A 72,089-nucleotide genomic window follows, 5' to 3' on the forward strand; every position below is an offset into this window, starting at 1 on the left:
TTTTTTAATAAAAACCGAGTCTTACGACATATTGACCGAGACCTCGAACGAGCTTTTATGCGACTCTGCATATAGTTAACGCTCGTATGAGGCTTCTATTTAAGAAATCGACTTGAATTTTTTAAACAAAATCGAGCTTTCGACTATACTTACGATACTATAAAAAAAAATTAAAAATTAAAAAATAAAAGTATTTTTTTTTCAAAACACGTTTAGTGTGATGAGTCGATCGACCCACCATACATACGCTCATAAGATTTTTAATATAGTTAAGGTCAGTGTGAGCTTATTTATACATATTTGAATTTCAATTTTTGTGACAGTATAGAATTCTTAAGCAACCTGTGTATGTTTGTTAGCAAAATCCATTTTGTCAATTTTTTGCAAAATTGCGACAAGTATTGAAATTCAATCACTTATAACTCAGTAGTGTTGAATTTCGTCAAAAAGGTCTCTATACATGAAATGTTTAGAAGCCTAAAGTTCATCAGAATAAAATATAAAAAAGATATATTTTTGCTTAAAAACAAGCGATGTATCAGTTCGATCGTACCCCCATACTAGCCATTTTGAGACTTTCGGATCAGTTAACGCTCTTAACTGCTTGGTTTCAAAGATTAAAATTAAAATTTTTAATATCGCATAGAACTAACGTGCAGCCCCTATACGTTATGTTTAAAAAAAATATATAATTTTTTTTTTCAAAATGGTGGCTAACGTAAAAATTCAACGTGTCATAACTTTGCTAAATGACATCCTACTGAAAAATGTCGTATGCAAAAAATGTTTGGAATTTTAATTTGCATATAAAAGTAATTTTTAATTATTTTTTTTTTAATAAAAACCGAGTCTTACGACATATTGACCGAGACCTCGAACGAGCTTTAATGCGACTCTGCATATAGTTAACGCTCGTATGAGGCTTCTATTTAAGAAATCGACTTGAATTTTTTAAACAAAATAGAGCTTTCGACTATACTTACGATACTATAAAAAAAAATTAAAAATTAAAAAATAAAAGTATTTTTTTTTCAAAACACGTTTAGTGTGATGAGTCGATCGACCCACCATACATACGCTCATTAGATTTTTAATATAGTGAAGGTCAGTGTGAGCTTATTTATACATATTTGAATTTCAATTTTTGTGACAGTATAGAATTCTTAAGCATCCTGTGTATGTTTGTTAGCAAAATCCATTTTGTCAATTTTTTGCAAAATTGCGACAAGTATTGAAATTCAATCACTTATAACTCAGTAGTGTTGAATTTCGTCAAAAAGATCTCTATACATGAAATGTTTAGAAGCCTAAAGTTCATCAGAATAAAATATAAAAAATATATATTTTTGCTTAAAAACAAGCGATGTATCAGTTCGATCGTACCCCCATACTAGCCATTTTGAGACTTTCGGAAGAGTTAACGCTCTTAACTGCTTGGTTTCGAAGATTAAAATTTAAATTTTTAATATCGCATAGAACTAACGTGCAGCCCCTATACGTTATGTTTAAAAAAAATATATAAATTTTTTTTTCAAAATGGCGGCTAACGTAAAAATTCAACGTGTCATAACTTTGCTAAATGACATCCTACTGAAAAATGTCGTATGCAAAAAGTGTTTGGAATTTTAATTTGCATATAAAAGCAATTTTTAATTATTTTTTTTTAATAAAAACCGAGTCTTACGACATATTGACCGAGACCTCGAACGAGCTTTTATGCGACTCTGCATATAGTTAACGCTCGTATGAGGCTTCTATTTAAGAAATCGACTTGAATTTTTTAAACAAAATAGAGCTTTCGACTATACTTACGATACTATAAAAAAAAATTAAAAATTAAAAAATAAAAGTATTTTTTTTTCAAAACACGTTTAGTGTGATGAGTCGATCGACCCACCATACATACGCTCATAAGATTTTTAATATAGTTAAGGTCAGTGTGAGCTTATTTATACATATTTCAATTTCAATTTTTGTGACAGTATAGAATTCTTAAGCATCCTGTGTATGTTTGTTAGCAAAATCCATTTTGTCAATTTTTTGCAAAATTGCGACAAGTATTGAAATTCAATCACTTATAACTCAGTAGTGTTGAATTTCGTCCAAAAGTTCTCTATACATGAAATGTTTAGAAGCCTAAAGTTCATCAGAATAAAATATAAAAAATATATATTTTTGCTTAAAAACAAGCGATGTATCAGTTCGATCGTACCCCCATACTAGCCATTTTGAGACTTTCGGAAGAGTTAACGCTCTTAACTGCTTGGTTTCGAAGATTAAAATTAAAATTTTTAATATCGCATAGAACTAACGTGCAGCCCCTATACGTTATGTTTAAAAAAAATATATAAATTTTTTTTTCAAAATGGCGGCTAACGTAAAAATTCAACGTGTCATAACTTTGCTAAATGACATCCTACTGAAAAATGTCGTATGCAAAAAGTGTTTTTAATTTTAATTTGCATATAAAAGCAATTTTTAATTATTTTTTTTTATTAAAAACCGAGTCTTACGACATATTGACCGAGACCTCGAACGAGCTTTTATGCGACTCTGCATATAGTTAACGCTCGTATGAGGCTTCTATTTAAGAAATTGACTTGAATTTTTTAAACAAAATAGAGCTTTCGACTATACTTACGATACTATAAAAAAAAATTAAAAATTAAAAAATAAAAGTATTTTTTTTTCAAAACACGTTTAGTGTGATGAGTCGATCGACCCACCATACATACGCTCATAAGATTTTTAATATAGTTAAGGTCAGTGTGAGCTTATTTATACATATTTGAATTTCAATTTTTGTGACAGTATAGAATTCTTAAGCATCCTGTGTATGTTTGTTAGCAAAATCCATTTTGTCAATTTTTTGCAAAATTGCGACAAGTATTGAAATTCAATCACTTATAACTCAGTAGTTTTGAATTTCGTCCAAAAGTTCTCTATACATGAAATGTTTAGAAGCCTAAAGTTCATCAGAATAAAATATAAAAAATATATATTTTTGCTTAAAAAGAAGCGATGTATCAGTTCGATCGTACCCCCATACTAGCCATTTTGAGACTTTCGGAAGAGTTAACGCTCTTAACTGCTTGGTTTCGAAGATTAAAATTAAAATTTTTAATATCGCATAGAACTAACGTGCAGCCCCTATACGTTATGTTTAAAAAAAATATATAAAATTTTTTTTCAAAATGGCGGCTAACGTAAAAATTCAACGTGTCGTAACTTTGCTAAATGACATCCTACTGAAAAATGTCGTATGCAAAAAGTGTTTGGAATTTTAATTTGCATATAAAAGCAATTTTTAATTTTTTTTTTTTTAATAAAAACCGAGTCTTACGACATATTGACCGAGACCTCGAACGAGCTTTTATGCGACTCTGCATATAGTTAACGCTCGTATGAGGCTTCTATTTAAGAAATCGACTTGAATTTTTTAAACAAAATAGAGCTTTCGACTATACTTACGATACTATAAAAAAAAATTAAAAATTAAAAAATAAAAGTATTTTTTTTTCAAAACACGTTTAGTGTGATGAGTCGATCGACCCACCATACATACGCTCATAAGATTTTTAATATAGTTAAGGTCAGTGTGAGCTTATTTATACATATTTGAATTTCAATTTTTGTGACAGTATAGAATTCTTAAGCAACCTGTGTATGTTTGTTAGCAAAATCCATTTTGTCAATTTTTTTCAAAATTGCGACAAGTATTGAAATTCAATCACTTATAACTCAGTAGTGTTGAATTTCGTCAAAAAGGTCTCTATACATGAAATGTTTAGAAGCCTAAAGTTCATCAGAATAAAATATAAAAAAGATATATTTTTGCTTAAAAACAAGCGATGTATCAGTTCGATCGTACCCCCATACTAGCCATTTTGAGACTTTCGGATCAGTTAACGCTCTTAACTGCTTGGTTTCAAAGATTAAAATTAAAATTTTTAATATCGCATAGAACTAACGTGCAGCCCCTATACGTTATGTTTAAAAAAAATATATAATTTTTTTTTTCAAAATGGTGGCTAACGTAAAAATTCAACGTGTCATAACTTTGCTAAATGACATCCTACTGAAAAATGTCGTATGCAAAAAGTGTTTGGAATTTTAATTTGCATATAAAAGCAATTTTTAATTATTTTTTTTTAATAAAAACCGAGTCTTACGACATATTGACCGAGACCTCGAACGAGCTTTTATGCGACTCTGCATATAGTTAACGCTCGTATGAGGCTTCTATTTAAGAAATCGACTTGAATTTTTTTAACAAAATAGAGCTTTCGACTATACTTACGATACTATAAAAAAAAATTAAAAATTAAAAAATAAAAGTATTTTTTTTTCAAAACACGTTTAGTGTGATGAGTCGATCGACCCACCATACATACGCTCATAAGATTTTTAATATAGTTAAGGTCAGTGTGAGCTTATTTATACATATTTGAATTTCAATTTTTGTGACAGTATAGAATTCTTAAGCATCCTGTGTATGTTTGTTAGCAAAATCCATTTTGTCAATTTTTTGCAAAATGGCGACAAGTATTAAAATTCAATCACTTATTACTCAGTAGTGTTCAATTTTGTCAAAAAGGTCTCTATACATGAAATGTTGAGAAGCCTAAAGCTCATCTAAGTAAAATATAAAAAATATATATTTTTGCTTGAAAACAAGCGATGTATCAGTTCGATCGTACCCCCATACTAGCCATTTTGAGACTTTCGGAAGAGTTAACGCTCTTAACTGCTTAATTTGGAAGATTAAAATTAAAATTTTTAATATCGCATAAAACTAACGTGCAGCCCCTATACGTTATGTTTAAAAAAAATATATAAATTTTTTTTTCAAAATGGCGGCTAACGTAAAAATTCAACGTGTCATAACTTTGCTAAATGACATCCTACTGAAAAATGTCGTATGCAAAAAGTGTTTGGAATATTAATTTGCATATAAAAGCAATTTTTAATTATTTTTTTTTTAATAAAAACCGAGTCTTACGACATATTGACCGAGACCTCGAACGAGCTTTTATGCGACTCTGCATATAGTTAACGCTCGTATGAGGCTTCTATTTAAGAAATCGACTTAAATTTTTTAAACAAAATAGAGCTTTCGACTATACTTACGATACTATAAAAAAAAATTAAAAATTAATGATTAAAAGTATTTTTTTTTCAAAACACGTTTAGTGTGATGAGTCGATCGACCCACCATACATACGCTCATAAGATTTTTAATATAGTTAAGGTCAGTGTGAGCTTATTTATACATATTTGAATTTCAATTTTTGTGACAGTATAGAATTCTTAAGCATCCTGTGTATGTTTGTTAGCAAAATCCATTTTGTCAATTTTTTGCAAAATTGCGACAAGTATTGAAATTCAATCACTTATAACTCAGTAGTGTTGAATTTCGTCAAAAAGGTCTCTATACATGAAATGTTTAGAAGCCTAAAGTTCATCAGAATAAGATATATAAAATATATATTTTTGCTTAAAAACAAGCGATGTATTAGTTCGATCGTACCCCCATACTAGCCATTTTGAAACTTTCGGGAGAGTTAACGCTCTTAACTGCTTGGTTTCAAAGATTAAAATTTAAATTTTTAATATCGCATAGAACTAACGTGCAGCCCCTATACGTTATGTTTAAAAAAAATATATAATTTTTTTTTTCAAAATGGCAGCTAACGTAAAAATTCAACGTGTCATAACTTTGCTAAATGACATCCTACTGAAAAATGTCGTATGCAAAAAGTGTTTGGAATTTTAATTTGCATATAAAAGCAATTTTTAATTATTTTTTTTTTAATAAAAACCGAGTCTTACGACATATTGACCGAGACCTCGAACGAGCTTTTATGCGACTCTGCATATAGTTAACGCTCGTATGAGGCTTCTATTTAAGAAATCGACTTGAATTTTTTAAACAAAATAGAGCTTTCGACTATACTTACGATACTATAAAAAAAAATTAAAAATTAAAAAATAAAAGTATTTTTTTTTCAAAACACGTTTAGTGTGATGAGTCGATCGACCCACCATACATACGCTCATAAGATTTTTAATATAGTTAAGGTCAGTGTGAGCTTATTTATACATATTTGAATTTTAATTTTTGTGACAGTATAGAATTCTTAAGCATCCTGTGTATGTTTGTTAGCAAAATCCATTTTGTCAATTTTTTGCAAAATTGCGACAAGTATTAATATTCAATCACTTATAACTCAGTAGTGTTGAATTTTGTCAAAAAGGTCTCTGTACATGAAATGTTTAGAAGCCTAAAGTTCATCAGAATAAAATATAAAAAATATATATTTTTGCTTAAAAACAAGCGATGTATCAGTTCGATCGTACCCCCATACTAGCTATTTTGAGACTTTCGGAAGAGTTAACGCTCTTAACTGCTTGGTTTCAAGGATTAAAATCGAAATTTTTAATATCGCATAGAAATAACGTGCAGCCCCTATACGTTATGTTTAAAAAAAAAAAAAAAATTTTTTTTTAAAATGGCGGCTATCGTAAAAATTCAAAGTGTCATAACTTTGCTAAATGAAATCCTACTGAAAAATGTCGTATGCAAAAAGTGTTTGGAATTTTAATTTGCATATAAAAGCAATTTTTAATTATTTTTTTTTTAATAAAAACCGAGTCTTACGTCATATTGACCGAGACCTCGAACGAGCTTTTATGCGACTCTGCATATAGTTAACGCTCGTATGAGGCTTCTATTTAAGAAATCGACTTGAATTTTTTAAACAAAATAGAGCTTTCGACTATACTTACGATACTATAAAAAAAAATTAAAAATTAAAAAATAAAAGTATTTTTTTTTCAAAACACGTTTAGTGTGATGAGTCGATCGACCCACCATACATACGCTCATAAGATTTTTAATATAGTTAAGGTCAGTGTGAGCTTATTTATACATATTTGAATTTCAATTTTTGTGACAGTATAGAATTCTTAAGCATCCTGTGTATGTTTGTTAGCAAAATCCATTTTGTCAATTTTTTGCAAAATTGCGACAAGTATTGAAATTCAATCACTTATAACTCAGTAGTGTTGAATTTCGTCAAAAAGGTCTCTATACATGAAATGCTTAGAAGCCTAAAGTTCATCAGAATAAAATATAAAAAATATATATTTTTGCTTAAAAACAAGCGATGTATCAGTTCGATCGTACCCCCATACTAGCCATTTTGAGACTTTCGGAAGAGTTAACGCTCTTAACTGCTTGGTTTCGAAGATTAAAATTTAAATTTTTAATATCGCATAGAACTAACGTGCAGCCCCTATACGTTATGTTTAAAAAAAATATATAAATTTTTTTTTCAAAATGGCGGCTAACGTAAAAATTCAACGTGTCATAACTTTGCTAAATGACATCCTACTGAAAAATGTTGTATGCAAAAAGTGTTTGGAATTTTAATTTGCATATAAAAGCAATTTTTTATAATTTTTTTTTTAATAAAAACCGAGTCTTACGACATATTGACCGAGACCTCGAACGAGCTTTTATGCGACTCTGCATATAGTTAACGCTCGTATGAGGCTTCTATTTAAGAAATCGACTTGAATTTTTTAAACAAAATAGAGCTTTCGACTATACTTACGATACTATAAAAAAAAATTAAAAATTAAAAAATAAAAGTATTTTTTTTTCAAAACACGTTTAGTGTGATGAGTCGATCGACCCACCATACATACGCTCATAAGATTTTTAATATAGTTAAGGTCAGTGTGAGCTTATTTATACATATTTGAATTTCAATTTTTGTGACAGTATAGAATTCTTAAGCATCCTGTGTATGTTTGTTAGCAAAATCCATTTTGTCAATTTTTTGCAAAATTGCGACAAGTATTGAAATTCAATCACTTATAACTCAGTAGTGTTGAATTTCGTCTAAAAGTTCTCTATACATGAAATGTTTAGAAGCCTAAAGTTCATCAGAATAAAATATAAAAAATATATATTTTTGCTTAAAAACAAGCGATGTATCAGTTCGATCGTACCCCCATACTAGCCATTTTGAGACTTTCGGAAGAGTTAACGCTCTTAACTGCTTGGTTTCGAAGATTAAAATTTAAATTTTTAATATCGCATAGAACTAACGTGCAGCCCCTATACGTTATGTTTAAAAAAAATATATAAATTTTTTTTTCAAAATGGCGGCTAACGTAAAAATTCAACGTGTCATAACTTTGCTAAATGACATCCTACTGAAAAATGTCGTATGCAAAAAGTGTTTGGAATTTTAATTTGCATATAAAAGCAATTTTTAATTATTTTTTTTTAATAAAAACCGAGTCTTACGACATATTGACCGAGACCTCGAACGAGCTTTTATGCGACTCTGCATATAGTTAACGCTCGTATGAGGCTTCTATTTAAGAAATCGACTTGAATTTTTTAAACAAAATAGAGCTTTCGACTATACTTACGATACTATAAAAAAAAATTAAAAATTAAAAAATAAAAGTATTTTTTTTTCAAAACACGTTTAGTGTGATGAGTCGATCGACCCACCATACATACGCTCATAAGATTTTTAATATAGTTAAGGTCAGTGTGAGCTTATTTATACATATTTCAATTTCAATTTTTGTGACAGTATAGAATTCTTAAGCATCCTGTGTATGTTTGTTAGCAAAATCCATTTTGTCAATTTTTTGCAAAATTGCGACAAGTATTGAAATTCAATCACTTATAACTCAGTAGTGTTGAATTTCGTCCAAAAGTTCTCTATACATGAAATGTTTAGAAGCCTAAAGTTCATCAGAATAAAATATAAAAAATATATATTTTTGCTTAAAAACAAGCGATGTATCAGTTCGATCGTACCCCCATACTAGCCATTTTGAGACTTTCGGAAGAGTTAACGCTCTTAACTGCTTGGTTTCGAAGATTAAAATTTAAATTTTTAATATCGCATAGAACTAACGTGCAGCCCCTATACGTTATGTTTAAAAAAAATATATAAATTTTTTTTTCAAAATGGCGGCTAACGTAAAAATTCAACGTGTCATAACTTTGCTAAATGACATCCTACTGAAAAATGTCGTATGCAAAAAGTGTTTGGAATTTTAATTTGCATATAAAAGCAATTTTTAATTATTTTTTTTTTAATAAAAACCGAGTCTTACGACATATTGACCGAGACCTCGAACGAGCTTTTATGCGACTCTGCATATAGTTAACGCTCGTATGAGGCTTCTATTTAAGAAATCGACTTGAATTTTTTAAACAAAATAGAGCTTTCGACTATACTTACGATACTATAAAAAAAAATTAAAAATTAAAAAATAAAAGTATTTTTTTTTCAAAACACGTTTAGTGTGATGAGTCGATCGACCCACCATACATACGCTCATAAGATTTTTAATATAGTTAAGGTCAGTGTGAGCTTATTTATACATATTTGAATTTTAATTTTTGTGACAGTATAGAATTCTTAAGCATCCTGTGTATGTTTGTTAGCAAAATCCATTTTGTCAATTTTTTGCAAAATTGCGACAAGTATTAATATTCAATCACTTATAACTCAGTAGTGTTGAATTTTGTCAAAAAGGTCTCTGTACATGAAATGTTTAGAAGCCTAAAGTTCATCAGAATAAAATATAAAAAATATATATTTTTGCTTAAAAACAAGCGATGTATCAGTTCGATCGTACCCCCATACTAGCTATTTTGAGACTTTCGGAAGAGTTAACGCTCTTAACTGCTTGGTTTCAAGGATTAAAATCGAAATTTTTAATATCGCATAGAAATAAAGTGCAGCCCCTATACGTTATGTTTAAAAAAAAAAAAAAAAATTTTTTTTAAAATGGCGGCTATCGTAAAAATTCAAAGTGTCATAACTTTGCTAAATGAAATCCTACTGAAAAATGTCGTATGCAAAAAGTGTTTGGAATTTTAATTTGCATATAAAAGCAATTTTTAATTATTTTTTTTTTAATAAAAACCGAGTCTTACGTCATATTGACCGAGACCTCGAACGAGCTTTTATGCGACTCTGCATATAGTTAACGCTCGTATGAGGCTTCTATTTAAGAAATCGACTTGAATTTTTTAAACAAAATAGAGCTTTCGACTATACTTACGATACTATAAAAAAAAATTAAAAATTAAAAAATAAAAGTATTTTTTTTTCAAAACACGTTTAGTGTGATGAGTCGATCGACCCACCATACATACGCTCATAAGATTTTTAATATAGTTAAGGTCAGTGTGAGCTTATTTATACATATTTGAATTTCAATTTTTGTGACAGTATAGAATTCTTAAGCATCCTGTGTATGTTTGTTAGCAAAATCCATTTTGTCAATTTTTTGCAAAATTGCGACAAGTATTGAAATTCAATCACTTATAACTCAGTAGTGTTGAATTTCGTCAAAAAGGTCTCTATACATGAAATGCTTAGAAGCCTAAAGTTCATCAGAATAAAATATAAAAAATATATATTTTTGCTTAAAAACAAGCGATGTATCAGTTCGATCGTACCCCCATACTAGCCATTTTGAGACTTTCGGAAGAGTTAACGCTCTTAACTGCTTGGTTTCGAAGATTAAAATTTAAATTTTTAATATCGCATAGAACTAACGTGCAGCCCCTATACGTTATGTTTAAAAAAAATATATAAATTTTTTTTTCAAAATGGCGGCTAACGTAAAAATTCAACGTGTCATAACTTTGCTAAATGACATCCTACTGAAAAATGTTGTATGCAAAAAGTGTTTGGAATTTTAATTTGCATATAAAAGCAATTTTTTATAATTTTTTTTTTAATAAAAACCGAGTCTTACGACATATTGACCGAGACCTCGAACGAGCTTTTATGCGACTCTGCATATAGTTAACGCTCGTATGAGGCTTCTATTTAAGAAATCGACTTGAATTTTTTAAACAAAATAGAGCTTTCGACTATACTTACGATACTATAAAAAAAAATTAAAAATTAAAAAATAAAAGTATTTTTTTTTCAAAACACGTTTAGTGTGATGAGTCGATCGACCCACCATACATACGCTCATAAGATTTTTAATATAGTTAAGGTCAGTGTGAGCTTATTTATACATATTTGAATTTCAATTTTTGTGACAGTATAGAATTCTTAAGCATCCTGTGTATGTTTGTTAGCAAAATCCATTTTGTCAATTTTTTGCAAAATTGCGACAAGTATTGAAATTCAATCACTTATAACTCAGTAGTGTTGAATTTCGTCTAAAAGTTCTCTGTACATGAAATGTTTAGAAGCCTAAAGTTCATCAGAATAAAATATAAAAAATATATATTTTTGCTTAAAAACAAGCGATGTATCAGTTCGATCGTACCCCCATACTAGCCATTTTGAGACTTTCGGAAGAGTTAACGCTCTTAACTGCTTGGTTTCGAAGATTAAAATTTAAATTTTTAATATCGCATAGAACTAACGTGCAGCCCCTATACGTTATGTTTAAAAAAAATATATAAATTTTTTTTTCAAAATGGCGGCTAACGTAAAAATTCAACGTGTCATAACTTTGCTAAATGACATCCTACTGAAAAATGTCGTATGCAAAAAGTGTTTGGAATTTTAATTTGCATATAAAAGCAATTTTTAATTATTTTTTTTTAATAAAAACCGAGTCTTACGACATATTGACCGAGACCTCGAACGAGCTTTTATGCGACTCTGCATATAGTTAACGCTCGTATGAGGCTTCTATTTAAGAAATCGACTTGAATTTTTTAAACAAAATAGAGCTTTCGACTATACTTACGATACTATAAAAAAAAATTAAAAATTAAAAAATAAAAGTATTTTTTTTTCAAAACACGTTTAGTGTGATGAGTCGATCGACCCACCATACATACGCTCATAAGATTTTTAATATAGTTAAGGTCAGTGTGAGCTTATTTATACATATTTGAATTTCAATTTTTGTGACAGTATAGAATTCTTAAGCATCCTGTGTATGTTTGTTAGCAAAATCCATTTTGTCAATTTTTTGCAAAATTGCGACAAGTATTGAATTTCAATCACTTATAACTCAGTAGTTTTGAATTTCGTCCAAAAGTTCTCTATACATGAAATGTTTAGAAGCCTAAAGTTCATCAGAATAAAATATAAAAAATATATATTTTTGCTTAAAAAGAAGCGATGTATCAGTTCGATCGTACCCCCATACTAGCCATTTTGAGACTTTCGGAAGAGTTAACGCTCTTAACTGCTTGGTTTCGAAGATTAAAATTTAAATTTTTAATATCGCATAGAATTAACGTGCAGCCCCTATACGTTATGTTTAAAAAAAATATATAAAATTTTTTTTAAAATGGCGGCTAACGTAAAAATTCAACGTGTCATAACTTTGCTAAATGACATCCTACTGAAAAATGTCGTATGCAAAAAGTGTTTGGAATTTTAATTTGCATATAAAAGCAATTTTAAATTATTTTTTTTTTAATAAAAACCGAGTCTTACGACATATTGACCGAGACCTCGAACGAGCTTTTATGCGACTCTGCATATAGTTAACGCTCGTATGAGGCTTCTATTTAAGAAATCGACTTGAATTTTTTAAACAAAATCGAGCTTTCGACTATACTTACGATACTATAAAAAAAAATTAAAAATTAAAAAATAAAAGTATTTTTTTTTCAAAACACGTTTAGTGTGATGAGTCGATCGACCCACCATACATACGCTCATAAGATTTTTAATATAGTTAAGGTCAGTGTGAGCTTATTTATACATATTTGAATTTCAATTTTTGTGACAGTATAGAATTCTTAAGCAACCTGTGTATGTTTGTTAGCAAAATCCATTTTGTCAATTTTTTGCAAAATTGCGACAAGTATTGAAATTCAATCACTTATAACTCAGTAGTGTTGAATTTCGTCAAAAAGGTCTCTATACATGAAATGTTTAGAAGCCTAAAGTTCATCAGAATAAAATATAAAAAAGATATATTTTTGCTTAAAAACAAGCGATGTATCAGTTCGATCGTACCCCCATACTAGCCATTTTGAGACTTTCGGATCAGTTAACGCTCTTAACTGCTTGGTTTCAAAGATTAAAATTAAAATTTTTAATATCGCATAGAACTAACGTGCAGCCCCTATACGTTATGTTTAAAAAAAATATATAATTTTTTTTTTCAAAATGGTGGCTAACGTAAAAATTCAACGTGTCATAACTTTGCTAAATGACATCCTACTGAAAAATGTCGTATGCAAAAAATGTTTGGAATTTTAATTTGCATATAAAAGTAATTTTTAATTATTTTTTTTTTAATAAAAACCGAGTCTTACGACATATTGACCGAGACCTCGAACGAGCTTTAATGCGACTCTGCATATAGTTAACGCTCGTATGAGGCTTCTATTTAAGAAATCGACTTGAATTTTTTAAACAAAATAGAGCTTTCGACTATACTTACGATACTATAAAAAAAAATTAAAAATTAAAAAATAAAAGTATTTTTTTTTCAAAACACGTTTAGTGTGATGAGTCGATCGACCCACCATACATACGCTCATTAGATTTTTAATATAGTGAAGGTCAGTGTGAGCTTATTTATACATATTTGAATTTCAATTTTTGTGACAGTATAGAATTCTTAAGCATCCTGTGTATGTTTGTTAGCAAAATCCATTTTGTCAATTTTTTGCAAAATTGCGACAAGTATTGAAATTCAATCACTTATAACTCAGTAGTGTTGAATTTCGTCAAAAAGGTCTCTATACATGAAATGTTTAGAAGCCTAAAGTTCATCAGAATAAAATATAAAAAATATATATTTTTGCTTAAAAACAAGCGATGTATCAGTTCGATCGTACCCCCATACTAGCCATTTTGAGACTTTCGGAAGAGTTAACGCTCTTAACTGCTTGGTTTCGAAGATTAAAATTTAAATTTTTAATATCGCATAGAACTAACGTGCAGCCCCTATACGTTATGTTTAAAAAAAATATATAAATTTTTTTTTCAAAATGGCGGCTAACGTAAAAATTCAACGTGTCATAACTTTGCTAAATGACATCCTACTGAAAAATGTCGTATGCAAAAAGTGTTTGGAATTTTAATTTGCATATAAAAGCAATTTTTAATTATTTTTTTTTAATAAAAACCGAGTCTTACGACATATTGACCGAGACCTCGAACGAGCTTTTATGCGACTCTGCATATAGTTAACGCTCGTATGAGGCTTCTATTTAAGAAATCGACTTGAATTTTTTAAACAAAATAGAGCTTTCGACTATACTTACGATACTATAAAAAAAAATTAAAAATTAAAAAATAAAAGTATTTTTTTTTCAAAACACGTTTAGTGTGATGAGTCGATCGACCCACCATACATACGCTCATAAGATTTTTAATATAGTTAAGGTCAGTGTGAGCTTATTTATACATATTTCAATTTCAATTTTTGTGACAGTATAGAATTCTTAAGCATCCTGTGTATGTTTGTTAGCAAAATCCATTTTGTCAATTTTTTGCAAAATTGCGACAAGTATTGAAATTCAATCACTTATAACTCAGTAGTGTTGAATTTCGTCCAAAAGTTCTCTATACATGAAATGTTTAGAAGCCTAAAGTTCATCAGAATAAAATATAAAAAATATATATTTTTGCTTAAAAACAAGCGATGTATCAGTTCGATCGTACCCCCATACTAGCCATTTTGAGACTTTCGGAAGAGTTAACGCTCTTAACTGCTTGGTTTCGAAGATTAAAATTAAAATTTTTAATATCGCATAGAACTAACGTGCAGCCCCTATACGTTATGTTTAAAAAAAATATATAAATTTTTTTTTCAAAATGGCGGCTAACGTAAAAATTCAACGTGTCATAACTTTGCTAAATGACATCCTACTGAAAAATGTCGTATGCAAAAAGTGTTTTTAATTTTAATTTGCATATAAAAGCAATTTTTAATTATTTTTTTTTATTAAAAACCGAGTCTTACGACATATTGACCGAGACCTCGAACGAGCTTTTATGCGACTCTGCATATAGTTAACGCTCGTATGAGGCTTCTATTTAAGAAATTGACTTGAATTTTTTAAACAAAATAGAGCTTTCGACTATACTTACGATACTATAAAAAAAAATTAAAAATTAAAAAATAAAAGTATTTTTTTTTCAAAACACGTTTAGTGTGATGAGTCGATCGACCCACCATACATACGCTCATAAGATTTTTAATATAGTTAAGGTCAGTGTGAGCTTATTTATACATATTTGAATTTCAATTTTTGTGACAGTATAGAATTCTTAAGCATCCTGTGTATGTTTGTTAGCAAAATCCATTTTGTCAATTTTTTGCAAAATTGCGACAAGTATTGAAATTCAATCACTTATAACTCAGTAGTTTTGAATTTCGTCCAAAAGTTCTCTATACATGAAATGTTTAGAAGCCTAAAGTTCATCAGAATAAAATATAAAAAATATATATTTTTGCTTAAAAAGAAGCGATGTATCAGTTCGATCGTACCCCCATACTAGCCATTTTGAGACTTTCGGAAGAGTTAACGCTCTTAACTGCTTGGTTTCGAAGATTAAAATTAAAATTTTTAATATCGCATAGAACTAACGTGCAGCCCCTATACGTTATGTTTAAAAAAAATATATAAAATTTTTTTTCAAAATGGCGGCTAACGTAAAAATTCAACGTGTCGTAACTTTGCTAAATGACATCCTACTGAAAAATGTCGTATGCAAAAAGTGTTTGGAATTTTAATTTGCATATAAAAGCAATTTTTAATTTTTTTTTTTTTAATAAAAACCGAGTCTTACGACATATTGACCGAGACCTCGAACGAGCTTTTATGCGACTCTGCATATAGTTAACGCTCGTATGAGGCTTCTATTTAAGAAATCGACTTGAATTTTTTAAACAAAATAGAGCTTTCGACTATACTTACGATACTATAAAAAAAAATTAAAAATTAAAAAATAAAAGTATTTTTTTTTCAAAACACGTTTAGTGTGATGAGTCGATCGACCCACCATACATACGCTCATAAGATTTTTAATATAGTTAAGGTCAGTGTGAGCTTATTTATACATATTTGAATTTCAATTTTTGTGACAGTATAGAATTCTTAAGCAACCTGTGTATGTTTGTTAGCAAAATCCATTTTGTCAATTTTTTGCAAAATTGCGACAAGTATTGAAATTCAATCACTTATAACTCAGTAGTGTTGAATTTCGTCAAAAAGGTCTCTATACATGAAATGTTTAGAAGCCTAAAGTTCATCAGAATAAAATATAAAAAAGATATATTTTTGCTTAAAAACAAGCGATGTATCAGTTCGATCGTACCCCCATACTAGCCATTTTGAGACTTTCGGATCAGTTAACGCTCTTAACTGCTTGGTTTCAAAGATTAAAATTAAAATTTTTAATATCGCATAGAACTAACGTGCAGCCCCTATACGTTATGTTTAAAAAAAATATATAATTTTTTTTTTCAAAATGGTGGCTAACGTAAAAATTCAACGTGTCATAACTTTGCTAAATGACATCCTACTGAAAAATGTCGTATGCAAAAAGTGTTTGGAATTTTAATTTGCATATAAAAGCAATTTTTAATTATTTTTTTTTAATAAAAACCGAGTCTTACGACATATTGACCGAGACCTCGAACGAGCTTTTATGCGACTCTGCATATAGTTAACGCTCGTATGAGGCTTCTATTTAAGAAATCGACTTGAATTTTTTTAACAAAATAGAGCTTTCGACTATACTTACGATACTATAAAAAAAAATTAAAAATTAAAAAATAAAAGTATTTTTTTTTCAAAACACGTTTAGTGTGATGAGTCGATCGACCCACCATACATACGCTCATAAGATTTTTAATATAGTTAAGGTCAGTGTGAGCTTATTTATACATATTTGAATTTCAATTTTTGTGACAGTATAGAATTCTTAAGCATCCTGTGTATGTTTGTTAGCAAAATCCATTTTGTCAATTTTTTGCAAAATGGCGACAAGTATTAAAATTCAATCACTTATTACTCAGTAGTGTTCAATTTTGTCAAAAAGGTCTCTATACATGAAATGTTGAGAAGCCTAAAGCTCATCTAAGTAAAATATAAAAAATATATATTTTTGCTTGAAAACAAGCGATGTATCAGTTCGATCGTACCCCCATACTAGCCATTTTGAGACTTTCGGAAGAGTTAACGCTCTTAACTGCTTGGTTTCGAAGATTAAAATTAAAATTTTTAATATCGCATAGAACTAACGTGCAGCCCCTATACGTTATGTTTAAAAAAAATATATAAATTTTTTTTCTAAAATGGCGGCTAACGTAAAAATTCAACGTGTCATAACTTTGCTAAATGACATCCTACTGAAAAATGTCGTATGCAAAAAGTGTTTGGAATTTTAATTTGCATATAAAAGCAATTTTTTATAATTTTTTTTTTAATAAAAACCGAGTCTTACGACATATTGACCGAGACCTCGAACGAGCTTTTATGCGACTCTGCATATAGTTAACGCTCGTATGAGGCTTCTATTTAAGAAATCGACTTGAATTTTTTAAACTAAATAGAGCTTTCGACTATACTTACGATACTATATAAAAAAATTAAAAATTAAAAAATAAAAGTATTTTTTTTTCAAAACACGTTTAGTGTGATGAGTCGATCGACCCACCATACATACGCTCATAAGATTTTTAATATAGTTAAGGTCAGTGTGAGCTACTTTATACATATTTGAATTTTAATTTTTGTGACAGTATAGAATTCTTAAGCATCCTGTGTATGTTTGTTAGCAAAATCCATTTTGTCAATTTTTTGCAAAATTGCGACAAGTATTGAAATTCAATCACTTATAACTCAGTAGTGTTGAATTTCGTCAAAAAGGTCTCTATACATGAAATGTTTAGAAGCCTAAAGTTCATCAGAATAAAATATAAAAAATATATATTTTTGCTTAAAAACAAGCGATGTATCAGTTCGATCGTACCCCCATACTAGCCATTTTGAGACTTTCGGAAGAGTTAACGCTCTTAACTGCTTGGTTTCGAAGATTAAAATTTAAATTTTTAATATCGCATAAAACTAACGTGCAGCCCCTATACGTTATGTTTAAAAAAAATATATAAAATTTTTTTTCAAAATGGCGGCTAACGTAAAAATTCAACGTGTCATAACTTTGCTAAATGACATCCTACTAAAAAATGTCGTATGCAAAAAGTGTTTGGAATTTTAATTTGCATATAAAAGCAATTTTTAATTTTTTTATTTTTAATAAAAACCGAGTCTTACGACATATTGACCGAGACCTCGAACGAGCTTTTATGCGACTCTGCATATAGTTAACGCTCGTATGAGGCTTCTATTTAAGAAATCGACTTGAATTTTTTAAACAAAATAGAGCTTTCGACTATACTTACGATACTATAAAAAAAAATTAAAAATTAAAAAATAAAAGTATTTTTTTTTCAAAACACGTTTAGTGTGATGAGTCGATCGACCCACCATACATACGCTCATTAGATTTTTAATATAGTTAAGGTCAGTGTGAGCTTATTTATACATATTTGAATTTCAATTTTTGTGACAGTATAGAATTCTTAAGCATCCTGTGTATGTTTGTTAGCAAAATCCATTTTGTCAATTTTTTGCAAAATTGCGACAAGTATTGAAATTCAATCACTTATAACTCAGTAGTGTTGAATTTTGTCAAAAAGGTCTCTATAGATGAAATGTTGAGAAGCCTAAAGTTCATCTAAGTAAAATATAAAAAATATATATTTTTGCTTGAAAACAAGCGATGTATCAGTTCGATCGTACCCCCATACTAGCCATTTTGAGACTTTCGGAAGAGTTAACGCTCTTAACTGCTTGGTTTCGAAGATTAAAATTTAAATTTTGAGTATCGCATAGAACTAACGTGCAGCCCCTATAGGTTATGTTTAAAAAAAATATATAAAATTTTTTTTTAAAATGGCGGCTATCGTAAAAATTCAAAGCGTCATAACTTTGCTAAATAAAATCCTACTTAAAAATGTCGTATGCAAAAAGTGTTTGAAATTTTGATTTGCATATAAAAGCAATTTTTAATTATTTTTTTTAATAAAAACCGAGTCTTACCATATATTGACCGAGACCTCGAACGAGCTTTTATGCGACTCTGCATATAGTTAAGGCTCGTATGAGGCTTCTATTTGAGAAATCGACTTGAATTTTTTATACAAAATAGAGCTTTCGACTATACTTACGATACTATAAAAAAAATTTAAAAATTAAAAAATAAAAGTATTTTTTTTTCAAAACACGTTTAGTGTGATGAGTCGATCGACCCACCATACATACGCTCATCAGATTTTCTATATAGTTTAGGTCAGTGTGAGCTTATTTATACATATTTGAATTTCAATTTTTGTGACAGTATAGAATTCTTAAGCATCCTGTGTATGTTTGTTAGCAAAATCCATTTTGTCAATTTTTTGCAAAATGGCGACAAGTATTAAAATTCAATCACTTATAACTCAGTAGTGTTGAATTTTGTCAAAAAGGTCTCTATGGATAAAATGTTGAGAAGCCTAAATTTCATCTAAGTAAAATATAAAAAATATATATTTTTGCTTGAAAACAAGCGATGTATCAGTTCGATCGTACCCCCATACTAGCCATTTTGAGACTTTCGGAAGAGTTAACGCTCTTAACTGCTTGGTTTCGAAGATTAAAATTTAAATTTTGAGTATCGCATAGAACTAACGTGCAGCCCCTATACGTTATGTTTAAAAAAAATATATAAAATTTTTTTTTAAAATGGCGGCTATCGTAAAAATTCAAAGTGTCATAACTTTGCTAAATGAAATCCTACTGAAAAATGTCGTATGCAAAAAGTGTTTAAATTTTAATTTGCATATAAAAGCAATTTTTAATTATTTTTTTTTTAATAAAAACCGAGTCTTACCATATATTGACCGAGACCTCGAACGAGCTTTTATGCGACTCTGCATATAGTTAAGGCTCGTATGAGGCTTCTATTTAAGAAATCGACTTGAATTTTTTATACAAAATAGTGCTTTCGACTATACTTACGATACTATAAAAAAAAATTAAAAATTAAAAAATAAAAGTATTTTTTTTTCAAAACACGTTTAGTGTGATGAGTCGATCGACCCACCATACATACGCTCATCAGATTTTCAATATAGTTTAGGTCAGTGTGAGCTTATTTATACATATTTGAATTTCAATTTTTGTGACAGTATAGAATTCTTAAGCATCCTGTGTATGTTTGTTAGCAAAATCCATTTTGTTAATTTTTTGCAAAATGGCGACAAGTATTAAAATTTAATCACTTATAACTCAGTAGTGTTGAATTTTGTCAAAAAGGTCTCTATAAATGAAATGTTGAGAAGCCTAAAGTTCATCTAAGTAAAATATAAAAAATATATATTTTTGCTTGAAAACAAGCGATGTATCAGTTCGATCGTACCCCCATACTAGCCATTTTGAGACTTTCGGAAGAGTTAACGCTCTTAACTGCTTGGTTTCGAAGATTAAAATTTAAATTTTGAGTATCGCATAGAACTAACGTGCAGCCCCTATACGTTATGTTCAAAAAAAATATATAAATTTTTTTTTTAAAATGGCGGCTATCGTAAAAATTCAAAGTGTCATAACTTTGCTAAATGAAATCCTACTTGAAAATGTCGTATGCAAAAAGTGTTTGAAATTTTAATTTGCATATAAAAGCAATTTTTATTTATTTTTTTTTCAATAAAAACCGAGTCTTAATATATTGACCGAGACCTCGAACGAGCTTTTATGCGACTCTGCATATAGTTAAGGCTCGTATGAGGCTTCTATTTAAGAAATCGACTTGAATTTTTTATACAAAATAGAGCTTTCGACTATACTTACGATACTATAAAAAAAATTTAAAAATTAAAAAATAAAAGTATTTTTTTTTCAAAACACGTTTAGTGTGATGAGTCGATCGACCCACCATACATACGCTCATCAGATTTTCAATATAGTTTAGGTCAGTGTGACCTTATTTATACATATTTGAATTTCAATTTTTGTGACAGTATAGAATTCTTAAGCATCCTGTGTATGTTTGTTAGCAAAATCCATTTTGTCAATTTTTTGCAAAATGGCGACAAGTATTAAAATTTAATCACTTATAACTCAGTAGTGTTGAATTTTGTCAAAAAGGTCTCTATAGATGAAATGTTGAGAAGCCTAAAGTTCATCTAAGTAAAATAAAAAAAATATATATTTTTGCTTGAAAACAAGCGATGTATCAGTTCGATCGTATCCCCATACTAGCCATTTTGAGACTTTCGGAAGAGTTAACGCTCTTAACTGCTTGGTTTCGAAGATTAAAATTTAAATTTTGAGTATCGCATAGAACTAACGTGCAGCCCCTATACGTTATGTTTAAAAAAAATATATAAAATTTTTTTTTAAAATGGCGGCTATCGTAAAAATTCAAAGTGTCATAACTTTGCTAAATGAAATCCTACTGAAAAATGTCGTATGCAAAAAGTGTTTGAAATTTTAATTTGCATATAAAAGCAATTTTTATTTTTTTTTTTTTTTATAAAAACCGAGTCTTACCATATATTGACCGAGACCTCGAACGAGCTTTTATGCGACTCTGCATATAGTTAAGGCTCGTATGAGGCTTCTATTTAAGAAATCGACTTGAATTTTTTATACAAAATAGAGCTTTCGACTATACTTACGATACTATAAAAAAAATTTAAAAATTAAAAAATAAAAGTATTTTTTTTTCAAAACACGTTTAGTGTGATGAGTCGATCGACCCACCATACATACGCTCATCAGATTTTCAATATAGTTTAGGTCAGTGTGAGCTTATTTATACATATTTGAATTTCAATTTTTGTGACAGTATAGAATTCTTAAGCATCCTGTGTATGTTTGTTAGCAAAATCCATTTTGTCAATTTTTTGCAAAATGGCGACAAGTATTAAAATTCAATCACTTATAACTCAGTAGTGTTGAATTTTGTCAAAAAGGTCTCTATAGATGAAATGTTGAGAAGCCTAAAGTTCATCTAAGTAAAATATAAAAAATATATATTTTTGCTTGAAAACAAGCGATGTATCAGTTCGATCATACCCCCATACTAGCCATTTTGAGACTTTCGGAAGAGTTAACGCTCTTAACTGCTTGGTTTCAAAGATTAAAATTTAAATTTTGAGTATTGCATAGAACTAACGTGCAGCCCCTATACGTTATGTTTAAAAAAAATATATAAAATTTTTTTTTAAAATGGCGGCTATCGTAAAAATTCAAAGTGTCATAACTTTGCTAAATGAAATCCTACTGAAAAATGTCGTATGCAAAAAGTGTTTGAAATTTTAATTTGCATATAAAAGCAATTTTTAATTATTTTTTTTTTAATAAAAACCGAGTCTTACCATATATTGACCGAGACCTCGAACGAGCTTTTATGCGACTCTGCATATAGTTAAGGCTCGTATGAGGCTTCTATTTAAGAAATCGACTTGAATTTTTTATACAAAATAGAGCTTTCGACTATACTTACGATACTATAAAAAAAAATTAAAAATTAAAAAATAAAAGTATTTTTTTTTCAAAACACGTTTAGTGTGATGAGTCGATCGACCCACCATACATACGCTCATCAGATTTTCAATATAGTTTAGGTCAGTGTGAGCTTATTTATACATATTTGAATTTCAATTTTTGTGACAGTATAGAATTCTTAAGCATCCTGTGTATGTTTGTTAGCAAAATCCATTTTGTCAATTTTTTGCAAAATGGCGACAAGTATTAAAATTCAATCACTTATAACTCAGTAGTGTTGAATTTTGTCAAAAAGGTCTCTATAGATGAAATGTTGAGAAGCCTAAAGTTCATCTAAGTAAAATATAAAAAATATATATTTTTGCTTGAAAACAAGCGATGTATCAGTTCGATCGTACCCCCATACTAGCCATTTTTAAACTTTCGGAAGAGTTAACGCTCTTAACTGCTTGGTTTCGAAGATTAAAATTTAAATTTTGAGTATCGCATAGAACTAACGTGCAGCCCCTATACGTTATGTTTAAAAAAAATATATAAAATTTTTTTTTAAAATGGCGGCTATCGTAAAAATTCAAAGTGTCATAACTTTGCTAAATGAAATCCTACTTGTAAATGTCGTATGCAAAAAGTGTTTGAAATTTTAATTTGCATATAAAAGCAATTTTTATTTATTTTTTTTTCAATAAAAACCGAGTCTTAATATATTGACCGAGACCTCGAACGAGCTTTTATGCGACTCTGCATATAGTTAAGGCTCGTATGAGGCTTCTATTTAAGAAATCGACTTGAATTTTTTATACAAAATAGAGCTTTCGACTATACTTACGATACTATAAAAAAAATTTAAAAATTAAAAAATAAAAGTATTTTTTTTTCAAAACACGTTTAGTGTGATGAGTCGATCGACCCACCATACATACGCTCATCAGATTTTCAATATAGTTAAGGTCAGTGTGACCTTATTTATACATATTTGAATTTCAATTTTTGTGACAGTATAGAATTCTTAAGCATCCTGTGTATGTTTGTTAGCAAAATCCATTTTGTCAATTTTTTGCAAAATGGCGACAAGTATTAAAATTCAATCACTTATAACTCAGTAGTGTTGAATTTTTTGAAAAAGGTCTCTATAGATGAAATGTTGAGAAGCCTAAAGTTCATCTAAGTAAAATAAAAAAAATATATATTTTTGCTTGAAAACAAGCGATGTATCAGTTCGATCGTATCCCCATACTAGCCATTTTGAGACTTTCGGAAGAGTTAACGCTCTTAACTGCTTGGTTTCGAAGATTAAAATTTAAATTTTGAGTATCGCATAGAACTAACGTGCAGCCCCTATACGTTATGTTTAAAAAAAATATATAAAATTTTTTTTTAAAATGGCGGCTATCGTAAAAATTCAAAGTGTCATAACTTTGCTAAATAAAATCCTACTGAAAAATGTCGTATGCAAAAAGTGTTTGAAATTTTAATTTGCATATAAAAGCAATTTTTATTTTTTTTTTTTTTTATAAAAACCGAGTCTTACCATATATTGACCGAGACCTCGAACGAGCTTTTATGCGACTCTGCATATAGTTAAGGCTCGTATGAGGCTTCTATTTAAGAAATCGACTTGAATTTTTTATACAAAATAGAGCTTTCGACTATACTTACGATACTATAAAAAAAATTTAAAAATTAAAAAATAAAAGTATTTTTTTTTCAAAACACGTTTAGTGTGATGAGTCGATCGACCCACCATACATACGCTCATCAGATTTTCAATATAGTTTAGGTCAGTGTGAGCTTATTTATACATATTTGAATTTCAATTTTTGTGACAGTATAGAATTCTTAAGCATCCTGTGTATGTTTGTTAGCAAAATCCATTTTGTCAATTTTTTGCAAATGGCGACAAGTATTAAAATTCAATCACTTATAACTCAGTAGTGTTGAATTTTGTCAAAAAGGTCTCTATAGATGAAATGTTGAGAAGCCTAAAGTTCATCTAACTAAAATATAAAAAATATATATTTTTGCTTGAAAACAAGCGATGTATCAGTTCGATCGTACCCCCATACTAGCCATTTTGAGACTTTCGGAAGAGTTAACGCTCTTAACTGCTTGGTTTCGAAGATTAAAATTTAAATTTTGAGTATCGCATAGAACTAACGTGCAGCCCCTATACGTTATGTTTAAAAAAAATATATAAAATTTTTTTTTAAAATGGCGGCTATCGTAAAAATTCAAAGCGTCATAACTTTGCTAAATAAAATCCTACTTAAAAATGTCGTATGCAAAAAGTGTTTGAAATTTTGATTTGCATATAAAAGCAATTTTTAATTATTTTTTTTAATAAAAACCGAGTCTTACCATATATTGACCGAGACCTCGAACGAGCTTTTATGCGACTCTGCATATAGTTAAGGCTCGTATGAGGCTTCTATTTGAGAAATCGACTTGAATTTTTTATACAAAATAGAGCTTTCGACTATACTTACGATACTATAAAAAAAATTAAAAAATTAAAAAATAAAAGTATTTTTTTTTCAAAACACGTTTAGTGTGATGAGTCGATCGACCCACCATACATACGCTCATCAGATTTTCTATATAGTTTAGGTCAGTGTGAGCTTATTTATACATATTTGAATTTCAATTTTTGTGACAGTATAGAATTCTTAAGCATCCTGTGTATGTTTGTAAGCAAAATCCATTTTGTCAATTTTTTGCAAAATGGCGACAAGTATTAAAATTCAATCACTTATAACTCAGTAGTGTTGAATTTTGTCAAAAAGGTCTCTATGGATAAAATGTTGAGAAGCCTAAATTTCATCTAAGTAAAATATAAAAAATATATATTTTTGCTTGAAAACAAGCGATGTATCAGTTCGATCGTACCCCCATACTAGCCATTTTGAGACTTTCGGAAGAGTTAACGCTCTTAACTGCTTGGTTTCGAAGATTAAAATTTAAATTTTGAGTATCGCATAGAACTAACGTGCAGCCCCTATACGTTATGTTTAAAAAAAATATATAAAATTTTTTTTTAAAATGGCGGCTATCGTAAAAATTCAAAGTGTCATAACTTTGCTAAATGAAATCCTACTGAAAAATGTCGTATGCAAAAAGTGTTTGAAATTTTAATTTGCATATAAAAGCAATTTTTAATTATTTTTTTTTTAATAAAAACCGAGTCTTACCATATATTGACCGAGACCTCGAACGAGCTTTTATGCGACTCTGCATATAGTTAAGGCTCGTATGAGGCTTCTATTTAAGAAATCGACTTGAATTTTTTATACAAAATAGTGCTTTCGACTATACTTACGATACTATAAAAAAAAATTAAAAATTAAAAAATAAAAGTATTTTTTTTTCAAAACACGTTTAGTGTGATGAGTCGATCGACCCACCATACATACGCTCATCAGATTTTCAATATAGTTTAGGTCAGTGTGAGCTTATTTATACATATTTGAATTTCAATTTTTGTGACAGTATAGAATTCTTAAGCATCCTGTGTATGTTTGTTAGCAAAATCCATTTTGTTAATTTTTTGCAAAATGGCGACAAGTATTAAAATTTAATCACTTATAACTCAGTAGTGTTGAATTTTGTCAAAAAGGTCTCTATAGATGAAATGTTGAGAAGCCTAAAGTTCATCTAAGTAAAATATAAAAAATATATATTTTTGCTTGAAAACAAGCGATGTATCAGTTCGATCGTACCCCCATACTAGCCATTTTGAGACTTTCGGAAGAGTTAACGCTCTTAACTGCTTGGTTTCGAAGATTAAAATTTAAATTTTGAGTATCGCATAGAACTAACGTGCAGCCCCTATACGTTATGTTTAAAAAAAATATATAAAATTTTTTTTTAAAATGGCGGCTATCGTAAAAATTCAAAGTGTCATAACTTTGCTAAATGAAATCCTACTTGAAAATGTCGTATGCAAAAAGTGTTTGAAATTTTAATTTGCATATAAAAGCAATTTTTATTTTTTTTTTTTTCAATAAAAACCGAGTCTTAATATATTGACCGAGACCTCGAACGAGCTTTTATGCGACTCTGCATATAGTTAAGGCTCGTACGAGGCTTCTATTTAAGAAATCGACTTGAATTTTTTATACAAAATAGAGCTTTCGACTATACTTACGATACTATAAAAAAAATTTAAAAATTAAAAAATAAAAGTATTTTTTTTTCAAAACACGTTTAGTGTGATGAGTCGATCGACCCACCATGCATACGCTCATCAGATTTTCAATATAGTTTAGGTCAGTGTGACCTTATTTATACATATTTGAATTTCAATTTTTGTGACAGTATAGAATTCTTAAGCATCCTGTGTATGTTTGTTAGCAAAATCCATTTTGTCAATTTTTTGCAAAATGGCGACAAGTATTAAAATTCAATCACTTATAACTCAGTAGTGTTGAATTTTGTCAAAAAGGTCTCTATAGATGAAATGTTGAGAAGCCTAAAGTTCATCTAAGTAAAATAAAAAAAATATATATTTTTGCTTGAAAACAAGCGATGTATCAGTTCGATCGTATCCCCATACTAGCCATTTTGAGACTTTCGGAAGAGTTAACGCTCTTAACTGCTTGGTTTCGAAGATTAAAATTTAAATTTTGAGTATCGCATAGAACTAACGTGCAGCCCCTATACGTTATGTTTAAAAAAAATATATAAAATTTTTTTTTAAAATGGCGGCTATCGTAAAAATTCAAAGTGTCATAACTTTGCTAAATGAAATCCTACTGAAAAATGTCGTATGCAAAAAGTGTTTGAAATTTTAATTTGCATATAAAAGCAATTTTTATTTTTTTTTTTTTTTATAAAAACCGAGTCTTACCATATATTGACCGAGACCTCGAACGAGCTTTTATGCGACTCTGCATATAGTTAAGGCTCGTATGAGGCTTCTATTAAAGAAATCGACTTGAATTTTTTATACAAAATAGAGCTTTCGACTATACTTACGATACTATAAAAAAAATTTAAAAATTAAAAAATAAAAGTATTTTTTTTTCAAAACACGTTTAGTGTGATGAGTCGATCGACCCACCATACATACGCTCATCAGATTTTCAATATAGTTTAGGTCAGTGTGAGCTTATTTATACATATTTGAATTTCAATTTTTGTGACAGTATAGAATTCTTAAGCATCCTGTGTATGTTTGTTAGCAAAATCCATTTTGTCAATTTTTTGCAAAATGGCGACAAGTATTAAAATTCAATCACTTATAACTCAGTAGTGTTGAATTTTGTCAAAAAGGTCTCTATAGATGAAATGTTGAGAAGCCTAAAGTTCATCTAAGTAAAATAAAAAAAATATATATTTTTGCTTGAAAACAAGCGATGTATCAGTTCGATCGTATCCCCATACTAGCCATTTTGAGACTTTCGGAAGAGTTAACGCTCTTAACTGCTTGGTTTCGAAGATTAAAATTTAAATTTTGAGTATCGCATAGAACTAACGTGCAGCCCCTATACGTTATGTTTAAAAAAAATATATAAAATTTTTTTTTAAAATGGCGGCTATCGTAAAAATTCAAAGTGTCATAACTTTGCTAAATGAAATCCTACTGAAAAATGTCGTATGCAAAAAGTGTTTGAAATTTTAATTTGCATATAAAAGCAATTTTTAATTATTTTTTTTTTAATAAAAACCGAGTCTTACCATATATTGACCGAGACCTCGAACGAGCTTTTATGCGACTCTGCATATAGTTAAGGCTCGTATGAGGCTTCTATTAAAGAAATCGACTTGAATTTTTTATACAAAATAGAGCTTTCGACTATACTTACGATACTATAAAAAAAATTTAAAAATTAAAAAATAAAAGTATTTTTTTTTCAAAACACGTTTAGTGTGATGAGTCGATCGACCCACCATACATACGCTCATCAGATTTTCAATATAGTTTAGGTCAGTGTGAGCTTATTTATACATATTTGAATTTCAATTTTTGTGACAGTATAGAATTCTTAAGCATCCTGTGTATGTTTGTTAGCAAAATCCATTTTGTCAATTTTTTGCAAAATGGCGACAAGTATTAAAATTCAATCACTTATAACTCAGTAGTGTTGAATTTTGTCAAAAAGGTCTCTATAGATGAAATGTTGAGAAGCCTAAAGTTCATCTAAGTAAAATATAAAAAATATATATTTTTGCTTGAAAACAAGCGATGTATCAGTTCGATCGTACCCCCATACTAGCCATTTTGAGACTTTCGGAAGAGTTAACGCTCTTAACTGCTTGGTTTCAAAGATTAAAATTTAAATTTTGAGTATTGCATAGAACTAACGTGCAGCCCCTATACGTTATGTTTAAAAAAAATATATAAAATTTTTTTTTAAAATGGCGGCTATCGTAAAAATTCAAAGTGTCATTACTTTGCTAAATGAAATCCTACTGAAAAATGTCGTATGCAAAAAGTGTTTGAAATTTTAATTTGCATATAAAAGCAATTTTTAATTATTTTTTTTTTAATAAAAACCGAGTCTTACCATATATTGACCGAGACCTCGAACGAGCTTTTATGCGACTCTGCATATAGTTAAGGCTCGTATGAGGCTTCTATTTAAGAAATCGACTTGAATTTTTTATACAAAATAGAGCTTTCGACTATACTTACGATACTATAAAAAAAAATTAAAAATTAAAAAATAAAAGTATTTTTTTTTCAAAACACGTTTAGTGTGATGAGTCGATCGACCCACCATACATACGCTCATCAGATTTTCAATATAGTTTAGGTCAGTGTGAGCTTATTTATACATATTTGAATTTCAATTTTTGTGACAGTATAGAATTCTTAAGCATCCTGTGTATGTTTGTTAGCAAAATCCATTTTGTCAATTTTTTGCAAAATGGCGACAAGTATTAAAATTCAATCACTTATAACTCAGTAGTGTTGAATTTTGTCAAAAAGGTCTCTATAGATGAAATGTTGAGAAGCCTAAAGTTCATCTAAGTAAAATATAAAAAATATATATTTTTGCTTGAAAACAAGCGATGTATCAGTTCGATCGTACCCCCATACTAGCCATTTTGAGACTTTCGGAAGAGTTAACGCTCTTAACTGCTTGGTTTCAAAGATTAAAATTTAAATTTTGAGTATTGCATAGAACTAACGTGCAGCCCCTATACGTTATGTTTAAAAAAAATATATAAAATTTTTTTTTAAAATGGCGGCTATCGTAAAAATTCAAAGTGTCATAACTTTGCTAAATGAAATCCTACTTGAAAATGTCGTATGCAAAAAGTGTTTGAAATTTTAATTTGCATATAAAAGCAATTTTTTTTTATTTTTTTTTCAATAAAAACCGAGTCTTAATATATTGACCGAGACCTCGAACGAGCTTTTATGCGACTCTGCATATAGTTAAGGCTCGTATGAGGCTTCTATTTAAGAAATCGACTTGAATTTTTTATACAAAATAGAGCTTTCGACTATACTTACGATACTATAAAAAAAATTTAAAAATTAAAAAATAAAAGTATTTTTTTTTCAAAACACGTTTAGTGTGATGAGTCGATCGACCCACCATACATACGCTCATCAGATTTTCAATATAGTTTAGGTCAGTGTGACCTTATTTATACATATTTGAATTTCAATTTTTGTGACAGTATAGAATTCTTAAGCATCCTGTGTATGTTTGTTAGCAAAATCCATTTTGTCAATTTTTTGCAAAATGGCGACAAGTATTAAAATTCAATCACTTATAACTCAGTAGTGTTGAATTTTTTGAAAAAGGTCTCTATAGATGAAATGTTGAGAAGCCTAAAGTTCATCTAAGTAAAATAAAAAAAATATATATTTTTGCTTGAAAACAAGCGATGTATCAGTTCGATCGTATCCCCATACTAGCCATTTTGAGACTTTCGGAAGAGTTAACGCTCTTAACTGCTTGGTTTCGAAGATTAAAATTTAAATTTTGAGTATCGCATAGAACTAACGTGCAGCCCCTATACGTTATGTTTAAAAAAAATATATAAAATTTTTTTTTAAAATGGCGGCTATCGTAAAAATTCAAAGTGTCATAACTTTGCTAAATAAAATCCTACTGAAAAATGTCGTATGCAAAAAGTGTTTGAAATTTTAATTTGCATATAAAAGCAATTTTTATTTTTTTTTTTTTTTATAAAAACCGAGTCTTACCATATATTGACCGAGACCTCGAACGAGCTTTTATGCGACTCTGCATATAGTTAAGGCTCGTATGAGGCTTCTATTTAAGAAATCGACTTGAATTTTTTATACAAAATAGAGCTTTCGACTATACTTACGATACTATAAAAAAAATTTAAAAATTAAAAAATAAAAGTATTTTTTTTTCAAAACACGTTTAGTGTGATGAGTCGATCGACCCACCATACATACGCTCATCAGATTTTCAATATAGTTTAGGTCAGTGTGAGCTTATTTATACATATTTGAATTTCAATTTTTGTGACAGTATAGAATTCTTAAGCATCCTGTGTATGTTTGTTAGCAAAATCCATTTTGTCAATTTTTTGCAAAATGGCGACAAGTATTAAAATTCAATCACTTATAACTCAGTAGTGTTGAATTTTGTCAAAAAGGTCTCTATAGATGAAATGTTGAGAAGCCTAAAGTTCATCTAAGTAAAATATAAAAAATATATATTTTTGCTTGAAAACAAGCGATGTATCAGTTCGATCGTACCCCCATACTAGCCATTTTGAGACTTTCGGAAGAGTTAACGCTCTTAACTGCTTGGTTTCAAAGATTAAAATTTAAATTTTGAGTATTGCATAGAACTAACGTGCAGCCCCTATACGTTATGTTTAAAAAAAATATATAAAATTTTTTTTTAAAATGGCGGCTATCGTAAAAATTCAAAGTGTCATAACTTTGCTAAATAAAATCCTACTAAAAAATGTCGTATGCAAAAAGTGTTTGAAATTTAAATTTGCATATAAAAACAATTTTTAATTATTTTTTTTAATAAAAACCGAGTCTTACCATATATTGACCGAGACCTCGAACGAGCTTTTATGCGACTCTGCATATAGTTAACGCTCGTATGAGGCTTCTATTTGAGAAATCGACTTGAATTTTTTATACAAAATAGAGCTTTCGACTATACTTACGATACTATAAAAAAAAATTAAAAATTAAAAAATAAAAGTATTTTTTTTTCAAAACACGTTTAGTGTGATGAGTCGATCGACCCACCATACATACGCTCATAAGATTTTCAATATAGTTAAGGTCAGTGTGAGCTTATTTATACATATTTGAATTTCAATTTTTGTGACAGTATAGAATTCTTAAGCATCCTGTGTATGTTTGTTAGCAAAATCCATTTTGTCAATTTTTTGCAAAATGGCGACAAGTATTAAAATTCAATCACTTATAACTCAGTAGTGTTGAATTTTGTGAAAAAGGTCTCTATACATGAAATGTTGAGAAGCCTAAAGTTCATCTAAGTAAAATATAAAAAATATATATTTTTGCTTAAAAACAAGCGATGTATCAGTTCGATCGTACCCCCATACTAGCCATTTTGAGACTTTCGGAAGAGTTAACGCTCTTAACTGCATGGTTTCGAAGATTTAAATTTAAATTTTGCGTATCGCATAGAACTAACGTGCAGCCCCTATACGTTATGTTTAAAAAAAATATATAAATTTTTTTTTCAAAATGGCGGCTATCGTAAAAATTCAAAGTGTCATAACTTTGCTAAATCAAATCCTACTAAAAAATGTCGTATGCAAAAAGTGTTTGGAATTTTAATTTGCATATAAAAATAATTTTTAATTATTTTTTTTTTAATAAAAACCGAGTCTTACCATATATTGACCGAGACCTCGAACGAGCTTTTATGCGACTCTGCATATAGTTAACGCTCGTATGAGGCTTCTATTTAAGAAATCGACTTGAATTTTTTATACAAAATAGAGCTTTCGACTATACTTACGATACTATAAAAAAAAATTAAAAATTAAAAATAAAAGTATTTTTTTTCAAAACACGTTTAGTGTGATGAGTCGATCGACCCACCATACATACGCTCATAAGATTTTCAATATAGTTAAGGTCAGTGTGAGCTTATTTATACATATTTGAATTTCAATTTTTGTGACAGTATAGAATTCTTAAGCATCCTGTGTATGTTTGTTAGCAAAATCCATTTTGTCAATTTTTTGCAAAATGGCGACAAGTATTAAAATTCAATCACTTATAACTCAGTAGTGTTGAATTTTGTGAAAAAGGTCTCTATACATGAAATGTTGAGAAGCCTAAAGTTCATCTAAGTAAAATATAAAAAATATATATTTTTGCTTGAAAACAAGCGATGTATCAGTTCGATCGTACCCCCATACTAGCCATTTTGAGACTTTCGGAAGAGTAAACGCTCTTAACTGCTTGGTTTTGAAGATTAAAATTTAAATTTTGCGTATCGCATAGAACTAACGTGCAGCCCCTATACGTTATGTTTAAAAAAAATATATAATTTTTTTTTAAAATGGCGGCTATCGTAAAAATTCAAAGTGTCATAACTTTGCTAAATAAAATCCTACTGAAAAATGTCGTATGCAAAAAGTGTTTGGAATTTTAATTTGCATATAAAAACAATTTTTAATTATTTTTTTTTTAATAAAAACCGAGTCTTACCATATATTGACCGAGACCTCGAACGAGCTTTTATGCGACTCTGCATATAGTTAACGCTCGTATGAGGCTTCTATTTAAGAAATTGACTTGAATTTATTATACGAAATAGAGCTTTCGACTATACTTATGATACTATTAAAAAAAAATTAAAAATTAAAAAATAAAAGTATTTTTTTTAAAACACGTTAAGTGTGATTAGTCGATCGACCCACCATACATACGCTCATAAGATTTTCAATATAGTTAAGGTCAGTGTGAGCTTATTTATACATATTTGAATTTCAATTTTTGTGACAGTATAGAATTCTTAAGCATCCTGTGTATGTTTGTTAGCAAAATCCATTTTGTCAATTTTTTGCAAAATGGCGACAAGTAATAAAATTCAATCACTTATAACTCAGTAGTGTTGAATTTTGTGAAAAAGGTCTCTATACATGAAATGTTGAGAAGCCTAAAGTTCATCTAAGTAAAATATAAAAAATATATATTTTTGCTTAAAAACAAGCGATGTATCAGTTCGATCGTACCCCCATACTAGCCATTTTGAGACTTTCGGAAGAGTTAACGCTCTTAACTGCTTGGTTTCGAAGATTTAAATTTAAATTTTGCGTATCGCATAGAACTAACGTGCAGCCCCTATACGTTATGTTTAAAAAAAATATATAAATTTTTTTTTCAAAATGGCGGCTATCGTAAAAATTCAAAGTGTCATAACTTTGCTAAATAAAATCCTACTAAAAAATGTCGTATGCAAAAAGTGTTTGGAATTTTAATTTGCATATAAAAATAATTTTTAATTATTTTTTTTTTAATAAAAACCGAGTCTTACCATATATTGACCGAGACCTCGAACGAGCTTTTATGCGACTCTGCATATAGTTAACGCTCGTATGAGGCTTCTATTTAAGAAATCGACTTTAATTTTTTATACAAAATAGAACTTTCGACTATACTTACGATACTATAAAAGAAAATTAAAAATTAAAAAATAAAAGTATTTTTTTTTCAAAACACGTTTAGTGTGATGAGTCGATCGACCCACCATACATACGCTCATAAGATTTTCAATATAGTTTAGGTCAGTGTGAGCTTATTTATACATATTTGAATTTCAATTTTTGTGACAGTATAGAATTCTTAAGCATCCTGTGTATGTTTGTTAGCAAAATCCATTTTGTCAATTTTTTGCAAAATGGCGACAAGTATTAAAATTCAATCACTTATAACTCAGTAGTGTTGAATTTTGTGAAAAAGGTCTCTATACATAAAATGTTGAGAAGCCTAAAGTTCATCTAAGTAAAATATAAAAAATATATATTTTTGCTTGAAAACAAGCGATGTATCAGTTCGATCGTACCCCCATACTAGCCATTTTGAGAATTTCGGAAGAGTTAACGCTCTTAACTGCTTGGTTTCGAAGATTAAAATTTAAATTTTGCGTATCGCATAGAACTAACGTGCAGCCCCTATACGTTATGTTTAAAAAAAATATATAAATTTTTTTTTCAAAATGGCGGCTATCGTAAAAATTCAAAGTGTCATAACTTTGCTTAATTAAATCCTACTGAAAAATGTCGTATGCAAAAAGTGTTTGGAATTTTAATTTGCATATAAAAACAATTTTTAATTATTTTTTTTTTAATAAAAACCGAGTCTTACCATATATTGACCGAGACCTCGAACGAGCTTTTATGCGACTCTGCATATAGTTAACGCTCGTATGAGGCTTCTATTTAAGAAATCGACTTAAATTTTTTATACAAAATAGAGCTTTCGACTATACTTACGATACTATAAAAAAAAATTAAAAATTAAAAAATAAAAGTATTTTTTTTTCAAAACACGTTTAGTGTGATGAGTCGATCGACCCACCATACATACGCTCATAAGATTTTCAATATAGTTAAGGTCAGTGTGAGCTTATTTATACATATTTGAATTTCAATTTTTGTGACAGTATAGAATTCTTAAGCATCCTGTGTATGTTTGTTAGCAAAATCCATTTTGTCAATTTTTTGCAAAATGGCGACAAGTATTAAAATTCAATCACTTATAACTCAGTAGTGTTGAATTTTGTCAAAAAGGTCTCTATAGATGAAATGTTGAGAAGCCTAAAGTTCATCTAAATAAAATATAAAAAATATATATTTTTGCTTGAAAACAAGCGATGTATCAGTTCGATCGTACCCCCATACTAGCCATTTTGAGAATTTCGGAAGAGTTAACGCTCTTAACTGCTTGGTTTCAAAGATTAAAATTTAAATTTTGCGTATCGCATAGAACTAACGTGCAGCCCCTATACGTTATGTTTAAAAAAAATATATAAATTTTTTTTCAAAATGGCGGCTATCGTAAAAATTCAAAGTGTCATAACTTTGCTAAATAAAATCCTACCAAAAAATGTCGTATGCAAAATGTGTTTGGAATTTTAATTTGCATATAAAAACAATTTTATATTATTTTTTTTTTAATAAAAACCGAGTCTTACCGTATATTGACCGAGACCTCGAACGAGCTTTTATGCGACTCTGCATATAGTTAACGCTCGTATGAGGCTTCTATTTAAGAAATCGACTTGAATTTTTTATACAAAATAGAGCTTTCGACTATACTTACGATACTATAAAAAAAAATTAAAAATTAAAAAATAAAAGTATTTTTTTTTCAAAACACGTTTAGTGTGATGAGTCGATCGACCCACCATACATACGCTCATAAGATTTTCAATATAGTTAAGGTCAGTGTGAGCTTATTTATACATATTTGAATTTCAATTTTTGTGACAGTATAGAATTCTTAAGCATCCTGTGTATGTTTGTTAGCAAAATCCATTTTGTCAATTTTTTGCAAAATGGCGACAAGTATTAAAATTTAATCACTTATAACTCAGTAGTGTTCAATTTTGTCAAAAAGGTCTCTATTGATGAAATGTTGAAAAGCCTAAAGTTCATCTAAGTAAAATATAAAAAATATATATTTTTGCTTGAAAACAAGCGATGTATCAGTTCGATCGTACCCCCATACTAGCCATTTTGAGACTTTCGGAAGAGTTAACGCTCTTAACTGCTTGGTTTCAAAGATTAAAATTTAAATTTTGCGTATCGCATAGAACTAACGTGCAGCCCCTATACGTTATGTTTAAAAAAAATATATAAATTTTTTTTTCAAAATGGCGGCTATCGTAAAAATTCAAAGTGTCATAACTTTGCTAAATAAAATCCTACTAAAAAATGTCGTATGCAAAAAGTGTTTGGAATTTTAATTTGCTTTTAAAAACAATTTTTAAGTATTTTTTTTTATTAAAAACCGAGTCTTACCATATATTGACCGAGACCTCGAACGAGCTTTTATGCGACTCCGCATATAGTTAACGCTCGTATGAGGCTTCTATTTAAGAAATCGACTTGAATTTTTTATACAAAATAGAGCTTTTGACTATACTTACGATACTATAAAAAAAAATTAAAAATTAAAAAAGAAAAGTATTTTTTTTTCAAAACACGTTTAGTGTGATGAGTCGATCGACCCACCATACATACGCTCATAAGATTTTCAATATAGTTAAGGTCAGTGTGAGCTTATTTATACATATTTGAATTTCAATTTTTGTGACAGTATAGAATTCTTAAGCATCCTGTGTATGTTTGTTAGCAAAATCCATTTTGTCAATTTTTTGCAAAATGGCGACAAGTATTAAAATTCAATCACTTATAACTCAGTAGTGTTGAATTTTGTAAAAAAGGTCTCTATAGATAAAATGTTGAGAAGCCTAAAGTTCATCTAAGTAAAATATAAAAAATATATATTTTTGCTTGAAAACAAGCGATGTATCAGTTCGATCGTACCCCCATACTAGCCATTTTGAGACTTTCGGAAGAGTTAACGCTCTTAACTGCTTGGTTTCGAAGATTAAAATTTAAATTTTGAGTATCGCATAGAACTAACGTGCAGCCCCTATACGTTATGTTTAAAAAAAATATATAAAATTTTTTTTTAAAATGGCGGCTATCGTAAAAATTGAAAGTGTCATAACTTTGCTAAATGAAATCCTACTGAAAAATGTCGTATGCAAAAAGTGTATGGAATTTTAATTTGCATATAAAAGCAATTTTTAATTATTTTTTTTTTAATAAAAACCGAGTCTTACCATATATTGACCGAGACCTTGAACGAGCTTTTTTGCGACTCTGCATATAGTTAAGGCTCGTATGAGGCTTCTATTTAAGAAATCAATTTGAATTTTTTATACAAAATAGAGCTTTCGACTATACTTACGATACTATAAAAAAAAATTAAAAATTAAAAAATAAAAGTATTTTTTTTTCAAAACACGTTTAGTGTGATGAGTCGATCGACCCACCATACATACGCTCATCAGATTTTCAATATAGTTTAGGTCAGTGTGAGCTTATTTATACATATTTGAATTTCAATTTTTGTGACAGTATAGAATTCTTAAGCATCCTGTGTATGTTTGTTAGCAAAATCCATTTTGTCAATTTTTTGCAAAATGGCGACAAGTAATAAAATTCAATCACTTATAACTCAGTAGTGTTGAATTTTGTGAAAAAGGTCTCTATAGATGAAATGTTGAGAAGCCTAAAGTTCATCTAAGTAAAATATAAAAAATATATATTTTTGCTTGAAAACAAGCGATGTATCAGTTCGATCGTACCCCCATACTAGCCATTTTGAGAATTTCGGAAGAGTTAACGCTCTTAACTGCTTGGTTTCAAAGATTAAAATTTAAATTTTGCGTATCGCATAGAACTAACGTGCAGCCCCTATACGTTATGTTTAAAAAAAATATATAAATTTTTTTTCAAAATGGCGGCTATCGTAAAAATTCAAAGTGTCATAACTTTGCTAAATAAAATCCTACCAAAAAATGTCGTATGCAAAATGTGTTTGGAATTTTAATTTGCATATAAAAACAATTTTATATTATTTTTTTTTTAATAAAAACCGAGTCTTACCGTATATTGACCGAGACCTCGAACGAGCTTTTATGCGACTCTGCATATAGTTAACGCTCGTATGAGGCTTCTATTTAAGAAATCGACTTGAATTTTTTATACAAAATAGAGCTTTCGACTATACTTACGATACTATAAAAAAAAATTAAAAATTAAAAAATAAAAGTATTTTTTTTTCAAAACACGTTTAGTGTGATGAGTCGATCGACCCACCATACATACGCTCATAAGATTTTCAATATAGTTAAGGTCAGTGTGAGCTTATTTATACATATTTGAATTTCAATTTTTGTGACAGTATAGAATTCTTAAGCATCCTGTGTATGTTTGTTAGCAAAATCCATTTTGTCAATTTTTTGCAAAATGGCGACAAGTATTAAAATTTAATCACTTATAACTCAGTAGTGTTCAATTTTGTCAAAAAGGTCTCTATTGATGAAATGTTGAAAAGCCTAAAGTTCATCTAAGTAAAATATAAAAAATATATATTTTTGCTTGAAAACAAGCGATGTATCAGTTCGATCGTACCCCCATACTAGCCATTTTGAGACTTTCGGAAGAGTTAACGCTCTTAACTGCTTGGTTTCAAAGATTAAAATTTAAATTTTGCGTATCGCATAGAACTAACGTGCAGCCCCTATACGTTATGTTTAAAAAAAATATATAAATTTTTTTTTCAAAATGGCGGCTATCGTAAAAATTCAAAGTGTCATAACTTTGCTAAATAAAATCCTACTAAAAAATGTCGTATGCAAAAAGTGTTTGGAATTTTAATTTGCTTTTAAAAACAATTTTTAAGTATTTTTTTTTATTAAAAACCGAGTCTTACCATATATTGACCGAGACCTCGAACGAGCTTTTATGCGACTCCGCATATAGTTAACGCTCGTATGAGGCTTCTATTTAAGAAATCGACTTGAATTTTTTATACAAAATAGAGCTTTTGACTATACTTACGATACTATAAAAAAAAATTAAAAATTAAAAAAGAAAAGTATTTTTTTTTCAAAACACGTTTAGTGTGATGAGTCGATCGACCCACCATACATACGCTCATAAGATTTTCAATATAGTTAAGGTCAGTGTGAGCTTATTTATACATATTTGAATTTCAATTTTTGTGACAGTATAGAATTCTTAAGCATCCTGTGTATGTTTGTTAGCAAAATCCATTTTGTCAATTTTTTGCAAAATGGCGACAAGTATTAAAATTCAATCACTTATAACTCAGTAGTGTTGAATTTTGTAAAAAAGGTCTCTATAGATAAAATGTTGAGAAGCCTAAAGTTCATCTAAGTAAAATATAAAAAATATATATTTTTGCTTGAAAACAAGCGATGTATCAGTTCGATCGTACCCCCATACTAGCCATTTTGAGACTTTCGGAAGAGTTAACGCTCTTAACTGCTTGGTTTCGAAGATTAAAATTTAAATTTTGAGTATCGCATAGAACTAACGTGCAGCCCCTATACGTTATGTTTAAAAAAAATATATAAAATTTTTTTTTAAAATGGCGGCTATCGTAAAAATTGAAAGTGTCATAACTTTGCTAAATGAAATCCTACTGAAAAATGTCGTATGCAAAAAGTGTATGGAATTTTAATTTGCATATAAAAGCAATTTTTAATTATTTTTTTTTTAATAAAAACCGAGTCTTACCATATATTGACCGAGACCTTGAACGAGCTTTTTTGCGACTCTGCATATAGTTAAGGCTCGTATGAGGCTTCTATTTAAGAAATCAATTTGAATTTTTTATACAAAATAGAGCTTTCGACTATACTTACGATACTATAAAAAAAAATTAAAAATTAAAAAATAAAAGTATTTTTTTTTCAAAACACGTTTAGTGTGATGAGTCGATCGACCCACCATACATACGCTCATCAGATTTTCAATATAGTTTAGGTCAGTGTGAGCTTATTTATACATATTTGAATTTCAATTTTTGTGACAGTATAGAATTCTTAAGCATCCTGTGTATGTTTGTTAGCAAAATCCATTTTGTCAATTTTTTGCAAAATGGCGACAAGTAATAAAATTCAATCACTTATAACTCAGTAGTGTTGAATTTTGTGAAAAAGGTCTCTATACATGAAATGTTGAGAAGCCTAAAGTTCATCTAAGTAAAATATAAAAAATATATATTTTTGCTTAAAAACAAGCGATGTATCAGTTCGATCGTACCCCCATACTAGCCATTTTGAGACTTTCGGAAGAGTTAACGCTCTTAACTGCTTGGTTTCGAAGATTTAAATTTAAATTTTGCGTATCGCATAGAACTAACGTGCAGCCCCTATACGTTATGTTTAAAAAAAATATATAAATTTTTTTTTCAAAATGGCGGCTATCGTAAAAATTCAAAGTGTCATAACTTTGCTAAATAAAATCCTACTAAAAAATGTCGTATGCAAAAAGTGTTTGGAATTTTAATTTGCATATAAAAATAATTTTTAATTATTTTTTTTTTAATAAAAACCGAGTCTTACCATATATTGACCGAGACCTCGAACGAGCTTTTATGCGACTCTGCATATAGTTAACGCTCGTATGAGGCTTCTATTTAAGAAATCGACTTTAATTTTTTATACAAAATAGAACTTTCGACTATACTTACGATACTATAAAAGAAAATTAAAAATTAAAAAATAAAAGTATTTTTTTTTCAAAACACGTTTAGTGTGATGAGTCGATCGACCCACCATACATACGCTCATAAGATTTTCAATATAGTTTAGGTCAGTGTGAGCTTATTTATACATATTTGAATTTCAATTTTTGTGACAGTATAGAATTCTTAAGCATCCTGTGTATGTTTGTTAGCAAAATCCATTTTGTCAATTTTTTGCAAAATGGCGACAAGTATTAAAATTCAATCACTTATAACTCAGTAGTGTTGAATTTTGTGAAAAAGGTCTCTATACATAAAATGTTGAGAAGCCTAAAGTTCATCTAAGTAAAATATAAAAAATATATATTTTTGCTTGAAAACAAGCGATGTATCAGTTCGATCGTACCCCCATACTAGCCATTTTGAGAATTTCGGAAGAGTAAACGCTCTTAACTGCTTGGTTTCGAAGATTAAAATTTAAATTTTGCGTATCGCATAGAACTAACGTGCAGCCCCTATACGTTATGTTTAAAAAAAATATATAAATTTTTTTTTCAAAATGGCGGCTATCGTAAAAATTCAAAGTGTCATAACTTTGCTTAATTAAATCCTACTGAAAAATGTCGTATGCAAAAAGTGTTTGGAATTTTAATTTGCATATAAAAACAATTTTTAATTATTTTTTTTTTAATAAAAACCGAGTCTTACCATATATTGACCGAGACCTCGAACGAGCTTTTATGCGACTCTGCATATAGTTAACGCTCGTATGAGGCTTCTATTTAAGAAATCGACTTAAATTTTTTATACAAAATAGAGCTTTCGACTATACTTACGATACTATAAAAAAAAATTAAAAATTAAAAAATAAAAGTATTTTTTTTTCAAAACACGTTTAGTGTGATGAGTCGATCGACCCACCATACATACGCTCATAAGATTTTCAATATAGTTAAGGTCAGTGTGAGCTTATTTATACATATTTGAATTTCAATTTTTGTGACAGTATAGAATTCTTAAGCATCCTGTGTATGTTTGTTAGCAAAATCCATTTTGTCAATTTTTTGCAAAATGGCGACAAGTATTAAAATTCAATCACTTATAACTCAGTAGTGTTGAATTTTGTCAAAAAGGTCTCTATAGATGAAATGTTGAGAAGCCTAAAGTTCATCTAAATAAAATATAAAAAATATATATTTTTGCTTGAAAACAAGCGATGTATCAGTTCGATCGTACCCCCATACTAGCCATTTTGAGAATTTCGGAAGAGTTAACGCTCTTAACTGCTTGGTTTCAAAGATTAAAATTTAAATTTTGCGTATCGCATAGAACTAACGTGCAGCCCCTATACGTTATGTTTAAAAAAAATATATAAATTTTTTTTCAAAATGGCGGCTATCGTAAAAATTCAAAGTGTCATAACTTTGCTAAATAAAATCCTACCAAAAAATGTCGTATGCAAAATGTGTTTGGAATTTTAATTTGCATATAAAAACAATTTTATATTATTTTTTTTTTAATAAAAACCGAGTCTTACCGTATATTGACCGAGACCTCGAACGAGCTTTTATGCGACTCTGCATATAGTTAACGCTCGTATGAGGCTTCTATTTAAGAAATCGACTTAAATTTTTTATACAAAATAGAGCTTTCGACTATACTTACGATACTATAAAAAAAAATTAAAAATTAAAAAATAAAAGTATTTTTTTTTCAAAACACGTTTAGTGTGATGAGTCGATCGACCCACCATACATACGCTCATAAGATTTTCAATATAGTTAAGGTCAGTGTGAGCTTATTTATACATATTTGAATTTCAATTTTTGTGACAGTATAGAATTCTTAAGCATCCTGTGTATGTTTGTTAGCAAAATCCATTTTGTCAATTTTTTGCAAAATGGCGACAAGTATTAAAATTTAATCACTTATAACTCAGTAGTGTTCAATTTTGTCAAAAAGGTCTCTATTGATGAAATGTTGAAAAGCCTAAAGTTCATCTAAGTAAAATATAAAAAATATATATTTTTGCTTGAAAACAAGCGATGTATCAGTTCGATCGTACCCCCATACTAGCCATTTTGAGACTTTCGGAAGAGTTAACGCTCTTAACTGCTTGGTTTCAAAGATTAAAATTTAAATTTTGCGTATCGCATAGAACTAACGTGCAGCCCCTATACGTTATGTTTAAAAAAAATATATAAATTTTTTTTTCAAAATGGCGGCTATCGTAAAAATTCAAAGTGTCATAACTTTGCTAAATAAAATCCTACTAAAAAATGTCGTATGCAAAAAGTGTTTGGAATTTTAATTTGCTTTTAAAAACAATTTTTAAGTATTTTTTTTTATTAAAAACCGAGTCTTACCATATATTGACCGAGACCTCGAACGAGCTTTTATGCGACTCCGCATATAGTTAACGCTCGTATGAGGCTTCTATTTAAGAAATCGACTTGAATTTTTTATACAAAATAGAGCTTTTGACTATACTTACGATACTATAAAAAAAAATTAAAAATTAAAAAAGAAAAGTATTTTTTTTTCAAAACACGTTTAGTGTGATGAGTCGATCGACCCACCATACATACGCTCATAAGATTTTCAATATAGTTAAGGTCAGTGTGAGCTTATTTATACATATTTGAATTTCAATTTTTGTGACAGTATAGAATTCTTAAGCATCCTGTGTATGTTTGTTAGCAAAATCCATTTTGTCAATTTTTTGCAAAATGGCGACAAGTATTAAAATTCAATCACTTATAACTCAGTAGTGTTGAATTTTGTAAAAAAGGTCTCTATAGATAAAATGTTGAGAAGCCTAAAGTTCATCTAAGTAAAATATAAAAAATATATATTTTTGCTTGAAAACAAGCGATGTATCAGTTCGATCGTACCCCCATACTAGCCATTTTGAGACTTTCGGAAGAGTTAACGCTCTTAACTGCTTGGTTTCGAAGATTAAAATTTAAATTTTGAGTATCGCATAGAACTAACGTGCAGCCCCTATACGTTATGTTTAAAAAAAATATATAAAATTTTTTTTTAAAATGGCTGCTATCGTAAAAATTGAAAGTGTCATAACTTTGCTAAATGAAATCCTACTGAAAAATGTCGTATGCAAAAAGTGTATGGAATTTTAATTTGCATATAAAAGCAATTTTTAATTATTTTTTTTTTAATAAAAACCGAGTCTTACCATATATTGACCGAGACCTTGAACGAGCTTTTTTGCGACTCTGCATATAGTTAAGGCTCGTATGAGGCTTCTATTTAAGAAATCAATTTGAATTTTTTATACAAAATAGAGCTTTCGACTATACTTACGATACTATAAAAAAAAATTAAAAATTAAAAAATAAAAGTATTTTTTTTTCAAAACACGTTTAGTGTGATGAGTCGATCGACCCACCATACATACGCTCATCAGATTTTCAATATAGTTTAGGTCAGTGTGAGCTTATTTATACATATTTGAATTTCAATTTTTGTGACAGTATAGAATTCTTAAGCATCCTGTGTATGTTTGTTAGCAAAATCCATTTTGTCAATTTTTTGCAAAATGGCGACAAGTATTAAAATTCAATCACTTATAACTCAGTAGTGTTAAATTTTGTCAAAAAGGTCTCTATAGATGAAATGTTGAGAAGCCTAAAGTTCATCTAAGTAAAATATAAAAAATATATATTTTTGCTTGAAAACAAGCGATGTATCAGTTCGATCGTACCCCCATACTAGCCATTTTGAGACTTTCGGAAGAGTTAACGCTCTTAACTGCTTGGTTTCGAAGATTAAAATTTAAATTTTGCGTATCGCATAGAACTAACGTGCAGCCCCTATACGTTATGTTTAAAAAAAATATATAAATTTTTTTTTCAAAATGGCGGCTATCGTAAAAATTCAAAGTGTCATAACTTTGCTAAATTAAATCCTACTAAAAAATGTCGTATGCAAAAAGTGTTTGGAATTTTAATTTGCATATAAAAACAATTTTTTATTATTTTTTTTTAAAAAACCGAGTCTTACGATATATTGACCGAGACCTCGAACGAGCTTTTATGCGACTCTGCATATAGTTAACGCTCGTATGAGGTTTCTATTTAAGAAATCGACTTTAATTTTTTATACAAAATAGAACTTTCGACTATACTTACGATACTATAAAAGAAAATTAAAAATTAAAAAATAAAAGTATTTTTTTTTCAAAACACGTTTAGTGTGATGAGTCGATCGACCCACCATACATACGCTCATCAGATTTTCAATATAGTTTAGGTCAGTGTGAGCTTATTTATACATATTTGAATTTCAATTTTTGTGACAGTATAGAATTCTTAAGCATCCTGTGTATGTTTGTTAGCAAAATCCATTTTGTCAATTTTTTGCAAAATGGCGACAAGTATTAAAATTCAATCACTTATTACTCAGTAGTGTTGAATTTTGTGAAAAAGGTCTCTATACATAAAATGTTGAGAAGCCTAAAGTTCATCTAAGTAAAATATAAAAAATATATATTTTTGCTTGAAAACAAGCGATGTATCAGTTCGATCGTACCCCCATACTAGCCATTTTGAGACTTTCGGAAGAGTTAACGCTCTTAACTGCTTGGTTTCGAAGATTAAAATTTAAATTTTGAGTATTGCATAGAACTAACGTGCAGCCCCTATACGTTATGTTTAAAAAAAATATATAAAATTTTTTTTCAAAATCGCGGCTATCGTAAAAATTCAGAGTGTCATAACTTTGCTAAATAAAATCCTACTAAAAAATGTCGTATGCAAAAAGTGTTTGGAATTTTAATTTGCATATAAAAATAATTTTTAATTATTTTTTTTTTAATAAAAACCGAGTCTTACCATATATTGACCGAGACCTCGAACGAGCTTTTATGCGACTCTGCATATAGTTAACGCTCGTATGAGGCTTCTATTTAAGAAATCGACTTTAATTTTTTATACAAAATAGAACTTTCGACTATACTTACGATACTATAAAAGAAAATTAAAAATTAAAAAATAAAAGTATTTTTTTTTCAAAACACGTTTAGTGTGATGAGTCGATCGACCCACCATACATACGCTCATAAGATTTTCAATATAGTTTAGGTCAGTGTGAGCTTATTTATACATATTTGAATTTCAATTTTTGTGACAGTATAGAATTCTTAAGCATCCTGTGTATGTTTGTTAGCAAAATCCATTTTGTCAATTTTTTGCAAAATGGCGACAAGTATTAAAATTCAATCACTTATAACTCAGTAGTGTTGAATTTTGTGAAAAAGGTCTCTATACATAAAATGTTGAGAAGCCTAAAGTTCATCTAAGTAAAATATAAAAAATATATATTTTTGCTTGAAAACAAGCGATGTATCAGTTCGATCGTACCCCCATACTAGCCATTTTGAGAATTTCGGAAGAGTTAACGCTCTTAACTGCTTGGTTTCGAAGATTAAAATTTAAATTTTGCGTATCGCATAGAACTAACGTGCAGCCCCTATACGTTATGTTTAAAAAAAATATATAAATTTTTTTTTCAAAATGGCGGCTATCGTAAAAATTCAAAGTGTCATAACTTTGCTTAATTAAATCCTACTGAAAAATGTCGTATGCAAAAAGTGTTTGGAATTTTAATTTGCATATAAAAACAATTTTTAATTATTTTTTTTTTAATAAAAACCGAGTCTTACCATATATTGACCGAGACCTCGAACGAGCTTTTATGCGACTCTGCATATAGTTAACGCTCGTATGAGGCTTCTATTTAAGAAATCGACTTAAATTTTTTATACAAAATAGAGCTTTCGACTATACTTACGATACTATAAAAAAAAATTAAAAATTAAAAAATAAAAGTATTTTTTTTTCAAAACACGTTTAGTGTGATGAGTCGATCGACCCACCATACATACGCTCATAAGATTTTCAATATAGTTAAGGTCAGTGTGAGCTTATTTATACATATTTGAATTTCAATTTTTGTGACAGTATAGAATTCTTAAGCATCCTGTGTATGTTTGTTAGCAAAATCCATTTTGTCAATTTTTTGCAAAATGGCGACAAGTATTAAAATTCAATCACTTATAACTCAGTAGTGTTGAATTTTGTCAAAAAGGTCTCTATAGATGAAATGTTGAGAAGCCTAAAGTTCATCTAAATAAAATATAAAAAATATATATTTTTGCTTGAAAACAAGCGATGTATCAGTTCGATCGTACCCCCATACTAGCCATTTTGAGACTTTCGGAAGAGTTAACGCTTTTAACTGCTTGGTTTCAAAGATTAAAATTTAAATTTTGAGTATCGCATAGAACTAACGTGCAGCCCCTATACGTTATGTTTAAAAAAAATATATAAAATTTTTTTTTAAAATGGCGGCTATCGTAAAAATTCAAAGTGTCATAACTTTGCTAAATAAAATCCTACTGAAAAATGTCGTATGCAAAAAGTGTTTGGAATTTTAATTTGCATATAAAAGCAATTTTTAATTATTTTTTTTTTAATAAAAACCGAGTCTTACCATATATTGACCGAGACCTCGAACGAGCTTTTATGCGACTCTGCATATAGTTAAGGCTCGTATTAGGCTTCTATTTAAGAAATCGACCTAAATTTTTTATACAAAATAGAGCTTTCGACTATACTTACGATACTATAAAAAAAAATTAAAAATTAAAAAATAAAAGTATTTTTTTTTCAAAACACGTTTAGTGTGATGAGTCGATCGACCCACCATACATACGCTCATCAGATTTTCAATATAGTTTAGGTCAGTGTGAGCTTATTTATACATATTTGAATTTCAATTTTTGTGACAGTATAGAATTCTTAAGCATCCTGTGTATGTTTGTTAGCAAAATCCATTTTGTCAATTTTTTGCAAAATGGCGACAAGTATTAAAATTTAATCACTTATAACTCAGTAGTGTTCAATTTTGTCAAAAAGATCTCTATTGATGAAATGTTGAAAAGCCTAAAGTTCATCTAAGTAAAATATAAAAAATATATATTTTTGCTTGAAAACAAGCGATGTATCAGTTCGATCGTACCCCCATACTAGCCATTTTGAGACTTTCGGAAGAGTTAACGCTCTTAACTGCTTGGTTTCGAAGATTAAAATTTAAATTTTGCGTATCGCATAGAACTAACGTGCAGCCCCTATACGTTATGTTTAAAAAAAATATATAAATTTTTTTTTCAAAATGGCGGCTATCGTAAAAATTCAAAGTGTCATAACTTTGCTTAATTAAATCCTACTGAAAAATGTCGTATGCAAAAAGTGTTTGGAATTTTAATTTGCATATAAAAACAATTTTTAATTATTTTTTTTTTAATAAAAACCGAGTCTTACCATATATTGACCGAGACCTCGAACGAGCTTTTATGCGACTCTGCATATAGTTAACGCTCGTATGAGGCTTCTATTTAAGAAATCGACTTAAATTTTTTATACAAAATAGAGCTTTCGACTATACTTACGATACTATAAAAAAAAATTAAAAATTAAAAAATAAAAGTATTTTTTTTTCAAAACACGTTTAGTGTGATGAGTCGATCGACCCACCATACATACGCTCATAAGATTTTCAATATAGTTAAGGTCAGTGTGAGCTTATTTATACATATTTGAATTTCAATTTTTGTGACAGTATAGAATTCTTAAGCATCCTGTGTATGTTTGTTAGCAAAATCCATTTTGTCAATTTTTTGCAAAATGGCGACAAGTATTAAAATTCAATCACTTATAACTCAGTAGTGTTGAATTTTGTCAAAAAGGTCTCTATAGATGAAATGTTGAGAAGCCTAAAGTTCATCTAAATAAAATATAAAAAATATATATTTTTGCTTGAAAACAAGCGATGTATCAGTTCGATCGTACCCCCATACTAGCCATTTTGAGACTTTCGGAAGAGTTAACGCTTTTAACTGCTTGGTTTCAAAGATTAAAATTTAAATTTTGAGTATCGCATAGAACTAACGTGCAGCCCCTATACGTTATGTTTAAAAAAAATATATAAAATTTTTTTTTAAAATGGCGGCTATCGTAAAAATTCAAAGTGTCATAACTTTGCTAAATAAAATCCTACTGAAAAATGTCGTATGCAAAAAGTGTTTGGAATTTTAATTTGCATATAAAAGCAATTTTTAATTATTTTTTTTTTAATAAAAACCGAGTCTTACCATATATTGACCGAGACCTCGAACGAGCTTTTATGCGACTCTGCATATAGTTAAGGCTCGTATTAGGCTTCTATTTAAGAAATCGACCTAAATTTTTTATACAAAATAGAGCTTTCGACTATACTTACGATACTATAAAAAAAAATTAAAAATTAAAAAATAAAAGTATTTTTTTTTCAAAACACGTTTAGTGTGATGAGTCGATCGACCCACCATACATACGCTCATCAGATTTTCAATATAGTTTAGGTCAGTGTGAGCTTATTTATACATATTTGAATTTCAATTTTTGTGACAGTATAGAATTCTTAAGCATCCTGTGTATGTTTGTTAGCAAAATCCATTTTGTCAATTTTTTGCAAAATGGCGACAAGTATTAAAATTTAATCACTTATAACTCAGTAGTGTTCAATTTTGTCAAAAAGGTCTCTATTGATGAAATGTTGAAAAGCCTAAAGTTCATCTAAGTAAAATATAAAAAATATATATTTTTGCTTGAAAACAAGCGATGTATCAGTTCGATCGTACCCCCATACTAGCCATTTTGAGACTTTCGGAAGAGTTAACGCTCTTAACTGCTTGGTTTCAAAGATTAAAATTTAAATTTTGCGTATCGCATAGAACTAACGTGCAGCCCCTATACGTTATGTTTAAAAAAAATATATAAATTTTTTTTTCAAAATGGCGGCTATCGTAAAAATTCAAAGTGTCATAACTTTGCTAAATAAAATCCTACTAAAAAATGTCGTATGCAAAAAGTGTTTGGAATTTTAATTTGCTTTTAAAAACAATTTTTAAGTATTTTTTTTTATTAAAAACCGAGTCTTACCATATATTGACCGAGACCTCGAACGAGCTTTTATGCGACTCCGCATATAGTTAACGCTCGTATGAGGCTTCTATTTAAGAAATCGACTTGAATTTTTTATACAAAATAGAGCTTTTGACTATACTTACGATACTTTAAAAAAAAATTAAAAATTAAAAAATAAAAGTATTTTTTTTTCAAAACACGTTTAGTGTGATGAGTCGATCGACCCACCATACATACGATCATAAGATTTTCAATATAGTTAAGGTCAGTGTGAGCTTATTTATACATATTTGAATTTCAATTTTTGTGACAGTATAGAATTCTTAAGCATCCTGTGTATGTTTGTTAGCAAAATCCATTTTGTCAATTTTTTGCAAAATGGCGACAAGTATTAAAATTCAATCACTTATAACTCAGTAGTGTTGAATTTTGTCAAAAAGGTCTCTATAGATGAAATGTTGAGAAGCCTAAAGTTCATCTAAGTAAAATATAAAAAATATATATTTTTGTTTGAAAACAAGCGATGTATCAGTTCGATCGTACCCCCATACTAGCCATTTTGAGACTTTCGGAAGAGTTAACGCTCTTAACTGCTTGGTTTCGAAGATTAAAATTTAAATTTTGAGTATCGCATAGAACTAACGTGCAGCCCCTATACGTTATGTTTAAAAAAAATATATAAAATTTTTTTTTAAAATGGCGGCTATCGTAAAAATTGAAAGTGTCATAACTTTGCTAAATACAATCCTACTGAAAAATGTCGTATGCAAAAAGTGTATGGAATTTTAATTTGCATATAAAAGCAATTTTTAATTATTTTTTTTTTAATAAAAACCGAGTCTTACCATATATTGACCGAGACCTCGAACGAGCTTTTTTGCGACTCTGCATATAGTTAAGGCTCGTATGAGGCTTCTATTTAAGAAATCAATTTGAATTTTTTATACAAAATAGAGCTTTCGACTATACTTACGATACTATAAAAAAAAATTAAAAATTAAAAAATAAAAGTATTTTTTTTCAAAACACGTTTAGTGTGATGAGTCGATCGACCCAATATACATACGCTCATCAGATTTTCAATATAGTTTAGGTCAGTGTGAGCTTATTTATACATATTTGAATTTCAATTTTTGTGACAGTATAGAATTCTTAAGCAACCTGTGTATGTTTGTTAGCAAAATCCATTTTGTCAATTTTTTGCAAAATGGCGACAAGTATTAAAATTCAATCACTTATAACTCAGTAGTGTTAAATTTTGTCAAAAAGGTCTCTATAGATGAAATGTTGAGAAGCCTAAAGTTCATCTAAGTAAAATATAAAAAATATATATTTTTGCTTGAAAACAAGCGATGTATCAGTTCGATCGTACCCCCATACTAGCCATTTTGAGACTTTCGGAAGAGTTAACGCTCTTAACTGCTTGGTTTCGAAGATTAAAATTTAAATTTTGAGTATTGCATAGAACTAACGTGCAGCCCCTATACGTTATGTTTAAAAAAAATATATAAAATTTTTTTTCAAAATCGCGGCTATCGTAAAAATTCAGAGTGTCATAACTTTGCTAAATAAAATCCTACTTAAAAATGTCGTATGCAAAAAGTGTTTGGAATTTTAATTTGCATATAAAAGCAATTTTTAATTATTTTTTTTTTAATAAAAACCGAGTCTTACCATATATTGACCGAGACCTCGAACGAGCTTTTATGCGACTCTGCATATAGTTAAGGCTCGTATGAGGCTTCTATTTAAGAAATCGACTTGAATTTTTTATACAAAATAGAGCTTTCGACTATACTTACGATACTATAAAAAAAAATTAAAAATTAATAAAATAAAAGGATTTTTTTTTTTAAACACGTTTAGTGTGATGAGTCGATCGACCCACCATACATACGCTCATCAGATTTTCAATATAGTTTAGGTCAGTGTGAGCTTATTTATACATATTTGAATTTCAATTTTTGTGACAGTATAGAATTCTTAAGCATCCTGTGTATGTTTGTTAGCAAAATCCATTTTGTCAATTTTTTGCAAAATGGCGACAAGTATTAAAATTCAATCACTTATAACTCAGAAGTGTTGAATTTTGTCTAAAAGGTCTCTATAGATGAAATGTTAAGAAGCCTAAAGTTCATCTAAGTAAAATATAAAAAATATATATTTTTGCTTGAAAACAAGCGATGTATCAGTTCGATCGTACCCCCATACTAGCCATTTTGAGACTTTCGGAAGAGTTAACGCTTTTAACTGCTTGGTTTCGAAGATTAAAATTTAAATTTTGAGTATCGCATAGAACTAACGTGCAGCCCCTATACGTTATGTTTAAAAAAAATATATAAAATTTTTTTTTAAAATGGCGGCTATCGTAAAAATTCAAAGTGTCATAACTTTGCTAAATAAAATCCTACTGAAAAATGTCGTATGCAAAAAGTGTTTGGAATTTTAATTTGCATATAAAAGCAATTTTTAATTATTTTTTTTTTAATAAAAACCGAGTCTTACCATATATTGACCGAGACCTCGAACGAGCTTTTATGCGACTCTGCATATAGTTAAGGCTCGTATTAGGCTTCTATTTAAGAAATCGACCTAAATTTTTTATACAAAATAGAGCTTTCGACTATACTTACGAAACTATAAAAAAAAATTAAATATTAAAAAATAAAAGTATTTTTTTTTCAAAACACGTTTAGTGTGATGAGTCGATCGACCCACCATACATACGCTCATCAGATTTTCAATATAGTTTAGGTCAGTGTGAGCTTATTTATACATATTTGAATTTCAATTTTTGTGACAGTATAGAATTCTTTAGCATTCTGTGTATGTTTGTTAGCAAAATCCATTTTGTCAATTTTTTGCAAAATGGCGACAAGTATTAAAATTCAATCACTTATAACTCAGTAGTGTTGAATTTTGTCAAAAAGGTCTCTATAGATGAAATGTTGAGAAGCCTAAAGTTCATCTAAGTAAAATATAAAAAATATATATTTTTGCTTGAAAACAAGCGATGTATCAGTTCGATCGTACCCCCATACTAGCTATTTTGAGACTTTCGGAAGAGTTAACGCTATTAACTGCTTGGTTTCGAAGATTGAAATTTAAATTTTGAGTATCGCATAGAACTAACGTGCAGCCCTTATACGTTATGTTTAAAAAAAATATATAAAATTTTTTTTTTAAATGGCGGCTATCGTAAAAATTCAAAGTGTCATAACTTTGCTAAATAAAATCCTACTGAAAAATGTCGTATGCAAAAAGTGTTTGGAATTTTAATTTGCATATAAAAGCAATTTTTAATTATTTTTTTTTAATAAAAACCGAGTCTTACCATATATTGACCGAGACCTCGAACGAGCTTTTATGCGACTCTGCATATAGTTAAGGCTCGTATGAGGCTTCTATTTAAGAAATCGACTTGAATTTTTTATACAAAATAGAGCTTTCGACTATACTTACGATACTATAAAAAAAAATTAAAAATTAAAAAATAAAAGTATTTTTTTTTCAAAACACGTTTAGTGTGATGAGTCGATCGACCCACCATACATACGCTCATCAGATTTTCTATATAGTTTAGGTCAGTGTGAGCTTATTTCTACATATTTGAATTTCAATTTTTGTGACAGTATAGAATTCTTAAGCATCCTGTGTATGTTTGTTAACAAAATCCATTTTGTCATTTTTTTGCAAAATGGCGACAAGTATTAAAATTCAATCACTTATAACTCAGAAGTGTTAAATTTTTTCAAAAAGGTCTTTATAGATAAAATGTTGAAAAGCCTAAAGTTCATCTAAGTAAATGATAAAAAATATATATTTTTGCTTGAAAACAAGCGATGTATCAGTTCGATCGTACCCCCATACTAGTTATTTTGAGACTTTCGGAAGAGTTAACGCTCTTAACTGCTTGGTTTCGAAGATTAAAATTTAAATTTTGAGTATCGCATAGAACTAACGTGCAGCCCCTATACGTTTTGTTTAAAAAAAATATATAAAATTTTTTTTCAAAATGGCGGCTATCGTAAAAATTCAAAGTGTCATAACTTTGCTAAATAAAATCCTACTGAAAAATGTCGTATGCAAAAAGTGTTTGGAATTTTAATTTGCATATAAAAGCAATTTTTAATTATTTTTTTTTTAATAAAAACCGAGTCTTATTATATATTGACCGAGACCTCGAACGAGCTTTTATGCGACTCTGCATATAGTTAAGGCTCGTATGAGGCTTCTATTTAAGAAATGGACTTGAATTTTTTATACAAAATAGAGCTTTCGAGTATACTTACGATACTATAAAAAAAAAATAAAAATTAAAAAATAAAAGTATTTTTTTTTCAAAACACGTTTAGTGTGATGAGTCGATCGACCCACCATACATACGCTCATCAGATTTTCAATATAGTTTAGGTCAGTGTGAGCTTATTTATACATATTTGAATTTCAATTTTTGTGACAGTATAGAATTCTTAAGCATCCTGTGTATGTTTGTTAGCAAAATCCATTTTGTCAATTTTTTGCAAAATGGCGACAAGTATTAAAATTTAATCACTTATAACTCAGTAGTGTTGAATTTTGTCAAAAAGGTCTCTATAGATGAAATGTTGAGAAGCCTAAAGTTCATCTAAGTAAAATATAAAAAATATATATTTTTGCTTGAAAACAAGCGATGTATCAGTTCGATCGTACCCCCATACTAGCCATTTTGAGACTTTCGGAAGAGTTAACGCTCTTAACTGCTTGGTTTCAAAGATTAAAATTTAAATTTTGAGTATCGCATAGAACTAACGTGCAGCCCCTATACGTTATGTTTAAAAAAAATATATAAAATTTTTTTTCAAAATGGCGGCTATCGTAAAAATTCAAAGTGTCATAACTTTGCTAAATTAAATCCTACTGAAAAATGTCGTATGCAAAAAGTGTTTGGAATTTTAATTTGCATATAAAAGCAATTTTTCATTATTTTTTTTCAATAAAAACCGAGTCTTACCATATATTGACCGAGACCTCGAACGAGCTTTTATGCGACTCTGCATATAGTTAAGGCTCGTATGAGGCTTCTATTTAAGGAATCGACTTGAATTTTTTATACAAAATAGAGCTTTCGACTATACTTACGATACTATAAAAAAAAATTAAAAATTAAAAAATAAAAGTATTTTTTTTTCAAAACACGTTTAGTGTGATGAGTCGATCGACCCACCATACATACGCTCATCAGATTTTCAATATAGTTTAGGTCAGTGTGAGCTTATTTATACATATTTAAATTTCAATTTTTGTGACAGTATAGAATTCTTAAGCATCCTGTGTATGTTTGTTAGCAACATCCATTTTCTCAATTTTTTGCAAAATGGCGACAAGTATTAAAATTCAATCACTTATAACTCAGTAGTGTTGAATTTTGTCAAAAAGGTCTCTATAGATGAAATGTTGAGAAGCCTAAAGTTCATCTAAGTAAAATATAAAAAATATATATTTTTGCTTGAAAACAAGCGATGTATCAGTTCGATCGTACCCCCATACTAGCCATTTTGAGACTTTCGGAAGAGTTAACGCTCTTAACTGCTTGGTTTCAAAGATTAAAATTTAAATTTTGAGTATCGCATAGAACTAACGTGCAGCCCCTATACGTTATGTTTAAAAAAAATATATAAAATTTTTTTTCAAAATGGCGGCTATCGTAAAAATTCAAAGTGTCATAACTTTGCTAAATAAAATCCTACTGAAAAATGTCGTATGCAAAAAGTGTTTGGAATTTTAATTTGCATATAAAAGCAATTTTTAATTATTTTTTTTTTAATAAAAACCGAGTCTTACCATATATTGACCGAGACCTCGAACGAGCTTTTATGCGACTCTGCATATAGTTAACGCTCGTATGAGGCTTCTATTTAAGAAATCGACTTGAATTTTTTATACAAAATAGAGCTTTCGACTATACTTACGATACTATAAAAAAAAATTAAAAATTAAAAAATAAAAGTATTTTTTTTTCAAAACACGTTTAGTGTGATGAGTCGATCGACCCACCATACATACGCTCATCAGATTTTTAATATAGTTTAGGTCAGTGTGAGCTTATATATACATATTTGAATTTCAATTTTTGTGACAGTATAGAATTCTTAAGCATCCTGTGTATGTTTGTTAGCAAAATCCATTTTGTCAATTTTTTGCAAAATGGCGACAAGTATTAAAATTCAATCACTTATAACTCAGTAGTGTTGAATTTTGTCAAAAAGGTCTCTATTGATGAAATGTTGAAAAGCCTAAATTTCATCTAAGTAAAATATAAAAAATATATATTTTTGCTTGAAAACAAGCGATGTATCAGTTCGATCGTACCCCCATACTAGCCATTTTGAGACTTTCGGAAGAGTTAACGCTCTTAACTGCTTGGTTTCGAAGATTAAAATTTAAATTTTGAGTATCGCATAGAACTAACGTGCAGCCCCTATACGTTATGTTTAAAAAAAATATATAAATTTGTTTTTTAAAATGGCGGCTATCGTAAAGATTCAAAGTGTCAGAACTTTGCTAAATGAAATCCTATTAAAAAATGTCGTATGCAAAAAGTGTTTGGAATTTTAATTTGCATATAAAAGCAATTTTTAATTTTTTTTTTTTTAATAAAAACCGAGTCTTACCATATATTGACCGAGACCACGAACGAGCTTTTATGCGACTCTGCATATAGTTAACGCTCGTATGAGGCTTATATTTAAGAAATCGACTTGAATTTTTTATACAAAATAGAGCTTTCGACTATACTTACGATACTATAAAAAAAAATTAAAAATTAAAAAATAAAAGTATTTTTTTTTTCAAAACACGTTTAGTGTGATGAGTCGATCGACCCACCATACATACGCTCATCAAATTTTCAATATAGTTTAGGTCAGTGTGGGCTTATTTATACATATTTGAATTTCAATTTTTGTGACAGTATAGAATTCTTAAGCATCCTGTGTATGTTTGTTAGCAAAATTTATTTTGTCAATTTTTTGCAAAATGGCGACAAGTATTAAAATTCAATCACTTATAACTCAGTAGTGTTAAATTTTGTCAAAAAGGTCTCTATAGATGAAATGTTGAGAAGCCTAAAGTTCATCTAAGTAAAATATAAAAAATATATATTTTTGCTTGAAAACAAGCGATGTATCAGTTCGATCGTACCCCCATACTAGCCATTTTGAGACTTTCGGAAGAGTTAACGCTCTTAACTGCATGGTTTCAAAGATTAAAATTTAAATTTTGAGTATCGCATAGAACTAACGTGCAGCCCCTATACGTTATGTTTAAAAAAAATATATAAAATTTTTTTTTAAAATGGCGGCTATCGTAAAAATTCAAAGTGTCATAACTTTGCTAAATAAAATCCTACTGAAAAATGTCGTATGCAAAAAGTGTTTGGAATTTTAATTTGCATATAAAAGCAATTTTTAATTATTTTTTTTTTAATAAAAACCGAGTCTTACCATATATTGACCGAGACCTCGAACGAGCTTTTATGCGACTCTGCATATAGTTAACGCTCGTATGAGGCTTCTATTTAAGAAATCGACTTGAATTTTTTATACAAAATAAAGCTTTCGACTATACTTACGATACTATAAAAAAAAATTAAAAATTAAAAAATAAAAGTATTTTTTTTTCAAAACACGTTTAGTGTGATGAGTCGATCGACCCACCATACATACGCTCATCAGATTTTAAATATAGTTTAGGTCAGTGTGAGCTTATTTATACATATTTGAATTTCAATTTATGTGACAGTATAGAATTCTTAAGCATCCTGTGTATGTTTGTTAGCAAAATCCATTTTGTCAATTTTTTGCAAAATGGCGACAAGTATTTATATTCAATCACTTATAACTCAGTAGTGTTGAATTTTGTCAGAAAGGTCTCTAAAGATGAAATGTTGAGAAGCCTAAAGTTCATCTAAGTAAAATATAAAAAATATATATTTTTGCTTGAAAACAAGCGATGTATCAGTTCGATCGTACCCCCATACTAGCCATTTTGAAACTTTCGGAAGAGTTAACGCTCTTAACTGCTTGGTTTCGAAGATTAAAATTTAAATTTTAAGTATCGCATAGAACTAACGTGCAGCCCCTATACGTTATGTTTAAAAAAAATATATAAAATTTTTTTTCAAAATAGCGGCTATCGTAAAAATTCAAAGTGTCATAACTTTGCTAAATAAAATCCTACTGAAAAATGTCGTATGCAAAAAGTGTTTGGAATTTTAATTTGCATATAAAAGCAATTTTTAATTATTTTTTTTTTATTAAAAACCGAGTCTTACCATATATTGACCGAGACCTCGAACGAGCTTTTATGCGACTCTGCATATAGTTAAGGCTCGTATGAGGCTTCTATTTAAGAAATTGACTTGAATTTTTTATACAAAATAGAGCTTTCGACTATACTTACGATACTATAAAAAAAAATTAAAAATTAAAAAATAAAAGTATTTTTTTTTCAAAACACGTTAAGTGTGATGAGTCGATCGACCCACCATACATACGCTCATCAGATTTTCAATATATTTTAGATCAGTGTGAGCTTATTTATACATATTTGAATTTCAATTTTTGTGACAGTATAGAATTCTTAAGCATTCTGTGTATGTTTGTTAGCAAAATCCATTTTGTCAATTTTTTGCAAAATGGCGACAAGTATTAAAATTCAATCACTTATAACTCAGTAGTGTTGAATTTTGTCAAACAGGTCTCTATAGATGAAATGTTGAGAAGCCTAAAGTTCATCTAAGTAAAATATAAAAAATATATATTTTTGCTTGAAAACAAGCGATGTATCAGTTCGATCGTACCCCCATACTAGCCATTTTGAGAATTTCGGAAGAGTTAACGCTCTTAACTGCTTGGTTTCGAAGATTAAAATTTAAATTTTGCGTATCGCATAGAACTAACGTGCAGCCCCTATACGTTATGTTTAAAAAAAATATATAAATTTTTTTTTCAAAATGGCGGCTATCGTAAAAATTCAAAGTGTCATAACTTTGCTAAATAAAATCCTACTAATAAATAGCGTATGCAAAAAGTGTTTGGAATTTTAATTTGCATATAAAAGCAATTTTTAATTATTTTTTTTTTAATAAAAACCGAGTCTTACCATATATTGACCGAGACCTCGAACGAGCTTTTATGCGACTCTGCATATAGTTAACGCTCGTATGAGGCTTCTATTTAAGAAATCGACTTGAATTTTTTATACAAAATAGAGCTTTCGACTATACTTACGATACTATAAAAAAAAATTAAAAATTAAAAAATAAAAGTATTTTTTTTTCAAAACACGTTTAGTGTGATGAGTCGATCGACCCACCATACATACGCTCATCAGATTTTCAATATAGTTTAGGTCAGTGTGAGCTTATATATACATATTTGAATTTCAATTTTTGTGACAGTATAGAATTCTTAAGCATCCTGTGTATGTTTGTTAGCAAAATCCATTTTGTAATTTTTTGCAAAATGGCGACAAGTATTAAAATTCAATCACTTATAACTCAGTAGTGTTGAATTTTGTCAGAAAGGTCTCTAAAGATGAAATGTTGAAAAGCCTAAAGTTCATCTAAGTAAAATATAAAAAATATATATTTTTTCTTGAAAACAAGCGATGTATCAGTTCGATCGTACCCCCATACTAGCCATTTTGAGACTTTCGGAAGAGTTAACGCTCTTAACTGCTTGGTTTCGAAGATTTAAATTTTAATTTTTAATATCGCATAGAACTAACGTGCAGCCCCTATACGTTATGTTTAAAAAAAATATATAAATTTTTTTTTCAAAATGGCGGCTATCGTAAAAATTCAAAGTGTCATAACTTTGCTAAATAAAATCCTACAAAAAAATGTCGTATGCAAAAAGTGTTTGGAATTTTAATTTGCATATAAAAGCAATTTTTAATTATTTTTTTTTTAATAAAAACCGAGTCTTACCATATATTGACCGAGACCTCGAACGAGCTTTTATGCGACTCTGCATATAGTTAACGCTCGTATGAGGCTTCTATTTAAGAAATCGACTTGAATTTTTTATACAAAATAGAGCTTTCGACTATACTTACGATACTATAAAAAAAAATTAAAAATTAAAAAATAAAAGTATTTTTTTTTTCAAAACACGTTTAGTGTGATGAGTCGATCGACCCACCATACATACGCTCATCAGATTTTCAATATAGTTTAGGTCAGTGTGAGCTTATTTATACATATTTGAATTTCAATTTTTGTGACAGTATAGAATTCTTAAGCATCCTGTGTATGTTTGTTAGCAAAATCAATTTTGTCAATTTTTTGCAAAATGGCGACAAGTATTAAAATTCAATCACTTATAACTCAGTAGTGTTGAATTTTGTCAAAAAGGTCTCTATAGATGAAATGTTGAGAAGCCTAAAGTTCATCTAAGTAAAATATAAAAAATATATATTTTTGCTTGAAAACAAGCGATGTATCAGTTCGATCGTACCCCCATACTAGCCATTTTGAGACTTTCGGAAGAGTTAACGCTCTTAACTGCTTGGTTTCAAAGATTAAAATTTAAATTTTGAGTATCGCATAGAACTAACGTGCAGCCCCTATACGTTATGTTTAAAAAAAATATATAAAATTTTTTTTCAAAATGGCGGCTATCGTAAAAATTCAAAGTGTCATAACTTTGCTAAATCAAATCCTACTGAAAAATGTCGTATGCAAAAAGTGTTTGGAATTTTAATTTGCATATAAAAGCAATTTTTAATTATTTTTTTTTTAATAAAAACCGAGTCTTACCATATATTGACCGAGACCTCGAACGAGCTTTTATGCGACTCTGCATATAGTTAACGCTCGTATGAGGCTTCTATTTTAGAAATCGACTTGAATTTTTTATACAAAATAAAGCTTTCGACTATACTTACGATACTATAAAAAAAAATTAAAAATTAAAAAATAAAAGTATTTTTTTTTCAAAACACGTTTAGTGTGATGAGTCGATCGACCCACCATACATACGCTCATCAGATTTTAAATATAGTTTAGGTCAGTGTGAGCTTATTTATACATATTTGAATTTCAATTTATGTGACAGTATAGAATTCTTAAGCATCCTGTGTATGTTTGTTAGCAAAATCCATTTTGTCAATTTTTTGCAAAATGGCGACAAGTATTTATATTCAATCACTTATAACTCAGTAGTGTTGAATTTTGTCAGAAAGGTCTCTAAAGATGAAATGTTGAGAAGCCTAAAGTTCATCTAAGTAAAATATAAAAAATATATATTTTTGCTTGAAAACAAGCGATGTATCAGTTCGATCGTACCCCCATACTAGCCATTTTGAAACTTTCGGAAGAGTTAACGCTCTTAACTGCTTGGTTTCGAAGATTAAAATTTAAATTTTAAGTATCGCATAGAACTAACGTGCAGCCCCTATACGTTATGTTTAAAAAAAATATATAAAATTTTTTTTCAAAATAGCGGCTATCGTAAAAATTCAAAGTGTCATAACTTTGCTAAATAAAATCCTACTGAAAAATGTCGTATGCAAAAAGTGTTTGGAATTTTAATTTGCATATAAAAGCAATTTTTAATTATTTTTTTTTTATTAAAAACCGAGTCTTACCATATATTGACCGAGACCTCGAACGAGCTTTTATGCGACTCTGCATATAGTTAAGGCTCGTATGAGGCTTCTATTTAAGAAATTGACTTGAATTTTTTATACAAAATAGAGCTTTCGACTATACTTACGATACTATAAAAAAAAATTAAAAATTAAAAAATAAAAGTATTTTTTTTTCAAAACACGTTAAGTGTGATGAGTCGATCGACCCACCATACATACGCTCATCAGATTTTCAATATATTTTAGGTCAGTGTGAGCTTATTTATACATATTTGAATTTCAATTTTTGTGACAGTATAGAATTCTTAAGCATTCTGTGTATGTTTGTTAGCAAAATCCATTTTGTCAATTTTTTGCAAAATGGCGACAAGTATTAAAATTCAATCACTTATAACTCAGTAGTGTTGAATTTTGTCAAACAGGTCTCTATAGATGAAATGTTGAGAAGCCTAAAGTTCATCTAAGTAAAATATAAAAAATATATATTTTTGCTTGAAAACAAGCGATGTATCAGTTCGATCGTACCCCCATACTAGCCATTTTGAGAATTTCGGAAGAGTTAACGCTCTTAACTGCTTGGTTTCGAAGATTAAAATTTAAATTTTGCGTATCGCATAGAACTAACGTGCAGCCCCTATACGTTATGTTTAAAAAAAATATATAAATTTTTTTTTCAAAATGGCGGCTATCGTAAAAATTCAAAGTGTCATAACTTTGCTAAATAAAATCCTACTAATAAATAGCGTATGCAAAAAGTGTTTGGAATTTTAATTTGCATATAAAAGCAATTTTTAATTATTTTTTTTTTAATAAAAACCGAGTCTTACCATATATTGACCGAGACCTCGAACGAGCTTTTATGCGACTCTGCATATAGTTAACGCTCGTATGAGGCTTCTATTTAAGAAATCGACTTGAATTTTTTATACAAAATAGAGCTTTCGACTATACTTACGATACTATAAAAAAAATTAAAAATTAAAAAATAAAAGTATTTTTTTTTCAAAACACGTTTAGTGTGATGAGTCGATCGACCCACCATACATACGCTCATCAGATTTTAAATATAGTTTAGGTCAGTGTGAGCTTATTTATACATATTTGAATTTCAATTTTTGTGACAGTATAGAATTCTTAAGCATCCTGTGTATGTTTGTTAGCAAAATCCATTTTGTCAATTTTTTGCAAAATAGCGACAAGTATTTATATTCAATCACTTATAACTCAGTAGTGTTGAATTTTGTCAAAAAGGTCTCTAAAGATGAAATGTTGAGAAGCCTAAAGTTCATCTAAGTAAAATATAAAAAATATATATTTTTGCTTGAAAACAAGCGATGTATCAGTTCGATCGTACCCCCATACTAGCCATTTTGAAACTTTCGGAAGAGTTAACGCTCTTAACTGCTTGGTTTCGAAGATTAAAATTTTAATTTTAAGTATCGCATAGAACTAACGTGCAGCCCCTATACGTTATGTTTAAAAAAAATATATAAAATTTTTTTTCAAAATAGCGGCTATCGTAAAAATTCAAAGTGTCATAACTTTGCTAAATAAAATCCTACTGAAAAATGTCGTATGCAAAAAGTGTTTGGAATTTAAATTTGCATATAAAAGCAATTTTTAATTATTTTTTTTTTATTAAAAACCAAGTCTTACCATATATTGACCGAGACCTCGAACGAGCTTTTATGCGACTCTGCATATAGTTAAGGCTCGTATGAGGCTTCTATTTAAGAAATTGACTTGAATTTTTTATACAAAATAGAGCTTTCGACTATACTTACGATAATATAAAAAAAAATTAAAAATTAAAAAATAAAAGTATTTTTTTTTCAAAACACGTTAAGTGTGATGAGTCGATCGACCCACCATACATACGCTCATCAGATTTTCAATATATTTTAGGTCAGTGTAAGCTTATTTATACATATTTGAATTTCAATTTTTGTGACAGTATAGAATTCTTAAGCATTCTGTGTATGTTTGTTAGCAAAATCCATTTTGTCAATTTTTTGCAAAATGGCGACAAGTATTAAAATTCAATCACTTATAACTCAGTAGTGTTGAATTTTGTCAAACAGGTCTCTATAGATGAAATGTTGAGAAGCCTAAAGTTCATCTAAGTAAAATATAAAAAATATATATTTTTGCTTGAAAACAAGCGATGTATCAGTTCGATCGTACCCCCATACTAGCCATTTTGAGAATTTCGGAAGAGTTAACGCTCTTAACTGCTTGGTTTCGAAGATTAAAATTTAAATTTTGCGTATCGCATAGAACTAACGTGCAGCCCCTATACGTTATGTTTAAAAAAAATATATAAATTTTTTTTTCAAAATGGCGGCTATCGTAAAAATTCAAAGTGTCATAACTTTGCTAAATAAAATCCTACTGAAAAATAGCGTATGCAAAAAGTGTTTGGAATTTTAATTTGCATATAAAAGCAATTTTTAATTATTTTTTTTTTTTAAAAAACCGAGTCTTACCATATATTGACCGAGACCTCGAACGAGCTTTTATGCGACTCTGCATATAGTTAACGCTCGTATGAGGCTTCTATTTAAGAAATCGACTTGAATTTTTTATACAAAATAGAGCTTTCGACTATACTTACAATACTATAAAAAAAAAATTAAAAATTAAAAAATAAAAGTATTTTTTTTTCAAAACACGTTTAGTGTGATGAGTCGATCGACCCACCATACATACGCTCATCAGATTTTCAATATAGTTTAGGTCAGTGTGAGCTTATATATACATATTTGAATTTCAATTTTTGTGACAGTATAGAATTCTTAAGCATCCTGTGTATGTTTGTTAGCAAAATCCATTTTGTCAATTTTTTGCAAAATGGCGACAAGTATTAAAATTCAATCACTTATAACTCAGTAGTGTTGAATTTTGTCAAAAAGGTCTCTATTGATGAAATGTTGAAAAGCCTAAAGTTCATCTAAGTAAAATATAAAAAATATATATTTTTTCTTGAAAACAAGCGATGTATCAGTTCGATCGTACCCCCATACTAGCCATTTTGAGACTTTCGGAAGAGTTAACGCTCTTAACTGCTTGGTTTCGAAGATTAAAATTTAAATTTTGAGTATCGCATAGAACTAACGTGCAGCCCCTATACGTTATGTTTAAAAAAAATATATAAATTTGTTTTTTAAAATGGCGGCTATCGTAAAAATTCAAAGTGTCAGAACTTTGCTAAATGAAATCCTATTAAAAAATGTCGTATGCAAAAAGTGTTTGGAATTTTAATTTGCATATAAAAGCAATTTTTAATTATTTTTTTTTTAATAAAAACCGAGTCTTACCATATATTGACCGAGACCTCGAACGAGCTTTTATGCGACTCTGCATATAGTTAACGCTCGTATGAGGCTTCTATTTGAGAAATCGACTTGAATTTTTTATACAAAATAGAGCTTTCGACTATACTTACGATACTATTAAAAAAATTAAAAATTAAAAAATAAAAGTATTTTTTTTTTCAAAACACGTTTAGTGTGATGAGTCGATCGACCCACCATACATACGCTCATCAGATTTTCAATATAGTTTAGGTCAGTGTGAGCTTATTTATACATATTTGAATTTCAATTTTTGTGACAGTATAGAATTCTTAAGCATCCTGTGTATGTTTGTTAGCAAAATTTATTTTGTCAATATTTTGCAAAATGGCGACAAGTATTAAAATTCAATCACTTATAACTCAGTAGTGTTGAATTTTGTCAAACAGGTCTCTATAGATGAAATGTTGAGAAGCCTAAAGTTTATCTAAGTAAAATATAAAAAATATATATTTTTGCTTGAAAACAAGCGATGTATCAGTTCGATCGTACCCCCATACTAGCCATTTTGAGACTTTCGGAAGAGTTAACGCTCTTAACTGCTTGGTTTCGAAGATTAAAATTTAAATTTTAAGTATCGCATAGAACTAACGTGCAGCCCCTATACGTTATGTTTAAAAAAAATATATAAATTTTTTTTTCAAAATGGCGGCTATCGTAAAAATTCAAAGTGTCATAACTTTGCTAAATGAATTCCTACTGAAAAATGTCGTATGCAAAAAGTGTTTGGAATTTTAATTTGCATATAAAAGCAATTTTTAATTATTTTTTTTTTAATAAAAACCGAGTCTTACCATATATTGACCGAGACCTCGAACGAGCTTTTATGCGACTCTGCATATAGTTAAGGCTCGTATGAGGCTTCTATTTAAGAAATCGACTTGAATTTTTTATACAAAATAGAGCTTTCGACTATACTTACGATACTATAAAAAAAAATTAAAAATTAAAAAATAAAAGTATTTTTTTTTTAAAAACACGTTTAGTGTGATGAGTCGATCGACCCACTATACATACGCTCATCAGATTTAAAATATAGTTTAGGTCAGTGTGAGCTTATTTATACATATTTGAATTTCAATTTTTGTGACAGTATAGAATTCTTAAGCATCCTGTGTATGTTTGTTAGCAAAATCCATTTTGTCAATTTTTTGCAAAATGGCGACAAGTATTAAAATTCAATCACTTATAACTCAGTAGTGTTGAATTTTGTCTAAAAGGTCTCTATAGATGAAATGTTGAGAAGCCTAAAGTTCATCTAAGTAAAATATAAAAAATATATATTTTTGCTTGAAAACAAGCGATGTATCAGTTCGATCGTACCCCCATACTAGCCATTTTGAGAATTTCGGAAGAGTTAACGCTCTTAACTGCTTGGTTTCGAAGATTAAAATTAAAATTTTGCGTATCGCATAGAACTAACGTGCAGCCCCTATACGTTATGTTTAAAAAAAATATATAATTTTTTTTTTCAAAATGGCGGCTATCGTAAAAATTCAAAGTGTCATAACTTTGCTAAATAAAATCCTACTGAAAAATAGCGTATGCAAAAAGTGTTTGGAATTTTAATTTGCATATAAAAGCAATTTTTAATTATTTTTTTTTTAATAAAAACCGAGTCTTACCATATATTGACCGAGACCTCGAACGAGCTTTTATGCGACTCTGCATATAGTTAACGCTCGTATGAGGCTTCTATTTAAGAAATCGACTTGAATTTTTTATACAAAATAGAGCTTTCGACTATACTTACGATACTATAAAAAAAAATTAAAAATTAAAAAATAAAAGTATTTTTTTTTCAAAACACGTTTAGTGTGATGAGTCGATCGACCCACCATACATACGCTCATCAGATTTTCAATATAGTTTAGGTCAGTGTGAGCTTATATATACATATTTTAATTTCAATTTTTGTGACAGTATAGAATTCTTAAGCATCCTGTGTATGTTTGTTAGCAAAATCCATTTTGTCAATTTTTTGCAAAATGGCGACAAGTATTAAAATTCAATCACTTATAACTCAGTAGTGTTGAATTTTGTCAAAAAGGTCTCTATTGATGAAATGTTGAAAAGCCTAAAGTTCATCTAAGTAAAATATAAAAAATATATATTTTTGCTTGAAAACAAGCGATGTATCAGTTCGATCGTACCCCCATACTAGCCATTTTGAGACTTTCGGAAGAGTTAACGCTCTTAACTGCTTGGTTTCGAAGATTAAAATTTAAATTTTGAGTATCGCATAGAACTAACGTGCAGCCCCTATACGTTATGTTTAAAAAAAATATATAAATTTGTTTTTCAAAATAGCGGCTATCGTAAAAATTCAAAGTGTCAGAACTTTGCTAAATGAAATCCTATTAAAAAATGTCGTATGCAAAAAGTGTTTGGAATTTTAATTTGCATATAAAAGCAATTTTTAATTATTTTTTTTTTAATAAAAACCGAGTCTTACCATATATTGACCGAGACCTCGAACGAGCTTTTATGCGACTCTGTATATAGTTAACGCTCGTATGAGGCTTTTTTTAAGAAATCGACTTGAATTTTTTATACAAAATAGAGCTTTCGACTATACTTACGATACTATAAAAAAAAATTAAAAATTAAAAAATAAAAGTATTTTTTTTTCAAAACACGTTTAGTGTGATGAGTCGATCGACCCACCATACATACGCTCATCAGATTTTCAATATAGTTTAGGTCAGTGTGAGCTTATTTATACATATTTGAATTTCAATTTTTGTGACAGTATAGAATTCTAAAGCATCCTGTGTATGTTTGTTAGCAAAATCCATTTTGTCAATTTTTTGCAAAATGGCGACAAGTATTAAAATTCAATCACTTATAACTCAGTAGTGTTGAATTTTTTGAAAAAGGTCTCTATAGATGAAATGTTGAGAAGCCTAAAGTTCATCTAAGTAAAATATAAAAAATATATATTTTTGCTTGAAAACAAGCGATGTATCAGTTCGATCGTACCCCCATACTAGCCATTTTGAGACTTTCGGAAGAGTTAACGCTCTTAACTGCTTGGTTTCGAAGATTAAAATTTAAATTTTAAGTATCGCATAGAACTAACGTGCAGCCCCTATACGTTATGTTTAAAAAAAATATATAAAATTTTGTTTCAAAATGGCGGCTATCGTAAAAATTCAAAGTGTCATAACTTTGCTAAATGAAATCCTACTGAAAAATGTCGTATGGAAAAAGTGTTTGGAATTTTAATTTGCATATAAAAGCAATTTTTAATTATTTTTTTTTTTATAAAAACCGAGTCTTACCATATATTGACCGAGACCTCGAACGAGCTTTTATGCGACTCTGCATATAGTTAAGGCTCGTATGAGGCTTCTATTTAAGAAATCGACTTAAATTTTTTATACAAAATAGAGCTTTCGACTATACTTACGATACTATAAAAAAAAATTAAAAATTAAAAAATAAAAGTATTTTTTTTTTAAAAACACGTTTAGTGTGATGAGTCGATCGACCCACTATACATACGCTCATCAGATTTAAAATATAGTTTAGGTCAGTGTGAGCTTATTTATACATATTTGAATTTCAATTTTTGTGACAGTATAGAATTCTTAAGCATCCTGTGTATGTTTGTTAGCAAAATCCATTTTGTCAATTTTTTGCAAAATGGCGACAAGTATTAAAATTCAATCACTTATAACTCAGTAGTGTTGAATTTTGTCTAAAAGGTCTCTATAGATGAAATGTTGAGAAGCCTAAAGTTCATCTAAGTAAAATATAAAAAATATATATTTTTGCTTGAAAACAAGCGATGTATCAGTTCGATCGTACCCCCATACTAGCCATTTTGAGAATTTCGGAAGAGTTAACGCTCTTAACTGCTTGGTTTCGAAGATTAAAATTAAAATTTTGCGTATCGCATAGAACTAACGTGCAGCCCCTATACGTTATGTTTAAAAAAAATATATAAATTTTTTTTTCAAAATGGCGGCTATCGTAAAAATTCAAAGTGTCATAACTTTGCTAAATAAAATCCTACTGAAAAATAGCGTATGCAAAAAGTGTTTGGAATTTAAATTTGCATATAAAAGCAATTTTTAATTATTTTTTTTTTAATAAAAACCGAGTCTTACCATATATTGACCGAGACCTCAAACGAGCTTTTATGCGACTCTGCATATAGTTAAGGCTCGTATGAGGCTTCTATTTAAGAAATTGACTTGAATTTTTTATACAAAATAGAGCTTTCGACTATACTTACGATACTATAAAAAAAAATCAAAAATTAAAAAAAAAAAAGTATTTTTTTTTCAAAACACGTTAAGTGTGATGAGTCGATCGACCCACCATACATACGCTCATCAGATTTTCAATATATTTTAGGTCAGTGTGAGCTTATTTATACATATTTGAATTTCAATTTTTGTGACAGTATAGAATTCTTAAGCATTCTGTGTATGTTTGTTAGCAAAATCCATTTTGTCAATTTTTTGCAAAATGGCGACAAGTATTAAAATTCAATCACTTATAACTCAGTAGTGTTGAATTTTGTCAAACAGGTCTCTATAGATAAAATGTTGAAAAGCCTAAAGTTCATCTAAGTAAAATATAAAAAATATATATTTTTGCTTGAAAACAAGCGATGTATCAGTTCGATCGTACCCCCATACTAGCCATTTTGAGAATTTCGGAAGAGTTAACGCTCTTAACTGCTTGGTTTCGAAGATTAAAATTTAAATTTTGCGTATCGCATAGAACTAACGTGCAGCCCCTATACGTTATGTTTAAAAAAAATATATAAATTTTTTTTTCAAAATGGCGGCTATCGTAAAAATTAAAAGTGTCATAACTTTGCTAAATAAAATCCTACTGAAAAATAGCGTATGCAAAAAGTGTTTGGAATTTTAATTTGCATATAAAAGCAATTTTTAATTATTTTTTTTTTAATAAAAACCGAGTCTTACCATATATTGACCGAGACCTCGAACGAGCTTTTATGCGACTCTGCATATAGTTAACGCTCGTATGAGGCTTCTATTTAAGAAATCGACTTGAATTTTTTATACAAAATAGAGCTTTCGACTATACTTACGATACTATAAAAAAAAATTAAGAATTAAAAAATAAAAGTATTTTTTTTTCAAAACACGTTTAGTGTGATGAGTCGATCGACCCACCATACATACGCTCATAAGATTTTCAATATAGTTTAGGTCAGTGTGAGCTTATATATACATATTTGAATTTCAATTTTTGTGACAGTATAGAATTCTTAAGCATCCTGTGTATGTTTGTTAGCAAAATCCATTTTGTCAATTTTTTTCAAAATGGCGACAAGTATTAAAATTCAATCACTTATAACTCAGTAGTGTTGAATTTTGTCAAACAGGTCTTTATAGATGAAATGTTGAGAAGCCTAAAGTTCATCTAAGTAAAATATAAAAAATATATATTTTTGCTTGAAAACAAGCGATGTAAAAGTTCGATCGTACCCCCATACTAGCCATTTTGAGAATTTCGGAAGAGTTAACGCTCTTAACTGCTTGGTTTCGAAGATTAAAATTTAAATTTTGCGTATCGCATAGAACTAACGTGCAGCCCCTATACGTAATGTTTAAAAAAAATATATAAATTTTTTTTTCAAAATGGCGGCTATCGTAAAAATTCAAAGTGTCATAACTTTGCTAAATAAAATCCTACTGAAAAATAGCGTATGCAAAAAGTGTTTGGAATTTTAATTTGCATATAAAAGCAATTTTTAATTATTTTTTTTTTAATAAAAACCGAGTCTTACCATATATTGACCGAGACCTCGAACGAGCTTTTATGCGACTCTGCATATAGTTAACGCTCGTATAAGGCTTCTATTTAAGAAATCGACTTGAATTTTTTATACAAAATAGAGCTTTCAACTATACTTACGATACTATAAAAAAAAATTAAAAATTAAAAAATAAAAGTATTTTTTTTTTCAAAACACGTTTAGTGTGATGAGTCGATCGACCCACCATACATACGCTCATAAGATTTTCAATATAGTTTAGGTCAGTGTGAGCTTATATATACATATTTGAATTTCAATTTTTGTGACAGTATAGAATTCTTAAGCATCCTGTGTATGTTTGTTAGCAAAATCCATTTTGTCAATTTTTTGCAAAATGGCGACAAGTATTAAAATTCAATCACTTATAACTCAGTAGTGTTGAATTTTGTCAAAAAGGTCTCTATTGATGAAATGTTGAAAAGCCTAAAGTTCATCTAAGTAAAATATAAAAAATATATATTTTTGCTTGAAAACAAGCGATGTATCAGTTCGATCGTACCCCCATACTAGCCATTTTGAGACTTTCGGAAGAGTTAACGCTCTTAACTGCTTGGTTTCGAAGATTAAAATTTAAATTTTGAGTATCGCATAGAACTAACGTGCAGCCCCTATACGTTATGTTTAAAAAAAATATATAAATTTGTTTTTTAAAATGGCGGCTATCGTAAAAATTCAAAGTGTCAGAACTTTGCTAAATAAAATCCTATTAAAAAATGTCGTATGCAAAAAGTGTTTGGAATTTTAATTTGCATATAAAAGCAATTTTTAATTATTTTTTTTTTAATAAAAACCGAGTCTTACCATATATTGACCGAGACCTCGAACGAGCTTTTATGCGACTCTGCATATAGTTAACGCTCGTATGAGGCTTATATTTAAGAAATCGACTTGAATTTTTTATACAAAATAGAGCTTTCGACTATACTTACGATACTATAAAAAAAAATTAAAAATTAAAAAATAAAAGTATTTTTTTTTTCAAAACACGTTTAGTGTGATGAGTCGATCGACCCACCATACATACGCTCATCAGATTTTCAATATAGTTTACGTCAGTGTGAGCTTATTTATACATATTTGAATTTCAATTTTTGTGACAGTATAGAATTCTTAAGCATCCTGTGTATGTTTGTTAGCAAAATCCATTTTGTCAATTTTTTGCAAAATGGCGACAAGTATTTATATTCAATCACTTATAACTCAGTAGTGTTAAATTTTGTCAAAAAGGTCTCTAAAGATGAAATGTTGAGAAGCCTAAAGTTTATCTAAGTAAAATATAAAAAATATATATTTTTGCTTGAAAACAAGCGATGTATCAGTTCGATCGTACCCCCATACTAGCCATTTTGAAACTTTCGGAAGAGTTAACGCTCTTAACTGCTTGGTTTCCAAGATTAAAATTAAAATTTTAAGTATCGCATAGAACTAACGTGCAGCCCCTATACGTTATGTTTAAAAAAAATATATAAAATTTTTTTTCAAAATAGCGGCTATCGTAAAAATTCAAAGTGTCATAACTTTGCTA

The sequence above is a fragment of the Plectrocnemia conspersa genome, unplaced genomic scaffold (assembly GCF_051122295.1).
Source record: "Plectrocnemia conspersa isolate PC_06_02 unplaced genomic scaffold, ASM5112229v1 ptg000005l, whole genome shotgun sequence".
Lineage (NCBI taxonomy): Eukaryota > Metazoa > Arthropoda > Insecta > Trichoptera > Polycentropodidae > Plectrocnemia > Plectrocnemia conspersa.